Source organism: Lissotriton vulgaris, chromosome 2_1 (assembly GCF_964263255.1).
Source record: "Lissotriton vulgaris chromosome 2_1, aLisVul1.2, whole genome shotgun sequence".
In the NCBI taxonomy this organism is placed as follows: Eukaryota; Metazoa; Chordata; class Amphibia; order Caudata; family Salamandridae; genus Lissotriton; species Lissotriton vulgaris.
This window is the reverse complement of record NC_141687.1, coordinates 1977301037-1977373125: the sequence shown is the minus strand read 5'-3', so window position 1 is coordinate 1977373125 and position 72089 is coordinate 1977301037. Positions and strand designations below refer to the sequence as shown.

At 45.8% G+C, this 72089-nt stretch overlaps 1 pseudogene; it reads left to right on the top strand.

Moving 5' to 3' along the window:
- Window positions 1-40122: 40122 nt before the first annotated feature.
- LOC147733590 (uncharacterized) lies at window positions 40123-41760 on the top strand (annotated as a pseudogene).
- Window positions 41761-72089: the final 30329 nt, after the last annotated feature.

The following is a 72089-nucleotide window of genomic DNA, read 5'->3' as shown; positions in this document are numbered from 1 at the left end:
ATTGGCACACAAACACCCGTGGAGTGATGTAAATAGAGCAATGACCCAGACCTTTTTCAACCATCGGCCAGTCTCTGACTCATCGTGGTCACACCAAATGAAGTGAAATAAAATAAAACAGGAGTTTTCCTTACCCGAGTTTATAACAAATACTTTAAAACCGGCACCGTCGTGGGAACGTGATCTTAATGTCGCACTCTGTTTAATCAAAACACAAGGTTCGTAAAATGAGCCCACGTCGAGTATCTCTAGTTAACTAACAAACATAGACACCGTGGGGCAGATTTACAATAAGTGGCGCATCCCTGCATATTAGCAGGGATGCGCCACTTATTGTGCGCCACGTCTCCGCCACCATGGATGCGCCGCATTTACAATGCGGCGCACCATGGGGCAAAAGCGGCACAGATGCGTGACGCATCTGTGCCGTAAAAGTGGCGCATTGCTGGAGTTGCGTCGCAACTGACACAGCTCCAGCAATGCTCTAGGGGGGCTTAGTCTTACAATGCTGCGTCCATCCTTACGCCTACTTCAAGCAGGCGCAGGGTTTGACGCAGCATGGGCCCCAAAGTGACTGAGTGAAATCTTGTAGATTTCACTCAGCCTCTTTTAGGAGGCGTTCCAGCGCCGGAACGCCCTTGCCCCTGCGCTAGAACGCCTCCTTCTGACTCAGGGCTTTACAGCGTGACACATCTCCCAGATGCGTCACGTTGTAAATATCCTGCATCATGGTGCATCTTTTGCGCTGCCGCTGCGTCACAAAAGTGACGCAACAGCGGCATAAAAGAGGCTCAAGGGGCTTGTAAATCTGCCCCAGTATGTTTACCCAGCTTTGGCTATGTCTATGCTTCCATTCCCTACTTAAAAAAACGTTCAATCATAGAAGAATGCTTTCCTTCACCCGCTAACAAAGTGCTCCTACCGAGTCTCTCAAACCAACCCACACCCTCCTCTTGCATTCAAACTGTGTCTCCCGCTTACTACTCCAAAGACCAGCGTTCGTCCTTCCCCCCCATTCAAGTCCGCCAACGATGCCGTCTTGGTGATTCTTAAGACTGTTCTCGTAAATCATGTGTACAGTCTTGAATGCAACGGAGGGAACAGGAGTATGCCGTAACGTCAACTCCTTCACCCTGTGCGTCCTACTAAATTTGTATATACTCAGGTGTAAAACCTCACAAGAGCAACACATGCTCAAATGTAGTCAAAAGCAGGAATAGTCTATATACAAATTGCGTAAATGAATTGTACAGCACATCAATCCTGATAGGGTGCCTCTGATAAAACCATGGCAGCCATGTTGGAAATGTAATCCCAGACTTCTATCATCATTCATATCTGATGATGCAGCAGCTTAAGGAGACACGATGTGATCCGGATGTTTCCAAATGATCGTTCTCTATGCTCACTATTCTATATTTTGGGCAAACAAATGCCACAATTAATCAATATTCATTACTCTGATGCCGGGGGCTAATGTGCTAGTTCCAATCTAAAACACAAACGTTTCAAACGCCCTTCACATCATCTGTGGATGTGAGCATACAGTCCCCCTAGGTACATACGCTAATAGGGCCAGGCTTATAGTGAATCAGAAAGGGTTGTAAGGAAACGTAATGTTTATGTGCAGTTTCCTATTGCATGGTGCAATAGGAAACTGCATTATGAGAGATGAATATACTCTGTAGTTAGAACAGGGAGTAGGAACCTGAGGATTCCAGATTAGGTTCACACTTTTGTAACGACCGGATTCTCGGACCAGATAGAATCAGCTCATCAGAACACCACCAACCCAGCCGGAACGTAATCACCTCCCTCCTTAGGACCTATTTACAACAGGTATCTATGTCTCCTACCCAAGGATGGGGAATTAGTAATGTACATGCCTAAGTTTTCTACAATATCACACTCATACCAATTAGTCTCGCGGCAACTCAGGCCCAGACCATTCTACCCTGGGGCAGTCCTGATTATATACCATTACACACTGGCCACAACCAGTGCTCTCTCAAGCCACAATCCGGTGGGTATAAATACCAGTATCCTCCCTGGTACTCGCTTAACAAGCCACAATCCTGTGGGTATAAACACCAGTATCCTTCCTGATGCTCGCTAAACAAGCCACAATCCTGTGGGTATAACGCCGCATCCCAACGACGATCACTTTCCTATGAATTCCATTAGCTCTCATTAGGGAATCTCTTGCTATTTACTAAGGGTAGAATACTACAATATTATGAGTCACAACGATAACCAAATTAGATGATATGTGATTTATCCTCTACTTCAAGGGCTCCTCTCTCCCTCATTATTCGGTCACTGCTTACCTGATCGGGAGTTGCGTCCGTTCGCGTAATAGTAACTGACTAGAAGAACAGGTTACCTTTTCATATAAGAATAAGAGGCACATGCCGGTTCACTAGGAACTGGGGTCCTTTATTAACAACAACAATAATATCAATATGACGAATACTATAACATATAGCCTGCAAAGGAAAATGAAAGGTTAGAATGTGCACGTTACAAAGAAAGGGTCGACGTCACCTTAGTAATATGAAGTCTGGACTCAGCAGTCATCTGGGTTCCCTTCTCGTCTGTGTCTTGGCTCGTCTTTAGGGTCACACCTCTGCAGTCACGGATACACGTCTGCACCGCTATGCTCTGTCTCCTTCGCCTCCCTCCAAGTCACTGGAACCTTCCTCTCATCAGCTGCTTTCTCTCTGGCTGTTCTGCACTACTCCTCTCTCCTCTCAATCACGGACCATCTTCACTTCTCAACTTCAATCGTATAACTCAGTTTTAACCACTCTGGTATTCGTTCTCTTAACTAACTGCTTCACTCTGAATGCTCTGATCTTAAAGGTCAAAGCTCGCCAGCTGCTCCAGCTAAAATAACTTCAATCTTTCTAAGAGAATATCAGCTTCTCGATCTGTCTCGGACTTTAAAATGGCGACTGTCTGCCCTGAAATAATTAATGGCATTGATACTAACGGCTAGCTGCAGCCTACAGACTGACTGACTCACTGCCTCATGCTTTCACTAATATGGAAGCTTGTCCCTTCATGGAAAGTTACGGCCAGTAACCTGCCGTCCACCAAATTCTTGTACCTCCCCGTACCAAGGACACGTTCCCAGCCTGCCGGCCTGATGTTGTGTCTTCGGAATGGAGAAAAATACAGTCTTTCGATAAGGGCCAGCCTGACCCGGTTCTCTCCAGGCGAACAACACCTCATAACTAAAACATTACATTTGACCTAGAAGCGTCTCAAGCTGCCGGGGCAGAAAGAAAGATGGAGTCTCTCCCGTTCGAGGCCTACAAGGCCCGAAATAGGCATAACTCCATCGAAGGTATACTAACACGCTAACAAAAGGACGGATTATCACTAGTACTAATGAATCTATCCCCTAATATAAGTTTATAAGCCCTGATCTAAGGAAAAGGGTACAGAACTAATAGGCATGCCTTGTGAATAGGCTCTATTTACGGTTCTAATTCTTCCACTAGAATGATAGTAGACTGAAGTCACCTCCAATCACCTTCCTTCAAGGAAGGGCCGAAAAAGTCGGTCAGAACATGTCACCCTTGACTTTAGGCTAGTAATCATTCGCTAAATGGAACTAACATCTGTAGAGGAATAATAGGAAACAAAACTAACTGATCTATGTCTCGTACCAAATCGACAGTACTGGAATAAGGAAGGAATGCACTGAATAAAGCAACAATAGCTACTAAAACGCTAAAAGTAATCATAATACCCCCTAATATCTGTCGTAGAGAATGTAAGTCAGGTAACCAATTGAAGAGCCAGTCAAACCGGCCCTGGTCAATGTGTTTTCTAACCTCTTCAGTCAAGTCATGAAGTTTGTCAATATGAGCCTGAATGGATCTAGTATAGTCCGATAAATTAAAACAGCAAAGTCCCGCAAAGTCAGAACAGTCATGTCCATGTTTGAGTAAAAGATAATCAATGGCAGCCCGGTTTTGCCAAATAGCTCTGCGTTCACCCTGGGCATCTAATAACATGTCGGATAAAATTGTAGAAGTATTATTGATGGACTTGACCATCCAACAGGCCATCTTTCCGATGGACTTAGCATTGTAGACGGCCAATGATTGAAATAGCTAAACTAAGGTATTCAGATTTGGAATATAGATGGAAGGAAGAGTCACAGTCCTCATGTAACATCATAGCATCACGAACAACACGGGAATATGTATTAGGATGTGAAGAAAACATCAATAAGCTTAATCTAGTGATAGCACACGGGCCTCCGGAAATGTTTGCAGGAATGTAGGGCCAGGAGGTATTACCACAAGAGAAAAGCCATCCAGAAGGTAACAACATTGTACGATAATGGCTAGGGGCAACTACTAAACTTTTACAGGTCATATTATTTTTAACAGAAGTACATGATTTCGGAGGTCTTCGGGAGCACAAAGTTCGTTCATGAGTTGAAAAAGAAGTGGCTGCTTTGAGTTTCAAATGCAGACATTCAGTAATTGCATTAGGATCGCATGTGAGAAAGAAGCACAGGTCACCCTCAGTAATATTATAAGTGGTTATTTGGGAATGAATCGGTGGAATTGGATCTAAAAGTACAGTACATAAAGGACAATATTCATGGGTCGCAAAGTCACCAAGGATAATGTTGGGACGGGCATTTGATACATTAAAGATATGGGTTAAAGTCTCCAACGAAGCACGGACAGCAACCAAACAGGTCGCTAGAATGTCAGTCACCGAACGCATCGGTGTCAAGCAAAAATGTGGAGAATTGGTAACTCGTTTAGCTAGAGTAGTCCAAAAATTAGACGATGAATCCCACGCAGCGAAGGAACGTGGTACTCTGGTTATCGAATCAACCAAAGTCTGTGGGTTCCCTCCTTTCCCGACGTAACAGGCCAAAAGGAGTCCAGCGCCGACACATCCTGCAGCAACAGTCCAGAGAGTGATCTGAAAGAAAATCAAATACAGGCATTATTCATTCTCGTAGATAACATTTGTCAGCCGGGACAGCTTCCCAGCTATCTTTCCCTGGTCTCATTACAAGAAGTGTGTTATCATGACCGGTTGCAATAATTTCAGCTTGTTCAGGGGGATTTTTAGGCGATTGCACCCATACTCTAGCTCCCGGGTTATCCGAAGAGCCAAAACCTTTTTGTCCTCGTACAGTTAGCAATGTCGGGGCAGTGCCTTTCTGAATCTCACCACTGAAAACAGGCATGATTAGCAACTGAGCAACTCGGTCTGTTTTGTGAATCGATAAATCAACCTCACTGCTGTTCAGCAGGAGCACCTTAATCTCTCCCTGATGATCACTATCAATGACTCCTCCGAGTACTTGGATGCCTTTTAAGGCCAGGCCCGATCTAGGGGCAATCAGCCCAAAATTTCCAGTTGGTATACAGACACCAACACCAGTTTCAATAATAACTCGATCTCTGCTTTTGATGGTGGTGTCATGCATGGCATGCAGGTCCAAGTCTGCAGAACCTGGGGTTGCTCTGCATAGAGCTAGTGCTCCGGGGGAAATTTCCCAATACATTACAGTATTGCCAACGGTGTTAGGTTTCATATCAACAACGGGGGGAAATAAACGCATTAATGGAGATTCAGCATTTAAAAAGGGACGATTATTTAGAATTAATAGTGCATGAAACAAATAATCTCTCCAATTCTTATATTTATTGTCAGTTAATTTTCGTAATTGATCTTTCAGCAAACCATTCATTCTTTCAATAAGGCCTGATGCCTGTGGATAATATGGTATATGAAACACCCATTCGATGTTATTTTCCACACAAAATTCCTGCACCAATCTTCCACGAAAGTGGGATGCATTATCAGATTGAATTTGAAATGGAACACCATAATAGAGCATAATCAATTCTAATGTTTTAATGGTATTCACTTGGGTAGCTCGTTTACAGGGAAAGGCCACTAAAAGGCCACTGTATGTATCAACAATTGTACAAATGTATTGGCAGTTTTTACTCATAGGGAGTGGACCAATATAATCGATCTGCCAAATTTGAGCGGGCAATTTTCCTCGATGTAAATGACCTTTAACAATTTGAGGCACTTTCGTTGTCTGGAATGTTGACAAATAGGACAATGCAAAATGGTGTCTTTAATCAAATTTAAAGGAATATAAATTCCTCGATCGGCGGCCCACCTGCTATTAGCTTTCTCTCCAAAATGTCCTGCTTTCTGGTGGGCCCACTTCGCTAATCCCGCCAAATCAGAATCTTGCATGTCCACCACTGCCTCAGCAATTTTAGATTTCTCATCTGCAATGTTATGAAAGAATTTGTCAAGGGAGTCTATCGGGGTATGAGCATCCACATGAAAGATTGTAACAGTACTCTGTGGGAGCATTTCCCAAATTTCTTGCCATAATTCTTTTCCCCACAGTTCTTTTGAATGCAATTCCCAATTATGAGAATGCCAAGTCGGTAACCAGACCGCCAGTCCATTAGCAGTGGACCAGGAATCAGTAAAAATATGACATGTGCAGGTAACTCGTTTCAGAACTTGATAAACAGCATATAATTCAGCAAATTGACTACTCTTTCCCTCACCAGTTGTACTCAGCAATTTTTGTGTGATGGGATTATAGGACACTGCCTTCCAATGCCGTTTCTCTCCTATGTACCTCGCTGAACCATCCGTAAACCACACATGGTTTCTGTCCTCCACGGACAAGTCATCAAATGGCTTACCCCATTTAACAGGAGATTCCTGTACTACAGGTACGGAGCAATCACTCCCAGTCTCAGTCGATGGCGCCTGCGCCACTTGCTCATGTAAGGATGCTACACCTTTCGGTCCCACACGTGCCCTGTCTTGTATATACCACTTCCACTTAATCACACTCGCCTCTAGAGCAAGTCCAATTCGATGAGTTTTCGGCGAACTCAAAACCCACTGCATAATAGGAATTTCAGGTCTCAAAATCACATCATGTCCCAAAGTCAATTGCTCGGTATCCACCAGAGCCCAATAACATGCAAGCAACTGTTTCTCAAAAGGTGTATAACTCTCACCAGCATCGGGTAACTTTTTAGTCCAGATACCTAATGGTACTTTACATTTGCCCTGTTTTTGCCACAAACTCCAATTCGCATAAGGACCTTGCACGGACACATTCAAATCCACATCACCATCGCACACAGGCCATAAATCCAAAGCATATTGGATCGCTTCTTTTGCCAGATTAAACGCATCCTGTTGTGGTTTACCCCATTCAAATACATTCTTTTTACGAGTGACTCGATATAAAGGGGCCAATATCTGACTCAAATGTGGAATATGCTGACGCCAAAAGCCAAATAAGCCAATGAAGCTTTGGGCTTCTTTCCTGTTTCTTGGGACTACAAAATCAAGAATTTTCTGTTTCACTTCTGGAATCACTTCTCTGTGACCCTCATGCCAGTTAATGCCTAAAAATTTCACATTTTGAGATGGACCTTGCAATTTGCCGGGATTGATTTCCCAACCTTTTTCACGCAAACAATTAATAATTTGAGCTAACTGGGTCTGAACCTGATCTAGTGTCTCACCTTGGATTAGAATTTCATCAATATAGTGACATATCTGGATTTGTGGGTGTACAGGTACTTCAGACAAATGTTCCGCCACCAGCCGGTGACAGATCGTAGGACTGTGTACATAGCCTTGGGGAAGACTTCTAAACGTCATTTGACGTCCATTCCATGTAAAACTGAATTATTCCTGACACTCAGGGGCAATCGGAATTGAAAAGAAAGCATTGGCAATATCAATGGACGCATACCATGTACCTGAATGTTTTTGAATTCGTTCAATTAAAGTAATGATGTCTGGTACTGCAACAGTCAAAGGGGGTGTGTGTTTGTTCAATTCGCGGTAATCAACAGTCATGCGCCAAGAATTATCACTCTTGCGTACGGGCCAAACAGGATTATTCCAAGCAGAAGTGACCGGAGTTATAACTCCTGCATCCACCAAATCTTGAATTGTAGCACTAATTTCTTCATGACCACCTGGAATACGGTACTGTTTCTGAGAAACAATTGTTGTAGCCTGGGGAATTTTTATGGGGAGCATTCTTAAACGACCAACCCGTACAGGTCTGGACGATATATAATGTTTAGTTCCAAATTGATAACAGCCGTCATCTAAATGCAAAGTCATTCCTTTCAAAATGTCAATTCCAATTATGTATTCCAAAAGTGGCACAACTAATACAGAATATTCTTTTCGGGGAATTCTGCCTATTCTCATTTCAAGTGCAGTTTGCACTGCGGGGGTTTCCTTTCCACCTAAACCAGTGATTGTGAAAAATTGGCCTTTAAATTTCTTTGATTTTCCATGAATAAGAGTGGCCTCCGCTCCCGTATCTACCAATGCTCGGGCCCTTTGGATATTACGATGTTTCCAGAAAATTTCAATATCTACATAGGGTCTATTGTCTTTGTGAGCCCATCTGAGTACTGGAGCTTGACCAATTTCCTAGTCATTTTTACCGCGTTCTGTCAACCAGGACAAATCAGGATAAAGACTCTCATATTTCTTGGGTGTCAAAACATCATGTTCATATCCATCTCCATTACGAAATGGATTCTTGTCATCTGTATGATATTGTGAATTTCGATCGGAAAGTCTGTGTCGATCCTCCCTTCTTCTCAGCTCAGGGGACTGATCCTTTTCCTCTCTATATCTGCTGTTAACACGATCATCTCTCCCCCTTTCTCTTCCCCCTCTCGCCCTCTCTCTTCTTCACGGCGAGGGGACACATCACGCTCACGTCGTCGGTCACCACGACGATCAGAATCATCACGATGTCTGTCATCCCCATTGTCATCAGAATATCCACAATCACAATCATTTTTACGCACACGTCGGGCACCCTCCTTCCGATCCAAACCACGCTTGCGAAACAAGTCCCACAAGCGATTATTAGGCTCACCATCAATGTCTTCCTGTTTCACACCATCAGCCAACAGTGCAAGAAACATATCACGTCTAGAGAATTTATGCTCACCAGGAGTACCAACCTCGGGTCTGGACTGCCTCTCAGGTTTAAACCAGTCACCCAACTCACCAAGCTGACGAACAGACTCAAGCACCATAGCGTAAGCATTGCCAGTTTGATTGATCAACAAAGTCATCATAACCTGTTTATAAGCAACAGGGGAAGAACGGATGATGCGATTGCGCACAGAAGAAGTTAACAAACCATCCAACAGCCTATCAGCCGTACTCAGAAAAATCGCAGTTTTCATCACCTCCTCTTTCAGCCGCTGCGCCGCATCGCGCAAGGTGTACCACAGCTTGTCATTCACAGGCCAACGAGATTCAGTAGGGTACTTGTGATTACAGCCATCAGTCGCTAACTGGAGCAGACTAATTTGGCCACCAACATTATAATTCCGAAAATGATCTTGTACAGTAGAATCAGAACTCAAAGAGCAAAATTTCAAGGCATCTCCTGCATCTAACATGATACCCGCAGCGCCTAGCTCATAAAGGCGCACCATCCACGTAAGCAAGGCCTCACCAGGCCGCTGTCGAAATCGTTGCAAAATGTCACTTACTTCCTGTTGTGTAAAATCCTCTAAACTATCTAAAGGAATACCATTCGGATTACCAGGAGCTTGTTGTAATTTACGTCGAAAGACCGGATGTGCAGAAACCTCTGGACGAGCATCCAAAGAAGCCCGATCCATAGATTGAAAAGAAGAATCAGAATGTAAAACGTCATCAGAACGGAAAGAGCGACCACGGTCGCCGGGATCATCATGTTTATCACAAGAAGTAGATTTACAGTCACGTCCGGAGCGAGAAGACTCACGCCTGTCAGACTCCTCAGCCGAGGAGCCAGAATCATTCGAGTCCCAGATATTACCATCCCATTCATCAGGGTTCCAGTCCAGTCCGGCTTTCGCCACGACTAGACGCACCTTCCGTTTAGAAACACGACCACGACGATTCTTATATTTGTATTTTGCAATACGAACAGCAGCCCTTTCGGCTATCATTTGATAAGTTTCAAGTTTGTCGGCAAGCAATTTATTTTGACATCGCAAAAGAGTATGAGCATTCTGCACTTCAACAAACTTTTCTTCCATATCCACATATTGCTTCTGCAATTTCAAAAGCTTCTCATGTACAATCCTGTACGCAGTCAAAATAATCCAACCTCTGCGACCTAAAATAGGAAGCTCCTCACCCTTCACTACTGGCGCTTTCTGCAAGCAAGAAATCACAGTAGCTGGCTCCGCCAGCTCCAAACAAGAACTCCAATTCTCACTCAAACCAGTAGAATCGGCCCACTCACGGGCCAAAGCCTCGTAAGGCGTTGATTCCCAGCCGGGAATTTCAACAGGCAATTTGAAAGTAGATTTCGACCTCCGCGAAAACATTGTGACAAACCAAAAAGATATATACAACTATCAACAAATAATATACAAAAGAAACCACGTACGAGCCGAGCGCAAACCAACAAGACAAAAACAATACAGTGCACACAGGCTTCGTAAACAGTTTGTGAAGCCAGATGTAACAACCGGATTCTCGGACCAGATAGAATCAGCTCATCAGAACACCACCAACCCAGCCGGAACGTAATCACCTCCCTCCTTAGGACCTATTTACAACAGGTATCTATGTCTCCTACCCAAGGATGGGGAATTAGCAATGTACATGCCTAAGTTTTCTACAATATCACACTCATACCAATTAGTCTCGCGGCAACTCAGGCCCAGACCATTCTACCCTGGGGCAGTCCTGATTATATACCATTACACACTGGCCACAACCAGTGCTCTCTCAAGCCACAATCCGGTGGGTATAAATACCAGTATCCTCCCTGGTACTCGCTTAACAAGCCACAATCCTGTGGGTATAAACGCCAGTATCCTCCCTGGTGCTAGCTAAACAAGCCACAATCCTGTGGGTATAACGCCGCATCCCGACGACGATCACTTTCCTATGAATACCATTAGCTCTCATTAGGGAATCTCTTGCTATTTACTAAGGGTAGAATACTACAATATTATGAGTCACAACGATAACCAAATTAGATGATATGCGATTTATCCTCTACTTCAAGGGCTCCTCTCTCCCTCATTATTCGGTCACTGCTTACCTGATCGGGAGTTGCGTCCGTTCGCGTAATAGTAACTGACTAGAAGAACAGGTTACCTTTTCATATAAGAATAAGAGGCACATGCCGGTTCACTAGGAACTGGGGTCCTTTATTAACAACAACAATAATATCAATATGACGAATACTATAACATATAGCCTGCAAAGGAAAATGAAAGGTTAGAATGTGCACGTTACAAAGAAAGGGTCGACGTCACCTTAGTAATATGAAGTCTGGACTCAGCAGTCATCTGGGTTCCCTTCTCGTCTGTGTCTTGGCTCGTCTTTAGGGTCACACCTCCGCAGTCACAGATACACGTCTGCACCGCTATGCTCTGTCTCCTTCGCCTCCCTCCAAGTCACTGGAACCTTCCTCTCATCAGCTGCTTTCTCTTTGGCTGTTCTGCACTACTCCTCTCTCCTCTCAATCACGGACCATCTTCACTTCTCGACTTCAATCGTATAACTCAGTTTTAACCACTCTGGTATTCGTTCTCTTAACTAACTGCTTCACTCTGAATGCTCTGATCTTAAAGGTCAAAGCTCGCCAGCTGCTCCAGCTAAAATAACTTCAATCTTTCTAAGAGAATATCAGCTTCTCGATCTGTCTCGGACTTTAAAATGGCGACTGTCTGCCCTGAAATAATTAATGGCATTGATGCTAACGGCTAGCTGCCGCCTACAGACTGACTGACTCACTGCCTCATGCTTTCACTAATATGGAAGCTTGTCGCTTCATGGAAATTTACGGCCAGTAACCTGTCGCCCACCAAATTCTTGTACCTCCCCGTACCAAGGACACGTTCCCAGTCGGCCGGCCTGATGTTGTGTCTTCGGAATGGAGAAAAATACAGTCTTTCGATAAGGGCCAGCCTGAGCGGTTCTCTCCAGGCGAACAACACCTCATAACTAAAACATTACATTTGACCTAGAAGCGTCTCAAGCTGCCGGGGCAGAAAGAAAGATGGAGTCTCTCCCGTTCGAGGCCTACAAGGCCCGAAATAAGCATAACTCCATCGAAGGTATACTAACATGCTTAAAAAAGGACGGATTATCACTAGTACTAAGGAATCTATCCCCTAATATAAGTTTATAAGCCCTGATCTAAGGAAAAGGGTACGGAACTAATAGGCATGACTTGTGAATAGGCTCTATTTACGGTTCTAATCCTTCCACTAGAATGATAGCAGACTGAAGTCACCTCCAATCACCTTCCTTCAAGGAAGGGCCGAAAAAGTCGGTCAGAACAACTTTTGACCCAGATTTTTAATAGTTCTTCTAGTCCTACTCTCTCTAGTGAGTCATAAGTCTTGGAAGGGGACTCAGAGAAGGCGCGTTTCCTAGTCTCTTTTTGTGATTTGGTCACCTGCCAAACACCCAAGGCATTACACATTCAATAGAAGGTGTAGTGACATGTCCCTGTGAAAAGAGTGCTATGACCGTTACTTCCTCCTCACAGGAGGAAGACAGATGGACACTTTCTCTCACAACAGAGGAATTCCTCGCTTTAAACTATCACATTATATGGTCATGGTGCAATACACCTTGTCCTAAGAAGATCTACCCTAAATGAAATCCTAAGAGGCACTCTGCTACTGACTATTACATTGTTTTTCAACATGGATGAGAGCAGAGGTACTACTCTCGATTTCGAGGTGTGCACACTTTTCCATGGACCACAAGCGGTCCTATTCTTTAAATCATCATTATTCAGTGAAAAAATCCATGAATGCTTTTTTCTTGTACCATCTTTCTGTACAATGTTTTTAATGATAGTTTCTCATTAAACTCGTTTTTCCAAATATTAGCAAATTTCAGTTTTTAACGCATTTCACATCAACCCAATGCATTTCGGGTACAGATGGACCCTTCGTCGGGGGTCTCTATGGAAAGAACAAAAAACAATTTTGAGCCCAAAGCTATGTTCATTATTATATACAACGTATTCACTTTGAAATAAACCAGTGTCACAAGTCACATGAAACAAATGTAATTATCCATCTGAGATTCAAAGAATATAACTACCAATTTTGTGTAATATATACACACTGTATCAACGACACTCAAAGGTTACACTCTGGACTTTGCCAAAAAAAACTATGCCAACATAATCTCTTTGCAACAAGTGACGATGCATTTATACATTTCACATTAGGTTATAAATCGGAACGACCAGCGTTCCGTGTCAGTTACTCACAGAAATGCTGTCTTTCAAACCGCCTCTCTTTTCCTCCAATGACTGCCAAGTTAAGATCACGTACTACGTTCTGGTCTTATATCTATTCTTATTGGTTGGTTTCGCGGTCACATGATCGCCACAGTTTCAAAATATCGGCATTTATATATCTACAACTCAGCTGATGTAATGACTTAAAATAAATACCGTTCATAAGTTGCATGTACCTTGCTTCCAGAAATGCTCTGTTTCATATCGCTATTCAAACTACGTACATAATTCTATCATATTTTACCTGCCTCGTTGGTTGGTTTCACAGTCAATAAACGTCACAATTCGAAATAGGTAAATAAGATCTAGACATTCTATCTAAACAGCGTATCTCAGCATCTAGTGACGAACAACTTAAGTCGCAATCATAATGTGTCGGCCATATTTGAAATGAAATGTAACCACAATACTCAATGCATATTATTGTGATCACTAACTTATAAGTTGTGAGTGTCTGCCATGTTCAAATGGAATGTAACCCTGATACACAATGCATACTATTCAAAACAGTGACTAGTAAGTTATATTATGGTGTTCCGTATTGCCCCAGGTAAACATTGTTCACCGAGGTTATAACAGGGCAAATCAAATGTCTTTCTCATGAATTATAAAAAACATGCCAGTTCCAGTCTGTCATTAAGCCCATCCGGCTGAAGACTCCCCATCTTTTTTATCCAAAAATATTCTGATCTGAGTCTCATTTTGTGTGTGTCCAAGTCTGGGCGTGCTTCAACCACTTCTAGTATGGTAAAGCGTAGCTGGGAAATGTTATGTCCTGTTTCTGCCCAGTGTGCTGCCACTGTGGATTTCATATTCTTTTGCCGAATGTTACTCTTGTGTTCTGTTATTCTTATCTTGACTTTACGTTCTGTTTGCCCAACGTATAATTTCCCACAAGGGCATTTGATGCCATAAATCACTCCTTTGGTATCGCACGTGCTTGAATGTTTTAATTGAATAGTTTGTCCGGTTCTACGATGTGTGAAGGACGATCCTGTTATTACATTATTGCAGTGCGTGCAGTTTTCACATTTGCGCATTCCTTTGTACATTATCTTATTAGAATCCTTTTCTTTCCGTTTTAACAATTCTTTTAGATTCTTTGATCTGTTGTAAGCAAATGTTATCCGTACAGCAAACAAAGGTTGGAGATCAGGTTCCTGAGTTATAATGGCCCAATGTTTCCTCATAATGTTGGTAATTTGCGATGACTGCATGGAATATTTAAGAACACACACTGTGCGTTTTTGGTCAGTTTTATCTTTTTTCGTTAATAGAGACTCTCTTGTCATGGCCATGACTTTGGTTTTTGACTCTTGTAGTAGTTTGTTTGGATATCCTCTTTTTTCATAGTTTTTGATCTGTCTGTCGATAGTGTCAGAAGCATCCAAGGCATCCTATGTAATCCTTTTGTAGCGGATAAATTGAGACATTGGTAGATGTTGCTTCAAAGCTTGATGATGAAAGCTCAAGTAATGTAACCCACTGTTGCGGTCCGTTTCTTTAATATGTGCGTTTGTGCATATTTGACCATGTTTTATGGATACTTTTACATCCAAAAAAGATAATTGATGCTGATCAATCTCATGTGTAAACTTGATTCTTTCATGTACTAAGTTTAACCTCTCGATGTTTGCTTCCAATTCTTCTTTCTTGCCTCTCCACATGATGAATATGTCGTCTATAAAACGTTTATAGACCAACAGTCCTCTCTTCCAATGTGGATTGTCCAGAATATAATCATTCTCAAATTTGGACATAAAAATGTTCGCATATGACGGTGCTCCAGCAAAGCCCATGCTGGTCCCACTGCATTGCGCATAGTACTCTTTTTCCCATTCTAGGTAACTATGGAACAGCGCAAAATGTAAAATTTCCATCAGGAAAATTTTCTCAGGTCCCTCCCCTGAACTTAACCAGATTTCTTCATTTTCCGGAATTTTAACATTCCGGAAAATGAAGAAATCTGGTTAAGTTCAATTGATGTCACCGCACTATATACTTCGATCCCTCACAATGAGGGACTAGAAGCAATGGAGTGGTGCCTATTAAAGAATGAGATTGAGGGACCTGAGAACATTTTCCTGATGGAAATTTTGCATTTTGCGCTGTTCCATAGTTACCTAGAATGGGAAAAAGAGTACTATGCGCAATGCAGTGGGACCAGCATGGGCTTTGCTGGAGCACCGTCATACGCGAACATTTTTATGTCCAAATTTGAGAATGATTATATTCTGGACAATCCAGATTGGAAGAGAGGACTGTTGGTCTATAAACGTTTTATAGACGACATATTCATCATGTGGAGAGGCAAGAAAGAAGAATTGGAAGCAAACATCGAGAGGTTAAACTTGGTACATGAAAGAATCAAGTTTACATATGAGATTGATCAGCATCAATTATCTTTTTTGGATGTAAAAGTATCCATAAAACATGGTCAAATATGCACAAACGCACATATTAAAGAAACGGACCGCAACAGTGGGTTACATTACTTGAGCTTTCATCATCAAGCTTTGAAGCAACATCTACCAATGTCTCAATTTATCCGCTACAAAAGGATTACATCGGATGCCTTGGATGCTTCTGACACTATCGACAGACAGATCAAAAACTATGAAAAAAGAGGATATCCAAACAAACTACTACAAGAGTCAAAAACCAAAGTCATGGCCATGACAAGAGAGTCTCTATTAACAAAAAAAGATAAAACTGACCAAAAACGCACAGTGTGTGTTCTTAAATATTCCATGCAGTCATCGCAAATTACCAACATTATGAGGAAACATTGGGCCATTATAACTCAGGAACCTGATCTCCAACCTTTGTTTGCTGAACGGATAACATTTGCTTACAACAGATCAAAGAATCTAAAAGAATTGTTGAAACGGAAAGAAAAGGATTCTAATAAGATAATGTACAAAGGAATGCGCAAATGTGAAAACTGCACGCACTGCAATAATGTAATAACAGGATCGTCCTTCACACATCCTAGAACCGGACAAACTATTCAATTAAAACATTCAAGCACGTGCGATACCAAAGGAGTGATTTATGGCATCAAATGCCCTTGTGGGTAATTATACTTTGGGCAAACAGAACGTAAAGTCAAGATAAGAATAACAGAACACAAGAGTAACATTTGTCAAAAGAATATGAAATCCACAGTGGCAGCACACTGGGCAGAAACAGGACATAACATTTCCCAGCGACGCTTTACCATACTAGAAGTGGTTGAAGCACGCCCAGACTTGGACACACACAAAATGAGACTCAGATCAGAATATTTTGGGATAAAAAAGACGGGGAGTCTTCAGCCGAATGGGCTTAATGACAGACTGGAACTGGCATGTTTTTTATAATTCATGAGAAAGACATTTGATTTGCCCTGTTATAACCTCGGTGAACAATGTTTACCTGGGGCAATACGGAACACCATAATATAACTTACTAGTCACTGTTTTGAATAGTATGCATTGTGTATCAGGGTTACATTCCATTTGAACATGGCCGACACTCACAACTTATAAGTTAGTGATCACAATAATATGCATTGAGTATTGTGGTTACATTTCATTTCAAATATGGCCGACACATTATGATTGCGACTTAAGTTGTTTCACCACTAGATGCTGAGATACGCTGTTTAGATAGAATGTCTAGATCTTATTTACCTATTTCGAATTTTGACGTTTATTGACTGTGAAACCAACCAACGAGGCAGGTAAAATATGATAGAATTATGTACGTAGTTTGAATAGCGATATGAAACAGAGCATTTCTGGAAGCAAGGTACATGCAACTTATGAACGGTATTTATTTTAAGTCATTACATCAGCTGAGTTGTAGATATATAAATGCCGATATTTTGAAACTGTGGCGATCATGTGACCGCGAAACCAACCAATAAGAATAGATATAAGACCAGAACGGAGTACGTGATCTTAACTTGGCAGTCATTGGAGGAAAAGAGAGGCGGTTTGAAAGACAGCATTTCTGTGAGTAACTGACACGGAACGCTGGTCGTTCCGATTTATAACCTAATGTGAAATGTATAAATGCATCGTCACTTGTTGCAAAGAGATTATGTTGGCATAGTTTTTTTTGGCAAAGTCCAGAGTGTAACCTTTGAGTGTCGTTGATACAGTGTGTATATATTACACGAAATTGGTAGTTATATTCTTTGAATCTCAGATGGATAATTACATTTGTTTCATGTGACTTGTGACACTGGTTTATTTCAAAGTGAATACGTTATATATAATAATGAACATAGCTTTGGGCTCAAAATTGTTTTTTGTTCTTTACATAGAGACCCCCGACGAAGGGTCCATCTGTACCCGAAATGCATTGGGTTGATGTGAAATGCGTTAAAAACTGAAATTTGCTAATATTTGGAAAAACGAGTTTAATGAGAAACTATCATTAAAAACATTGTACAGAAAGATGGTACAAGAAAAAAGCATTCATGGATTTTTTCACTGAACAATGATGATTTAAAGAATAGGACCGCTTGTGGTCCATGGAAAAGTGTGCACACCTCGAAATCGGGAGTAGTACCTCTGCTCTCATCCATGTTGAATTATTGAATAGTGTTCCTAGACAAAACACTTAATGAGGTAGCTGCACAAAAATAAGAGAATTTGTAAGCATTGGTTATAACAAACAGAAATAGTGTGCAACTGTTGGACATTAAAAGATTTATTACATTGTTTTTGCCATACCGACCGAAGATAACTTTCCTTCTTTGAGTGTCTTGGGCAATCACGACAGCTCTCTACTAGTTACTGATTTCTTTGGGTGGGACCACCATATCATGGCTGGATCCCGTCCCCCTGTTCAACAGGATTTGATTTGAAAATCTTGTCTGCCCTAAATAGCCTACATTTGGTCGCTGATCCTGTCTGGCGAGGCCACTTTACCAACACCAGACCTTCTCTTCCTAGTTGCTCCTGCTCTATTCAGGTCCATAGAGGAGCATACTGGTCATTGGAAAGGGTCACCGATCTCAACATCTTCAAGCTCTACCTACTGTTGCTGATATATGCTCTACAGTGTACTCTTAAATGGGACACTGTGTTTGTCCTGAAGAAGTTCCCGATATGGGAATGAAACTCGTTGGCTGGATTGTCTAAAAACCCAATAATTTTATGAGAAATATTTTGTGAATAAAGAAGTTATCTTAACTGATATTGCATACTTTGCACACTGACTTGTTAATTCCTGCATACTATTTGGTTTTAAATACTGTTAAAAATACCTTTAAGCTCTTTGTTGCCTTGCATCTGTTTTGCACAGCCAGGAACGAGCAGAAGCTGGGGGACCGTGCTACTTAGAGCTGGCTGCCATCTTGGGGGTATTCCGGTCAGCGGGCTAGTTTTTTTTCCCTGACTCTATATTAAGACATGCTGACGCAAACGCGCGCAACGGGTGCCACCGCTGGCCCGCCAAAGGCTTACCAAAGGGAAGCCCATCTGCTCCTGTCCGCGTTCAGCCTGTGCTCAGCACCAGCACCCCTGCCCATTTGAAACAAGATAAGCCTACAATCTTGAAGTACTCTAGAACACAACTTCTAGGGCTGAAAATGCCTGGTAAGGCTATTGGTTGCATGCGTCTCACCTTTAACACAAGGCCTTCATCTCCTTTAGTCGTCTGCCGCAACTGCAACATTGCTTTGCCTAATCTCTTATACCAGACCATCAAGCCCATTAAAAATAAAACAACAATAACAGCCGAGCACGAAAAACCTGTGTTAAAATGCATACTGCTTAATGCCAGATACCTGGTGAAGCACAGTACCTAGTGTTTAACACTTATAGAGGGAAGGGATACAAAGCTGGCATTTGTTATAGAAGCATGGACAGATGATGCCTCAGGCCCAGATCTAGTCAAAGCCACCCCACCTGGGTTCCTATGCCACACTCTAAACAGGCCTACTAGGAAAGGGGGGGATTAGCAGTAATTTACCACAATTCAATTAAAGCGGTCTTTCACACAGTCTCGAACCCAGCCTGCGAGGCACTGTCCTTTAGCTTAACCCATCACCACACTTTTATGGACATCCTATTATATAGACCACCGGGACCTAGAAGCACCTTTACAACCTCAATTGGAAATCTGTTTGAAGAGGGGCTCTGCACCAACTCCTTTACTATGATGGGAGATTTTAACTACTATCTGGAAGCACTTACAGAACCAGATACAGTGACCCTCATAGATATGATGGGCAGTGCTGACCTTAGGCAGGACGTAACAAGCCCCACCTATGTGGCAAGGCACACTCTGGATGGTATTTTTTCCAACCACCCACATCTCATGTTCACTGGTTTGTTGCCTCTCGTCTGGACAGACCATGCAGCCGTACTATTTGAGCTGGCCCTTCCGGTGTCATCGCGCTATTGGACGGGGCCCTCGAGGAAGATGAAAATTAGAGCCTGTAACAAAATTGTGGGCACAGACTTAGAAGAAATGCTTACCACAACTGCTGGCCGAATGCCTTCAGGAGTGGAGGAGGCTACCACCCGATATACTGACTGGGTGGAGTCAGCCTGTATAAAACAAGCCCCAGTAAAAATCCTGTTTCCTAAAAGTTCACAACCCTCTGCCCCATGGTACACAGAGGAACTTAGGAACCACAAACTCATATGCAAAGTTTTGAGCGGAATTGGAGGAACGAATACAAGGAAACAGAGAAAAAGATACACAAACAGAGCCTCGCGATTTATAAACAACTCTTATTCAATGCAAAGAAATTGTTCTTTGCTAATCGAATGAACTTAGCAACAAAATCTGCTAAAGAGCTCTTCAAAACTGTATCTAGCTTGGCGTCTTTCTGCCCAGCTAAAATTCAGATGAGCCAGGAATTATGCGAGGACTTAGCCAGGTTCTTTCTGAAGAAAGTGGAGGTCATCTTCTCAGCGTTGAACTGTCAAAGGATAGCGGGGACAGTCGTCCTAACGGAGGGACACAATCCATTATCTGGCCTCCTCCCTACTTTTGACAAGTTTGCGCCATTATCTACATTTGACACTCACAGGCTCCTTCTGTCAGCAAGATCAGGCTCCCCTTACGATCCCTGTCCAGTCTCTGTGATCATACTTGCCCCAGGACCTGTTGCCCTTTCACTCACCTCCCTATTCAATGCAATGTTTGAAGCAGGGCACTTCCCCAAACTCTGGAAGGTAGCCTCGATACTGCCACTGCTAAAGAAGCCCAGTTTGGACCCCAAGGATCCTAACAAGTTTCGACCAATCTCACACTTCCAGCTCCCAGCAAAACTGGTTGAGAAAACAATGAATGTGCGACTCAGAGCCTTTCTACGTGAAACTCAAGCTCTGGACCCCACTCAATATGGTTTCAAAGAAGGACACAGTACAGAGTCCGCTCTCATAAAATTAACCAAAGAGATTAGGGAAGCTTTGGATTGGGGAGGCAAGGCCACTCTAATTATGCTGGATCTATCCGCGGCCTTTGATGCAATCCATCATGATCTGTTGATGGATCGTTTGATGGTATGCGGGGTCCAGGGTAAAGCTTGGAAGCTTCTGAAGTCCTTCCTAACTAACAGATCACAAATCAAATCATGTCATTGGGCAAATTCTACTCTAAACCTTTCTCCCTGCCTTGTGGAGTTCCGCAGGGGTCGTCTCTAGCCCCACACTTTTTAATGTGTATGTATCGTCTTTGGCCTCCCTGATCAGCTCCTTTGGCTTTTGCCTTGACTCATATGCAGATGACACACAAATTGTCATGTCTCTGCTGCCAGGACATGAAGTGCGAACAGGCAAACAGTTCCATGACTCTATGGAAGCGGTCAGGATGTGGATGTCACAAAATTGCCTGAAGCTCAATTCGGGCAAAACGGAGGTCATCCTTTTTGGAAACAATGCCAACTTCTGGACCCCAAATTGGTGGGCAGATACACTGGGCACACTTCTAACTCCTACCAGGAAAATAAAAAAGTTAGGAGTCTTAGTGGATGATAAGCTCAACTTTGGTTACCAAGTTAATTAAGTGGCATCTGCCACCTGGTACACCCTCAGAACGATCAAGAAAATATTGCCCTTTTTGCCGGCCGACAGTCAGTGGACAGTCGTTACAGCACTTATCCTGTCAAGGCTGGTCTACTGTAACAGGTGTTATTCGAATATTCCAAAACGTTTTCTGCACAAACTTCAAATGTTGCAAAACGCGGCAGCTAGACTGCTTACCGGCACTTCTAAATTAGCATCACTTTCCATGGAAATCAAAAGACTGCACTGGTTACCTGTTAGTAATCGGGTGCATTTTAAATCTCTCTGCACGGTTTACAAGGCCTTTCAAGGAACAGCACTTGCACATCTGAAGCAACAGAGCCAAATTGGTGACAGTTCCACCCACTCAAAAAGCAATGTGGGGAGGGAGAAGATTGGCTTCCTGTATTGCAAAGGCCTGGAATTACCTTCCTTTTCATCTGAGGAATGCCACCGACCTCCTGGCATTCAGGAAAGGATAAAAAACCTGGCTATTTGCAATGTAAACTTATCTACAGAGCTCACTGCTCAGAGGACAGAAGCTGGCACCTGGACACCTTTGGGTACCTGTTGAGCTTTAGAAATATCTATAACATAACATAACTGTTAGACCTGACATCATTGGCGTGAGTCTCCCTTCCATTTTGACAGATTGCCTCCTCTGTTTTGATATGTTTTTGCTGAATTCATGCTTTGGGCACTGTGCCACTGCTAATCAGTGCCACAGAGCAAGTGTTCCCCCTGTTAAATTGATATACTAATTGGATTCCATGATTGGGTTATTTGATTTATCTGTCAGCCCCTAGTACAGTGCACCATGTGTGCCCAGGGATTGTAAATCAAATGCTGCTGGTGGGCTTGCAGCACTGGTTGTGCCAATCACAGAAGCAGCTTGTAAAGTGTGTCTCAGGCCTGCCATTGCAAGGCCTATGTGCAGTCTAGCACTGCCATGTTGACTTGGCCAAGTGCACCCACTTGCCAGTCCCTAAACCTTCCCTTTGCTTCATATTAGGCACCCCTATGGTAGGCCCAAGGGCAGGGTGCATTGTAAGTATAAGGTAGGATATGCCCTGATGTGTGTAGCATGTTCTAATAGTGAATTACAGCCATTTTCGTTTTTCACTATTGAAGGCTACTTGCTCTCATAGGCCAGAATGGGTAGTAAGATTATTACATCCTTATAATCCTAACTGACTCAGGGAACATGGTAGAAATTTGAATGTAGTATGCCTGAACTCAGAATAATAAAGTACATCTTTTAGTAAAGTTTATTTTAATATTCTGTGTTTGCAAATACCACTTTTAGAAAGCAGGTATTTGCTTGCCTAACCATTTGAGCCTGCCTCTGCTGGGTTGTGTATTCATTGTGTGGGTTTGTGTGTGTCAGGCCTGGGAGATTCCAAGAGACAGGCTGGGGCAGCCCAGTGGTGAATAGAGAGATCTGCATCTAGATGGGAGAGAGGAGTTGCACCTGGGACCTCAATAGGGCTGGGCAATCCATCTATAATGCTGGCTCCACCCCCTGTGGTTTGTCTGATGTCTCTGCCCTGCACTGTGAAAGGAGAGGAGGAATCATGTCAACAGAGTGCTCCAGAGCTGTGTCTTCCCTCCCCTGTGCTGTCTCCACCTCCTGTGGGGCGGCTGATGTCTCTGCCCTGCACAGTGAAAGGAAGAAGAGAGTCATGTCAACAAAGTGCTCAGGAACTGGTTTGAAACATAAATCTGCACTGCATCTACTGAACCCTGCCGAAGTTATCTATCTATTTCCTAGTATCTTACGATATTCACAACCTTCCATCGGTCGATTGTCGGCTTAAAATCATTAGTACAACCGTGTTTCAATGATCAACATACCTGCTCACGTTTTACATTTCTATCAGCTCACGCCGCGCGCTGCGCGCTGCACATAATTAAATCTCCCGCGCTTATGCGCCGTGTTTAAACAGTTTGTGCTCCACCCCCTACCTCTCCACCTGACACATTAGTAACTGGCATGCCGAACTTCCTCCCCCATAATGCACCAAACAGTCCGCTTTTACATTGCGTACTTGTCCTAAAAACTCCTCGTACTCAAATCTAAAACGATAAATGTTCTAAATCTTTCTGTTGTTTTTAACAAAAGAGTCCATGTTTAATCCATTCTTTTTAATAAAAATCTTTACAGTCCTTCCTGATATTTGTAGGTATCAGCGTCTCCGATTGTTGCTCCGAACTCGATGTTCCTCCGTGTGTGCCATCATCAGTTCAATCATTTTGTCTCCGGATGGACACATAAAAATAGGACAAGTTACCTAAATACAGTATGGAAAACGTGTGTACTTGATGCATAAGGAAGAACAGTGACAAAAGACTTGACAAAGATTGAAGAAACTTACAGCTAAAGATTAAACGGTTTAAAATTAAGATGGATTTGAAATCCGCACAACGCTGTGCACCTTGGAGTGGAGTGTGTATCTGCGCACTCCCCACATGTTGAGGTTCAGAAAGGTGTATTGGGCTTACACAATCCGGGTAGCACGCAACAGGTTTAAATTTATGGAATAAAAAAGTAAAGGAATACAAATGGAGAATAAGGAGTGCAGACCACCTTCATTCATATCTTCTGTGACTCTGGCACGAGGTGGGACTGGGCTCTAAAAAGCTTGTGGTGCTCTTGGCTGACATCCTGGATCAGGACCTCCAGCTCCTTGTCACTGAACTTCAGTTTTCTTTTTCTGTCACCTCCCTCCTTCTCCCTTTCCTGGCTTGCCATTTCAATGCTTGTTATGTTATTTTTCTGTCTTGCTTGTGGCTGTGTGGCTGTGTTGCTGCTGGCTCCTCAGCTCTCCTGCCTGCCTGCCTCCCTCACAGTGAGCTCCTGGTCCTATGCACCTGGCTTGGTGTGGCCACTTCATGTTTGGGAGGTAATTGGGTGAATCAGGATTGGCTGATTCACCAAATTATGATTTTTTGAATTACCGATTCGGTATTTACCGATTCGGTAGTGGATTCTGTAACACCGATTCGGTATTTGGCTTTCGGTATTTCTTTTTTTTTTACCGATTCGTTCAGACTCGGTATTTAATACCGAATTTTAACGAATCGGTAAAGTTTAACGATTTTTTATCTACATCGCGTTTACCGAATTCTTAATACTGATTCGGTAAAATTCTGTATTAAGGATTCGGTATTCTCCATTTACCTACATATGACCCTTCATCATTTCATATGTCGCCAAAAAGAGACGTTTAGCTACGCAATCTATGTCCACTCTTACTTCCCGCATTAAACACTTGGAACATGTATATTATTCATCTAAATCCCAGTCTGACCGTAATAATGTTATCACTGCCAAACTTTCCTCCAATAAGATATCCACCGAATCTGCAAATTTAATTTTGCTTAAATCCAGTGCTAAATATTATTCCTCACAAAATAAAGCTGGAAATATGTTAGCGAATTATCTTAAGGTTAAAAAAGAACGTATGAAAATTGATTCGATTGTCTCCTCCTCTAATACCATCCTTCATAAGGATGAGGATATTTTGGTTGAGTTTTCTAATTATTACCAGACTCTTTATACTCCTGAATCTCCCCCTCTGTCTTCAGCCATTGATCGATATTTATCTTCCATTCCTTCTCCCTCAGTCTCTGATGTAGATTTCTCCTCCTTGGACAAGGATATTAGCTCTGCAGATATCTTAGAGGCCATTCGCGTTCTTAAAAAAGGGAAAGCTCCTGGTCCGGATGGCTTCTCCATTGAGTTTTATTCTCATTTTTCTACTTTTCTTGTCCCTAAATTACATCAACTTTTTTCTTTCTTTATATCCTCTCAAAAATCTGAAGGCTCTTTTCAGGAGGCGTTGATTTGTCTTCTCCCCAAGGATAATAAAGATCATACCTTATGTAAAAATATAGACCTATTTCTTTGATTAATCTTGATTATAACATTTTTGCAAAAATTCTAGCTTTACGTTTAGACAAGATTTTACCACAGCAGATAGGTAAAGAACAATGTGGTTTCATCAAGGCTAGTCATCTCTCAGATAATATTCGGTTACTCTTTAATGTCCTTAGTAAATCACAAACCTCGCCTCACTCCTTGGCTGCTATAGCCTTAGATGCAGAGAAGGCATTTGATAGGGTTAATTGGCCTTTTCTTTTGTCTTCACTTAAATGGTTTGGTTTTGGGTCTAAATTTTTCTCTTATGTCTCATTATTGTATTCTTTTCCTAGATCCTTTATTTTCGCTAATGGTCTTATCTCTCCTTCCTTCCCCTTGTTTCGTGGGGTTCGTCAGGGTTGTCCTCTCTCACCCCTTCTTTTTATTCTTGCTTTAGAACCATTCCTAACAAAAATGTGGCTTAATGATAATATTTCTGGGTTCTCCTATGGTGAAAAACAAGTAAAGTTATCTGCTTATGCCGAAGACATACTCCTCTTCATCTCTAATCCTCAAATCTCTGTCCCTGCTTTCCTTTCTGAGGTTTCTGATTTTGCGGCTGTGTCAGGTTATAAATTGAATGTCGATAAATGTGAAATTCTTCCCCTTAATAAATTTTGTTTTCATGCTGATTTTCTGATCTCCTCTTTTCATTGGAGCCCTTACAAAATCAAGTATTTGGGTCTCTGGTTTGCTCCTTCAATCAAAGAAACTGTCGCCCTTATTATTGAACATTTACACACCACTCTCACAGATTCCACGACAAGATGGCATCCTTTGTTTCTATCTTGGTGGGGGAGATTAGATTCAATTAAAATGATGTTAGTTCCTATTATTTTATTTTTCCTTTCTAATCTACCTATTAACATTCCAACGTCCTGTTATAAAACTATTTATTCTATTTTGTCTCATTTTTTAGGGCAAAATAAAAAAGCCAGAATGTCTTTCTCTAAGCTTAGGCGTCCCAAGCATTTGGGAGGAGTTAATTTTCCTGATTTCTCATCGTGTCATACTTCCTTTTTTCTTTCTCATTCTGTTTATTTTTTATCTGATTCACTACTCAACGCTGCCTCTTTTCCCCTGTGGGTTGTCATTGAATCCTCCTTTTTTCATCCTTTTTCTTTTAAGGAGTTTGTTTTATTACCTCGTGTTCCAAAGCAGATGTCTTTACCTATTCTTAAGAATTCTAGGAAAATTTTCCTTCCATTGTTTCTGAATGGTCTTGATGAGCGTACACAATTTTTACAGTCTCCTCTTTGGTATAATCCTCTTATTAAAGTCAATAATAGAACTATTTTCTGGAAGGCCTGGTATACTCAGGGCCTTTTTTGGGTTCATCAACTTTTTCCGCACGGTACTTGTATTCCCTTTTCTATTCTTCAAACTCGTTTTTCTCTTCCTTTGTCCTTTCTTCCCAAATACAACTTATTAATTGCTGCTGTTCAGACAAGTTATGATTCTCTTGCCTCCTCCGTCTCTTGTACTTCTTCCTCTTCTCCTCTTACCTTACCCTTTTTGTTATCCTCCTCTTCTGCCTCACAGATTTTTAAAAAAATTACATGAATCTTCTGCTGACAGAGATAAGTCGAAAGTGGAACAGGCGTGGGAACTGGATTTGGAGGAATCTTTTTCTATCTCTTTGTGGCATGATATATGGAATAAGATACAGAAGTCTTCTAGAGCAGCCAATACTACCCAAACGTTATTTTTTATTTATAATCGCCTTATGCTCACTCCTGCCAGGTTGAATACAATAAATCCCTCTCTTCCCTCCAAATGTTGGTCTTGCTCGGAATTACAGGCAGATCTCAAACACATGCTCTTCTTATGTCCACTGGTTCGTGTTTTTTGGTCTAAAGTTTGGCAACAACTTAATACAATTTTTTCTACTGATGTCCCCTTTTCTTTTACACATATTTTCCTGGGCAGCCTTTCAGATATATGGTCCTCCTCTGAATTTAAAAATTCTATTGTTGACCTTCCCCTAGCAGTAGCGTTTCAACAAATTACCAAAGCATGGAAAAATACGTTGTCCATCTCATTTCAGGCTTGGTGGTGTGGTGTTTGTTTTAATCATAGATTAGATAGAGCATATGTTTATCCTGTTACGATTGCTATCAAACGTGATTTATTGTGGTTACCCATTACTACCTTCTTAGATTCCTCAGACAAATCCTTCATGCTCCACTTCCCTCGTACTGAAGAAGTACCCACACCCCCATGATTTGTTCTTGTTTATTTCTTTGCTTCTTTTTCTGTGTATGCATTTTTTCCCTATATTTATACAACTTTTTTCTGGAATATTGCAAGTTTTATTTCAACATGTTGCATTTTAGATATTGATATTGTACTTTCTTTGCTGAGTCCCCTTTCTTCTCTCTTCCCCACTTTTCCCTTCTTTTCTTTCTCTCTCTCTTTTTCGTTTTCCCTTTTCTTATTCATATAGTTTTTACTTGCATTGTTTTTGATATCAATATTGTACCTTTTTTCCTCAGTGCATTCTTATATCCAATAAAGATTTTCTTAAACTTAAAACAGTTACTGTTATGATGTCAAAGCCCACACTACCGCAGTATGAAAAGCAAACTTTGCTATGGCAGTTTCTACTTTCTCTATTTGTGTAAAACAACATTGATATGCTACCAATCATGTATGCAGGTAAGGGAAACAACACTGCCATGCCCAAATCCTATTTGTTCTGTAGGTAATGTGCCACAATCATGGTAGAATCTACATACAACCAGTATGTAAAGCACCACTGCAATGTTACAATGCTCATTGACCTCATTTGAATATCACCATTATCATGCCGGTATTTACAATACCCAGGTATATACAACACTGCTTTCAAACTAGAAACTAAATTGCCATAATAAATATGTAAGCCACATTTCAATGCAAGAACCATTTCAAGCACACTACCAAACTCAACTTCCACCCCTCTCCTGATATTACTACTCACAGGAGCTTGGCCTCCAATGGGTATCATGGCAGTGGGTATATAAATCGTAAATTTAATCATACATTCTTATATAGCGCCTTTCACCGTAAGGTCTCAAGGCGCTTGCTTTGGGAACCCGTCCTGGCTTTACCCTGCGAGATAACCTCTACTGGGCATCTCCAAGGTGAAAGCCAGGCATCCCATCGCGGTGGGGCCGTAGTGGAGATTAAGCAAGCTATTGCCCAGAGTTGCAGAGTGTGAACCCATGATTCGAGTAGCGCAGCATGTAGTCAGTTCAGCACTCTGCCACTGCTGTCCTGACTAGACCATGGCCGCATGGTTACTGGAATACTTTCCGTGAAATTCACTTTCTACTTGCGGCGAGGCTTGGAGCTGTACACACTGCTTTATATACCGCCGAACAGCGATAAGTCACCTTGAACTAATTATTTGCCACGCTGCAATTTACCTCCATTATTTTTATTAGATTATCGCCGTATGGTTGATTGCACAACTGTCCCTGAATCCTCCACGTGTGGCAAAACTTCTCTATGTACCGGTATTAGTTTTTGTTCACCGCGTCTAAGCTACAACTTCATTCAACATACCGCTTATCAACAGGTGTGGCCAGAAACCTCCCTCCTTTTAAATAAAAACCAGCATCAATACAGCGAAGCCCACAAACTTGTTTTCAAAGTCAAGAAGTCAACTAACATACCAAATAGAGTCGGTTCCACCTTGAAAATAGACCGTGGCAGCCCTCAAGCAATCATAGTCGGGCAGCGTTAGGAAGTCAGATTGCAATTTTCTCTATACAGACCCCAATTGACTTCAGTCCTGAAGATGGTTTCCGCAATTAATTCATAGGAAACCGAAACGTCGACATTTCATCTTATCCCTGTCTTGTTTTATTCAGTGTGATTTGGGATAGGTGTTTTTAGGTTCTGTTGAGTCACGTATTAATTTACTTATGTGTGTACCCACAGTCCTAATTTTCTGTTTGTTCACTTATCTGTATATGAAGTGATTTCTTTAAAAAAACTTTTGGATAAAATTATATTTTTCTAATACACCTTGTGTTGTTTTTTGTATGTTGTGTCTTGTTGAAACAAATTGTTTAAACTGAATTGAAACTCCACAGTGTTTGATTGATTCTTAATAAGGATCACTAATCGATCCTTCCTAAAATTAGTCTAAATAATTAAGTACGCACAAAATAAATTCCCTTGAAGGCATCTTCACCCATCCATTTTCATTACCCAAGCCCTCAAGGGTATTCTTGGGTTGCTCAATTTTTGTAAATCATGCCACACTGTGTGGCACTGACTTCATGGGGCGGAGATGTGGATGGAGTGGTAGCAGCAGCATACATCCGCGCCAGGCCTTGTGGCAGCAATGCCATGAGGAGGGCCTGCAGGGCATGGAAGAACCCAGGTACCTCTTGCTGGTGTGCAGTTGTGGCAGCCGCTCTTTCCGCCTGTGTCCGCTCCATGCTCTCCATGATCCTCCGCATGTGTCCCAACTCCTGGGTCACATCGCTGGAGACACTCTGACTAGACAGTTGTTGTTGTCTCCAAGGCAGGACTCCAGCGATGTCATCCATGGATCGTTGGAGAGCATGGAGTGGTCTGTGGGTGTCCGTTAGGGACTGTGAGTGGTCCCTGATGGAGCTTAGACACCTACGTAGGGCATCTAGTTTGGATGCTATGCGGTCGAACCCCACCCGCAGTTGTTCACCCATCTTCTCCTGGCACCCCAACACACGGCGTTGGAAGGCCATGTGTTGTTCGTGGGAGTCGTTGGAGGCAGCCGTGGTGGTGGGTGCTTCGTGCTGTGTGGTCTGTGCAGGGGGTGGGGTCTCCTCAATGCGGCTGGGCTGTCCTGCTCCTGTAGCTGTCAATTTACTCTTGGAGGGCGTCGAAGGTGTGGAGGTTCTTTTCGTCATCAGTGAAGAGAAGTTCGGTCTGCTCTGCAGGAGGTGTTGGTTTTCCCTCTGCACTGTAAAGGGGAAATGCAGTTTAACATTGTGTTCACATGTATGTTGACGCATTGTACATGTTTACCTACAGACTGCATGACATGGTACATTGTGACTGTTTGGGAGGAGCTGCCTATTTGATGTGGGACAGTGGACATTTCGACAACATCACAGATGTATGTTTGTACTTGTACATTATCAACTCACATTTCCCTGCTATGCCAAATGTGATTGGCCAGTTTCTACACTCAAACGGCACCAGTTGTGTCCTCTGGTCTGTTGTGAACGTGTTGCTGTTTGTAATACATTGTTGTCAATGTTGATGTGCTCTGCATGTTATGTATGTGTGCTGCATTTTGGGAGAGTTTCCCCTGCAGCTCTGATTTTGATGCCCCTTATCCCTTTCATGCGGTGTGCCTTTGACTTCTGTGATTATACAGTGCTGAGATGTTACAGACTTGGGTACATTTGGTGAGAATCGGGAGTCTGGGGCATGGTTTGTCCGCAGATGTGTTGTTGACGTCAGAGGTTTTGTGGACGTGGATGTGTCAGAGTGTGACCTGCTCCTTTACGAATTTGGTCTACACTCAGCCACCTCAGTGTTGTGGCATGTAACATTTCATGATATATTTACTGCAGCAATGCTATTCGTCATGCGCTGTCACTTACATTGTCAGTGTTGCTCACAGACACGCCACTTTGCTAGGTTTAAACCATCTGCATGGGTTGGTTGTGAGATTGGTGGTGTGTGGGAAGGGTCCCTAGTCGACGGGGGCCTACTTGCTGTTTCTATGTGTGTTGCAGTGTGCCATGGGGGTCAGAGACATGCTCCAGAGTCATTGCGGGTGTGCACTGTGCTATACTTAATTGTGTATGTGTGCCATTGTACCCATCTCCCCCGTCCCCCCAGTCCCTGGACGTTACTCACGCTGTCTCTGTTTTGTCAGGTCATGTTGACCAGTGTCCGGTCCCCCAACTCCTGCCACCGTCTCCACACTGATGACTGTGGACACCATTTCCTCCATCTCATCCAGCTCCTCCTGAGGCGCTGGACTCCCACCTCCAGTCTGCATTGCTGCCTTCTGGTTGTTGGCGAGTTTCTGCTTGGTTTTGCGCTTCACATAATTACAGCGCCTCTTCACCTCTTCCATTGTCCTCCTCAGCACTCCGACTGCATTCACCTTGTCCACGATGGACTGCCATATTCCATTTTTTGTTGCCAATGACACAGTGAAGGTGACGATTAGGAACCAGAATTCGATTTAGGCCTAGTAAAACATGTAGTCGCTTTTAGCAATTAGCGTGATGTACCTATTAGGCTAATGTAGGGATTCAAACACTAATACGCACACAATATGTAATAACTTACGGATTAGTATACGCCATATTACACGTTTTTGCATCTAATCATAGGCAATACAGCTTGACTCGACAGGCGCCATTTTGTGGCCTAGTCTACTTACTGCATTAGTAAAAACCTATAATTACATTTAGCTCAAGCCGTTCTTCTGAGAAATAGTACAAGTGTAGCAAACTGCTGCTTCTGCACGTTAGGCCTGTCAAGATTGCAGGTGGGGGTAGGCTTGGTAAGCACATTCCAGGAGGCGCTGTACGGACTCTCTCGGAGCTAGCAGAAGGAAGTCACCCTCTCGACCTTGCTATAACGAGCTGGGCTAAACTAAGGAGGCTTTGTCTCCCATATATGGTCTTTCCCCTGCACCAACCTGTACCAACTTGTATTTTTCCTTCTTAGGTAACGGTTTCCAAATGTAACAGTATATATGTGATCTGTTGATATTGTGCCAGCAGTCTTCTTGGCGGACCTCGTGGGGTTAGGTCGCAAGAAGCTCCTCTGGCAGAGTTTGTTTGTCATAATAAACGATTGGGCCTTCTACACTGCCAACTGACTGATTATTGGTAATTGGTATCAGGGCTATTTGTAAGTACAGCTCTATTGGGTTGTAATTTATTTTTCGGTACTTCAGTTGGTGACTCCGCCGGGACTCCGCATTGGGGTCGTCCCTCTGTAATCAGAAAGGAACGGGACATTGGAAAGGGTGATCTTGATCAGGGGGGAGATCGACCGAAGAGTTTGGGGTCTGCTCCGCTCTCCCGATCGAGAGAGCCCCGGCTGCTAGTGGCCCCACGCCGGCGTCCCTCGGGTGTAACCCGAGAACGGACCACATTGGTCTACAGGAATTGGCAGTGAAGAACGCACAATCGGACCTGAGTGCACCAGGTGAGTGATTTGTCGTGTTTTGTGTTTGATATCCTTCAGATTTGAATTTGGAACTTGGAATTTGGTGACTTCTGGTCACGGAGAACTCGAAAAGGGGGTCTGACGGGGCAGTATTGAGACTGCACGGGCGGACGTCCCTGTTTTGGATTTTGGAGATAACTAGAGATTAAGACCAGACGCCTTGGTGTAACTTGTGGAAGAAGTTTACACCCGGCCGGACTGCTCTCGGAAACGCCGGTGGCTGAGATTGGGTAGCACTCGGACAAATCTGGAGCGGCGCTTGAAAAAGCGGGCTTAGCCAGAATAGTTCGGGAGGTGAACCATGAATGTTGCTGGATGGTCCGTAGGTCGGTCTGTGGTTTAGAGAAACCTGTGTGGCTATCTCTAGGCAGTCTAAGGACAAGACTGTTTGACTTTGCTTTTGAGTCTTTTGGGGTTTGGAAAGAGTTCTCCATAGGTGGGAGTCGACGGGCTCCACCTCTTGTTTGAAATAAGTTTGTTTTGTTTTTCTATGTTGATGTAAAACTGTAGCCACTTTATTTGTGCAAGATTGAATTTGAGTGCAAACATGGCCATGTGTATGAGAGTGTTGTAAATATTTTTTTTCCTTTTCAGCTATAAGTAGTTCAATTCTGGAAAGCGGGCAATGCCGTGCTTCAGTAAGTTATGTTTTGGCTGTATTGACCAAGGAGGTACAAGACTGGTTGAAAGCCAACTAGCCCCTCCAGAGGGAACCCGCAACCATGATATGTATTGTAAGCATGGTATTGGACCCTCCTATTTAATACATTATGGAATATGTACACTAAAGATAATGTAGAACTACAGTGGCCAAAGACGGGATCTTTTCACGAGAAAAAGATACAGTATCTGCAAGATCGTCTGTTCGCTAAACGCAGCAGACAATCTATGTTCGATACTCTTAATAAGTGGCAGGAAGAGGCAAATCGGAGACGCATACGGTCAGAGAAATGAATGAAGGTACAGCAAGGACAGACAGTAACCCAGAAAGCAATTGCTCATGATAAAAATCAGACTGAGCAAAACATTGAGTATGCAGATAGGCAGTTTAGGATGCGAGTAGATAAAAGTTATGTGACTCGAAATTAGGGGTGGGCGGCCAGCTACGCTCCGTGCACGGAGTGTGCGTAGTGCCGCCTACTCCGCATTTTGCGAGCGGGCGTAGCCAGGCGGCACTACGCACGCTCCGCAGACGGAGCGCAGCTGGCCGCCACCCGCCTCCCTCCCGCCCTCCCTAAATACTTTCAATTAAAGGAATCAAATAATTTAAAACGCACTTACCTTGCCCGCCGCTGCCCGCCGCGTCCCCGGGGCTCGCTATCTTCCGTCTTCCGTCTTCTTTACTAATGCGCATGAGCGGGCGGCCGCGCATGCGCATTTTCTCATGAGAAATGCGCATGCGCGTCCGCCCGCGCATGCGCATTAGTAAAGAAGACGGAAGACGGAAGATAGCGAGCCCTGGGGACGCAGCGGGCAGCGGCGGGCAAGGTAAGTGCGTTTTAAATTATTTGACTCCTTTAATTTAAAGTATTTAGGGAGGGCGGGAGGGAGGCGGGTGGCGGGGCTGGCGGCCAGTGGTGTTTGCGTAGTGGGGCTACGCGGAGTGCGGAGGTGGGCGTAGTTTCTCGCCCACTTCGCGTAGCTCCGCGAAGCCCCACTCCGCCAACTCCGCCCAGGGTTACTCGAAATGAAGCAGAAGATGAGATAGAAGATTTATTGAATGTGCGGCCTCCCCTATCGTATGCGCCTCAACGCATATATCCCGCTGTGCCTCTTCAGTCAGCTACCGATTCCCTAGCTTCCGCCCCGGAGGCAGACGTGTGTCTCATTTCTCTAGGTACTACTCGTGCCACTCCTACCTCATCGAGAGACACGGCTACCCTTATCCCTGACACACGGCAACCCCCGGGAACTTCCCATATGGTTTTGGCAGCCCTGAGTCTCATATGGACCTCTCAATCAGCTAGTACGATCCCCGGAGATAGGGAGCGCACACCATTGGGGGAACCCGGTGGTATGAATGCGAGACGATTGTTTACGAGAGCCTCTTTGGACTATAGTGAGAAAGAGGCTATAACAGATCAGGCAGTTAAATGGATGCGGAAAGATGTATATAAAGTAGCTGACTTTTGGAGTACCATAAAAGATCTCAAACCGGTTATGCAGCAACATGTTTTGCATCAAATGTCCCGCTATCTTATCGATGCCTGGGAACAATGCTTTCAGGACGGATTAGCACCCCAAATACTGTATGACATCCAAGACCGAGCTCATAAGTTCGACATGAGTCCGGTGGAGGTGTACAAAAATGTAGAAACCCTAGTAAAATATCGAGGCAGATGTTTGTAAAAAAACCAATTGGGATTCTCAACATCCCATGAGGGAAGTGCACCCTATTTTTCATCCCGAAGTTCCTGAAACACGTGATGGTGCTAACCAGGTTACGAGAGCTCGAGTAGAGGCCCGGTTTCAGGAACAATGGGTGTATACTCCGTGGAAACGAAGTGAGGTTCTTGCTTTAAAATCACAATTGCCTGACCCCCGCAAGAACCCCACCGCTTACTACAAAGAACTAACTGAAGCTGCAGCCTCGGCTATAATGACGTTAGCAGATGTTGAACTGTTTTTCGGGTTATTGGTCCCGGTCGACATATGGCGACAGGTTCATGACACTGATCACGCAGCAGAACTAGGGGGAACCTGGAACGAGCTGAAAGACAGGGACCGAGATCGCAAACCCAGAGATAAGCCTAGAAATTAAATCACTACTTTGCCAGCAAAGATAATAGCTTACATGCACAGACTGATTTCCCCCGTAAAGTTGACTGGGATAAATTGACAGCTTGTAGACAGAAGAAAGACGAGAGTGTTTCCGACTTCTTCACTCGGTTCGAAGGAGTTTTAATCAATTTTAGCGGACAGGACTTAGCCACAGAAGGCGGGGTACGGTTGTTCGTAAATCGATTTGTAACCAACTTGATGCCCGAAATTTCTGCGCGGTTACAGGCTACCGAGAGTACCTGGACTACCTCTACTCCCTCTGTGATATTAAGCATGGCCCAATATTATGAGCATAGGGAAAATGAGAGCAAGGATAAAGTGGAGAAAAAGGCCAAGGATCTTAAGACCCGAGTGTTGTTACAGCAAGTCGTTCGAGGACAAGGAGGAGGGAGAGGAGTCCGAGGGTCCGTATCTCGAGGGGTGGGAACAGGCAGAGGCGCAGGCGCGGTCCAGTCGTTAGGGTTAAATCAGTGTGATTATAGTAAACAGGAGGGACATTGGAAAGCTCAGTGTCCGTTACTGCTTGCCTAGAACGGAGCAGTTCGAGGACGAGGACGGAGGCGAGGTGGCCCAGACCGGAGTGATATGCATAGAGAAGAGGCAGCTCAAGGCAAGTCTGAACGGAACCATTTTGATAACCCTAAGGTAGACAATATTATAATGAGGATTACGCATTCGAAGATCAGAATGGGTATGTCCACCCATAGGACAGCCAGGGACAGAGTAGGGGCCAAGTGTCGATCCCAGTCAATCAACAAGGACCTTATGTGAGAGGGGAATTGATGGGGACTTCTGAGAATTTTCTGATTGACACAGGAGCAATGAATAGTCAGTTGCTCGATCATTGGTTCCAGGGATGGCTCTGTCTGGGCAAAATAATGTATCTGTGGGATTTTCAGGAGTTCCGGTGGTAAGCCCCATCTCTAAACCCCTCCCCTTCATGATCGGTCCTGCTACTATTGAATCACCTTTTCTGTTGACTTCGCATTGTGGTGAGAATTTATTGGGTTTGGATATGTTGAAAAGTTTGAATGCTAAAATATATTGCTCCCCAGACAGGGTTTATTTAACAATACAACCCCACACCGACAAGATGAAACAATGTTTTGCTAAAAATTAGCCTCTTCCCCCCGAGTTTGATAGTATCCCTACTGCGCTATGGGCAACAGGGGTTGCGGATGTTGGTAAATTAGACATCCCACCCTTCCATATCACATTGAAACCCGGTGCAAAATTACCACGCATACCACAATACAAATTTCGCCGGCTGGCGAACGAGCCTTGCTCTCGATCATTCAGGACTTAATTGATAACGGGGTGGTTGAGGAGACAACTGCCAATATTTGTAATAGTCCAATTCTCCTGATTTTGAAGAAATCCCCTGATTCTGGATCACAGGGGAATATTGATGCACATCGTTTTGTGATAGACCTGCGGGAGGTTAATAAGATTGTAGTACCACAGTACCCGGTAGTGACTGACATCACCACTATACTTACAATGATCCCACCAACTGCCCAATATTTTTCGGTCATCGATCTGAAGAATGCCTTCTTCTGTATCCCTATCCATCCTGATAGCAGGCAGATCTTCGGCTTCTCGTTATCTGGCCGAAGCTTCAGATTCTGTCGTGCACCTCAAGGCTATACTGAGAGTCCGAGCATCTATAGTCAGGCCCTTAAGGCTCTGTTGGATGATATAGTCTTGCCTGAAGGCAACGTGCTCTTGCAGTACATCGACGACTTGTTGATAGCATCCGACACTGAGGAAGGCTGTAAGGATGCCACTGTTAAATTACTGCACCATCTGGCGGCGAAAGGTAATAAGGTGTCCCTGTCTAAGTTTCAATACTGTCGAGAGGAGGTGACCTACTTAGGTCATCTGCTGTCGAAGGAGGGTAGGTGTTTGACTCCTGAGCGTATTACTACCATCTCTAACATGTCTGTCCCTTGCACCCAACGTGAAGTCCGTGCTTTTCTTGGCATCACCTCTTACTGTCGCCAATGGATACCTATTTTTTCTCTTCTTGCTAAACCCTTGTTGCATTTAACCACTAAAGATGTGCATGAACCCCTCCCTTGGACGGATGAATGTCAGCATTCTTTTGACTCTTTAAAATCTGCCCTTTGTTCTGCACCCGTCTTGGGTACTCCTGAATACTGTAAACCCTTTGTACTATACGTGCACGAGGTCGATGGTTGCTCGCTTTCAATGTTAACGCAAGGGTTTGGTGGTAAGCAAAGACCTTGCGCTTATTTGTCGGCCACATTGGATAATGTTGCCAGAGCACTTCCTAGCTGTCTGAGGCCACAGCAGCTGTCGAGGTGGCCATCCGGCAGTCGGAAGGACTCGTTCTAAATTCCAGCCTAACAGTGATTGTGCCACATGCTGTGGATGCATTGCTAAATAAAATTAAGACACAGCATCTTACGAGTGCACGCCTCACTGGTTATGAATTGACACTATTTTCTCCACATATTACGATTACGCGATGTGCCACGTTAAACCCTGCCACATTGCTACCACTCCCTTCGAGCGAAATTGCAAATGATGTACACAATTGCATATTCCGAACTGAAGAAGAAACGAAGGGTAGGATTGACCTCACAGACATTCCTCTATCTGACCCTCAGGGGGAGTTATATGTGGATGGGTCTTGCTTCAAGTTAGCAGATGGAACAACAACAGCTGCATATGCAATCACCACCTTGAAAACGGTAGTTGAAACATCTCGAGTTTCCCATCGATCAGCCCAGGCTGCTGAACTGGTGGCATTATTACGAGCCTGTGAATTAAGTGAGGGACTCGAGGTTAACATCTACACAGACAGCCAATACGCCTTCGGCGTAGCCCATAGCTTTGGGTGGCTGTGGAGGGAGCGGGGTTTCCTCACCTCTCATGGTCAGAGAATACAGAACGGTCCCCTGGTGTTACGATTGCTGGATGCCCTAACCTTGCCCAAAAAGCTAGCCATAATAAAATGTAGTGCCCATAAGGCAGTGGTGGAAGAAGTGGGCGAAGGGGAATGCTTTTGCGGATCAGGTTGCTAAGCAAACGGCTCAGTCTACAATATCGACTATGTTTGTAACGTCTTCTGCAAGATGGGTGGAGGAATCTGACTTGTTTGATAATATCATAGAAAGCGGGAAGAACTACAGAAGGAAGCCACTCCAGCTGAACTAGAGCGGTGGGAGAAGGAAGTGGGTAGATTAGATGAGAATAACTGTTGGGTTGATTTGACGGAAAAGCAAAGATGGCTGTTACCCAATGCGTTGGTGCAAGCCGTTGCAACTATGGCCCACAGTCCAGCCCATGTTGGAGCTAACTGAATTTGTGCTTTGTTAGACCCAGTATGGAATAACTCTAACATACAAAGGACGGCTGTCCGTTTGGTCCAATACTGTATGGTCTGTTTGCAACACAATCCGGGGAAGGCAGAAAGTGTTTTGAGTGGAAGTTTTGCACCCCCGACTTTACCGTTTGAAGTACTCCAGATGGATTATATCCACATGGAGCGCGTCAACAACCTAAAATACGTTTTAGTAGTGGTTTGTGCCTTTAGTAAATGGGTTGAGGCCTACCCAACTAAAGAGAACACTGCTTTGGCTACAGCAAAAGCTCTTATCAAGGAATTTATACCGAGATATGGTTTGCCCCGTTTGATTTGGTCGGACAACGGGGGACACTTTCATGGGGCCCTTGTTAGACACATCTGTGATGGATTGCAAATACGGCAGAAATTCCATGCAGCCCGACACCCCCAGTCAGCAGGGCTAGTGGAGAAATACAATGGGATCTTGAAGCTTAAAATGGCTAAAATTCAAGAGAGTACTGGTTTAAAGTGGCCTGACACCCTACCCTTGGCCCTCATGTCATTAAGAGTCAGCCCTCAATCACGTTCTGGCCTCTCTCCCTATGAGGTCATCTTTGAGCGACCAGCTAACATATGGGGGGTACCTAGGCCACGGTCTTTTACTGATGTTGAATATCCTATGTTGATCGATTACCTGTATACTTTGACTAAAGACATCCGTTCTATTCATCAGCAGGTAGCATCTGTACTGCAGCCTCCGCCAGAGGGCCCCGGACATCGATTGGAACCTGGCCAGTGGGTACTGGTCAAGAAGTACGAGTGGGACACCAGCTTGGCCCCGAGGTGGTCTGAACCTCACCAAGTCCTGCTTGCAACGCGGACGGCTGTAAAGGTGGATGGGAGGAAGCATTGGATTCATGCCTCCCATCTCAAACGACTGCCACTCCCGCTTCCTTATGATCAGCAGCACTCTGGTGGAATTTTGACCCAGGAAACTGAGAGAGCCCCTGCATTTGTTCTTTTTTCCGACGCCTGCGAAACAAAGAAAAGGCAAGAAGAAGGAGTGACGGGATCGGGTGAGCTGGTCTCAGCTGAATCCGCAATTGCCCTTAATCCTGTCATTGATATCCCAGCGAGCAGAGGCTCCGATGAAGGAAAAGTACCTTTTTTGCTATTTTCTGATCAGGAAGTTCCGAGTCATGTGCGATACGACCTACGGCCAACAAAACATCACGGTGCCTCAGACACCACTGTCAGGAGATAAGGAAAGACTTGAATAGAAAGGGTTTGCTAGATTTCGAGTCTGAGGTACTGAGCGGGACACTGGACTGAACCCGTTGAGAGGTGGAACTCTGTTGTTGTGCTCTGTTCAGAAAGAAAAACTGACATATGTAAACGGCCAGGTTGTGCATTGGATTCCTTTGACAACGACGTTTTGTTTTCTTAAGATAAGCGATAGGAGTCTGCCTGTGAGACTCTGACGGAGACAGGGAGAAGAACCCTCTGGCAGGACGGACTGCTGTGTCCGAGTTTAATTTTGAACTTTTAGTTAGGAATGTACCCTTTTGGTCGTATTATACCTGAAGAAGAGCGTCCCATTGCACCACGATATTTGCCATTTTATGAGCCAATGTTTTCTGCTTGGACCATGCGTGTAAAAGTAGCCTTTTTGTTAGTAATAGCAGTTATATTCGCTGTTTTTATGAGTATATTCATATATTTAGAGTATAAGTATCCTATGCAAGCTATGATGCCCTCTACCATTGCCCCGCCTGAGCACTTAATGTTCACCTTAGCACCACATAAAGGAAGACAACGCCAGACTTATGCAAAGAACGTATTTGTGGAAATGCTCCGCCAAACCCATAATACTACTAATATGACTGATTGTTGGGTTTGTGGGCTCTTGCCATCAGTCATGCACAAACACGACTTATTTCTTTCTCTGCCCTTATCCTACTTAGGTAGCTGTGAATCATGGTTTCAAATGTTCTCTGCTATGTATAACCATTATGTGGAAAACCTCAAACAGTATTCAGAAAAAGATTATAGCATGATTCTCGCTTACATTGAGACACACCAGGGATTCGATCCAGCAGGAAATGGAGGGGAAGGGTCATTGGACCCAGATGCTTGTATGAATTTGTATACTGTTAATGAAAATAGTACTTGGTTGAAAGATGAACTTTATGATTTTGCTAATTTTAACCATTCTCAGTGTTTTCAGCATTTTGTCGCTAGGAATGTCACTAGTGAGTGCATTATGCCCGTCCCCATTTTGAATACCTCCTCCGATTTCTGCGTGCAGGGAATGGGACATGTTCAAGTTGGAAATAGTATCTGCAATTATACTTATAGAATGAAAATATTTAGTAGCCCTCCGCTGTTGACACCACCAAATGTATACTTTGTTTGTGGGGAAAATGCTTACACTTGGTTGCCGCGGGGATGGGCGGGGCAGTGCTATCTGTCCTTCTTGTACCCCCCTGTATACATAGCACCATCAGACTATCATAGAACACACCAACTTCATCGCACAAAAGTAGTTTCCAATAGACAGCGAAGACAGCTCGAAATGACGGAGGTTGACCAGACTGACATGTCCTTGCAACAATTTACAGACTTTAGTAAAGGATTGGTCCCTTTCTGGGGGCCAATATTCAATAGTAGGTAAATAAGACGATTGTCAAGAATAGTAGAGAACGTCATCAATATCACCACCGATATTATGACCAATATCACTGTAGAGCTTCAGGCCACGAGACTCGTTTCGCTCCAGAACCGGATGGTTCTTGACGTAATCTTGGCTGATCGAGGAGGAGCATGTCGAGTAATCGGCAGCTCCTGCTGTGTGTATATTCCAGACTCCGCCCCCACGGTTCATTTAGCTATTCAAAAATTGCATCGCATCACGGCTGAAATGCACACTGAGAATGGGTCCTGGTCCCTCTCTAGCTGGTTCTGGGGGCTTCTGTCGACTTGGGGTTGGAAGCTTTTGATGATAATAGCTGGAGCAGCTGGTATCATCTTTACTTGCTGCCTTTGTATGCAATGTGGTCCGGCTTGTTGCTCCTATTGTGCTACCAAAGTGACAGCCATGTTTGTCCCTTCTCCTGTTCGTTCTAAAACTCAGATGCTCCAACAGGAGATTCGTGAGTTAATGGCCATTGATGAGGAAGTTTTCCAGGATTAGTACTTCCTTTAGTTAGCTACATCACGCTAAAAGGAGGGTTTGAGGAACCAGAATTCGATTTAGGCCAAGTAAAACATGTAGTCGCTTTTAGTAATTAGCGTGATGTACCTATTAGGCTAATGTAGGGATTCAAACACTAATACGCACACAATATGTAATAACTTAGGGATTAGTATATGCCATATTACACGTTTTTGCATCTAATCATAGGCATTACAGCTTGACTCGACCGGCGCCATTTTGTGGCCTAGTCTACTTACTGCATTAATGAAAACCTATCATTACATTTAGCTCAAGCCGTTCTCCTGAGAAATAGTACAACTGTAGCAAACTGCTGCTTCTGCACGTTAGGCCTGTCAAGGTTGTAGGTGGGGGTAGGCTGGATAAGCACATTCCAGGAGGCGCTGTACGGACTCTCTCGGAGCTAGCAGAAGGGAGTCACCCTCTCGACCTTGCTATAACGAGCTGGGCTAAACTAAGGAGGCTTTGTCTCCCATATATGGTCTTTCCCCGGCACCAACTTGTACCAACTTGTATTTTTCCTTCTTAGGTAACGGTTTCGAAATGTAACAGTATATATGTGATCTGTTGATAATGTGCCAGCAGCCTTCTTGGCGGACCTCGTGGGGTTAGGTCGCAAGAAGCTCCTCTGGCAGAGTTTGTTTGTCATAATAAACGATTGGGCCTTCTACACTGCCAACTGACTGATTATTGGTAATTGGTATCGGGGCTATTTGTAAGTATAGCTCTATTGGGTTGTAATTTATTTTTCGGTACTTCAACGAACAGTGGTTGATTACCTCCGTTATCAGGATCCTGTTTTCCTGCGGACTGAACCTTGTCTTTCCTCTGGACTGAACTCTGCAACTCCCTCGCCACGTTCTTCCATCAAAAGATCGCAGATATACACGACAGCTTTGGACCCCAGACCCCTCCTCCAGTCACCGAACCAGCGACCCCCACCACCACCCTCAGCACCTGGACCCCCATCAGCTCTGAAGACATCACCAACATCATGAACTCCATCCTCTCCGGCTCCCCCTAGGACCCTTGCCCCCATCACATCTTCAACAAAGCCGACACCTTCATCGCACCCCATCTCTGGAACATCATAAACAGCTCGTTCACATCAGCCACCTTCCCCGAGAGCTAGAAGCACGCAGAAATCAACGCTCTGCTGAAGAAACCCACAGCGGACCCCAATGACCTGAAGAACTTCCGCCCCATCTACTTCTTCTCTTCCCGGCCAAAGTCATCGAGAAAACCGTCAATAAACAGCTGACTGCTTTCCTCGAGGCAAACAACTCGCTTGACCCATCCCAGTCCAGATTCCGAGCTAATCACAGCACCGAAACCGCCCTCATCGCAGTCACCGACGACATCAGGACCCTGATGGACAACGGAGAAACAACCACCCTCATCCTCCTGGACCTCTCGGCAACTTTTGATACCATATGCCATCGCACCCTAATAACCCACCTCTTCACCACTGGGATCCAAGGAAAAGCCCTGGACTGGATCACCTTGTTCCTCTCCGACAGAACCCAGAGAGTCCGCCTCCCTCCCTTCTGCTCAGAAGCCACCAAGATCATCTGCGGCATGCCCCAAGGATCTTCGCTCAGCCCAACCCTCTTCAATATCTACATGAGCCCCCTCGCCGCCATCGCACGCAAACACAACATCAACATCATCTCCTACGCCGACGACACCCAGCTGATACTCTCCCTCACCAAAGACCCAACCACCGCCAAAACCAACCTACAGGAAGGAATGAAAGACGTCGCAGAATGGAGGAAGCACAACTGCCTGAAGCTGAACTCAGACAAGATGGAGGTCCTTATCCTTGGACAATCCCCTTCCGCCTGGGACGACTCCTGGTGGCCCAAGGCGCTGGGCTCCGCACCGACACCCTCAAATCACGCACGCAACCTGGGATTCATCCTGGACCCCTTCCTCACGATGACCAAGCAAGTAAACGCCGTCTCGTCATCATGCTTCAACACCCTACGCATGCTCCGTAAGATCTTCCGGTGGATCCCCACCGAAACCAGTAAGACGATCACCCAGGCCCTCGTCACAAGCAGACTGGACTACGGAAACACCCTTATACGCAGGAACCACCGCCAAACTCCAGAAACGACTACAACGCATACAGAACGCTTCCGCACGACTCATCCTCGACATCCCTCACCACAGCCACATATCTGCCCACCTGAGAAACCTGCACTGGCTCCACGTCAACAAGAGGATCACATTCAGGCTCCTCACCCACGCGCACAAAGCACCCCACGACACGGGCCCCGAATACCTCAACAGCTGCCTCACGTTCTACATGCCCACCCTCCAGCTCCGCTCGGCCAGCCTCGCCCTCGCCACCGTCCCATGGATTCGCAGAACCACCACCGGAGGAAGATCTTTCTCCTACCTGGCGGCCAAATCATGGAACTCCCTCCTCGCACACCTACGAACTACCCAGGACCATCTCTCCTTCAGGAAACACCTCAAGACCTGGCTCTTCGAGCAGTAGCAGCACCCCCCTACCTCTTCAGAGCCTTGAGACCCTCACGGGTGAGTAGCGCGCTCTATAAATGGGTTGATTGATTGATTGATTGATTGATTGGTCTTCCTCTTCTTCTTGTCCTTGCTCTTCCCTGACCCTGAGGTCCTCCTTGGGGCTTGTGGAGTTCTGGTTGTCCTCTATACTTGCTCTGGAAACCTCCATTGTGCTTTGCAGTTGCTTTGCTTTTGTTTGTATTTTTTTTCTACTTTTATAGTGATTTTTCCTGTCTGACTTGTGTGAATTGCAGGCCTGGGGAAGATTATCGTAGATTTTTGTATCGTCATTGGGCCCATCGCAACATTTTTCACGTTGGGGTTTAAATTTCTATCGCCGTCCCGGAGACTATATCACGGACATTTGATGCATTATCGGGAAAATATCACATGTTACCACTGTGTTGTGAATAGGACTTTAACACAGAGTTATTTCCCCGCGATAGACGGCGATATGAAACATTGTATTAACTGATTTTGGCAATGATTATCGCACGTTCTTGAGAATATCCCCCATAATCTTTAATAGTAGACACTGGGGTATTTAAAAACAAAATGCATTCAGATTGCATGGTAAAAAGACACTTCGAAAAGAATCTTTCAAATGATCTTTTAGACCCTCTGACTAAAGTACATGCCTTTTATGCATCCCATTAAGGGAATCAGTAATGCGGAGAGTGCAAGTTAATGGGTTTTATTTATTTTATTTTCCTTATATTGTCGTCTGTCGAATTCCCCCCACAGCCTCACCACCTCACTGCTCTTACCTGCACCGGCCGCTCCAAAATTCGACATCAATAGCCAGCATACAAACATTGAACTACTTATTGCCGCTTGTGCGACTGGCCACAAAGAAAAATCACAAATCCATATATTGTGCATTTGTCCGACCCTTTTATCAGAGAGGTGAACATGTCTCAGGCCTTCGTTAATTCAACCCCCTCCCAAGTGAAAGCGGCTTTGAGATTTGCCATGAATGGTGTAAGTGCTCAAATGACATCAAATGTATTTAAATGTATTAATGTGTCAACTGAATAGATTGAAAGATGCGCTTTTTTAATATGATCCCTCAAAAGGCGACTAAGATCAGGTCTGTGTTCACGTGCACACACTCTCCACCTAATGTACAACATACCAAGTGCGGTGCTCTTTATCTGTTATCATGTATGTGTGCAGGGTACCATTTATGCCAGGGCTATCAGCAATGCAATAGTTCCATCTTAGCTACTTCTCTCCGTGCTGCATCAGACAAGGTATCAGTTCTTGGCCTTATTTGGCATCATTTACATCCGCTGGTTTATCCTCATCTCGCTCTTTCTCATGACACACTTTTAAGACTCAATAACTTCCCTGCCTGGCTTAGGAAAGGATGTGGTGAGTTGGGTGAACATCGCAGCAAAGCCATCGTGCCATTTCCGATCATTTGCAACACATCTGAACAAATATGATTAACCACATTATATTAAAATGCCATTTTAGAGATTTAATGTTAGGATTTAGGGTTCATCCAAACAAGCACTAAATGCAGATGGTCCTAATTAATTCATGATTATCCATGTAATGCTGTAAGTCAGTACATTCTGCAAATCTATTTGATTAATTTTTTTTTTTTATTTCAAATAATTTTTATTGAGGTAAGAAAACAAAAGCAAAAGACATTACATTAAATCTTCCAGCAAAAAGTGAGTTGTTACAGATGTTGTCAGACCAATACAGAAACTACAAATGATAAAAATAAAGAGAAGAATCACTCTTGCTTGTCACAAGGTTATTGATTATGGTGTTAACACTTGACATGTGGATGCAACGGGAATAGTTCTAATATACAGACTAGGATCACACCCATATATCTAAGGTATTATTACAAGGGCGTCTTGCTTCAAGGCGGGTCAAAATGGAGGGATGATTTATCAAGTGATTTCCACAATTTCTTATTGGATGGACACCACGTAGAGGACTGTAATGCTTGGTTCGTGGCACCTCTTAGGAAAGACAGCCATTCCTGCCAAATCTTGACATTTACTTCCTTAGCACATTTCCACTTGCATAAAACAACCTTACATGCCAATGTCAACATTAAGTCCAAAAGTTGGCGATCGTGCTCATCTGCTAATCGCGGTTCCAGCCCCCCTAGAATGACATATACAAATTCCTTCTTTGGCATTATCTTAAATACATGATGGATGCATACAAATATTTTCTCCCAATATTCTTCCAGTAGGGGACAGTTGAATAGCATGTGAGGGAGATCCCCAGTCCCTGATTGGCAATTGCAGCACTCCGGAGAGTCACGCAAATTACATTTAAACAGCCTTTCCGGGGTCCAGAACGACCTATTTATGAGCATATACTTTGTCTGGAATAGGATGGGTGATACTTTGTGGGTCAATGCTGACTTATGAATCAATTCCCAATCGAACTCTATACCTGTGGAGTTTGATTCCGCTTCCCATTTCGCTTCAACAGTCCTGTGAGATTTATTGGGCAGCGGTAGTAACAGTTTATACACCTTGGAAACGAAGTGACCTGTATGCATAATACGTGGGAGATGTGTTATCAGCCATGGAGTGTAGGGTGAGAAGTTACGGCTAGTTAGCGTCGCCTTAACTTTTAAGAAATTATAGAAGTCTATCGGTGATAGGTCAAACTTTGCCTGCAAGTTTGAGAACGGGATTGGTTTGTTATTGTCATACAAATCTCCTGCCAGATTAATACCTTGACTCCCAGAAGAGTTCCACACCTACGTGTTTAAGGTAGGGGTTTCTCCATAGAGACATACATGATGATTTAGAAAATGTCAATTTGGTTTTGTGTGTTTGATCGAGTCTAAGGAGGGCCCTTCTGGTATTTAACAATATATATCTTGAGTGGGGTAAGTGTGACAGGTCCATGGTGATTAAAGACTCAAGAGGAGCATTGCCCACTATTGATCTCTCAATGTCAATCCACACCGGGGTGTAAGTTGATGTTTTTATAAACCATTGAGCACCTTGCTTACAAAGAAAGGCTGTCTGGTAGTTCCTGAACGATGGCAGACCCAGGCCGCCTTTATCTTTCGCCAGTTGTAGCTTCTTCAGGGATATCCTGGCCTTCTTGCCCCGCCACAGGAAGTTACCAAACAGCTGGTCTATTTTCGAGACAAAAGTATTAGAGAACGTCATAGGGAGCATACTGGCCAGGTAGTTAACTAAGGGGGTCGACATCATTTTGAGTGTTTCAGCCCTGCCCCACCAAGAAAGGAATTTAGGGGACCAACTTTCTAGAAGGGTAGATATTTTTTTCAACGTCGATTCCTCATTTATTTTTAGGGTGGAAATTAAATCCTTATCGAAGTCCAACCCTAGGTACTTAAAGCATTTGGGCTGCCATGTAAGACCAGAGTCCCCCAAGATCCCCTTGTCACCTTTATTGTTTAGCAGTTTGACCTCTGTTTTGTCTTTATTGAGCTTGTAGCCCGATACCTTCGAAAATTTTTCAATGTCCGTCATAAGTGCAGATACTGCTTCATCCGCCTTTTCAGATAGGATAAGTACATCATCCGCATACGCTGTCAGTTTGACCGTGCAGTCCCCAAACGGTATACCTGCAATTTTAGGGTCTTTCCTTATATGATGTAAGAACGGTTCGATTGCCAATAAAAATAAAGAGGGTGATAGAGGGCACCCTTGCCTCGTACCTTGTTTTAAGCAAAAGGAGGACGAAAATGCTCCACCCGCCCTGACTCGTGCCGAGGGGCAGCAATAAAGTGACATAACTAGCCGTGTAAATGTTTCCCCCAGGCTAAATTTATTGAGGACTGCTTCCAGAAAGGCCCAGGCAACCTTATCGAAGGCTTTTTCTGCATCTAACGTTATTGCCACTGTAGGGGTTTCTAGAAGTTTAGCTTTTTCCAACACATGGGCCAAAATCCGTGTGTTATCACTGGACAACGTATGCTTTAGAAAGCCCGCTTGAGATGGATGAACTAGTTGTGGGAGCACCTTTTGAAGACGTGCTGAAAGTATCATAGCTAGAATCTTACAGTCAATGTTAATTAGCGAAATCGGCCTGTAGTTTTTTGGGAGCGAAGGGTCTTTACCTTCCTTAGGGAGTACTGCAATTGTTGCCTCCGCCAGAGTGCCCTTTACTTCCCCAGAACTATTTATTTCATGGAACAGGTTAAGCAAGGGCCCAGATAATATCGTGGGGAATGTTTTATAGAATCTTGCTGTAAAGCCATCCGGGCCTGGTGCCTTCCCTGTTTTTAATTTTTTAATCGCACCTTCCACTTCCTCAGCACTTATCGGGCCATTTAGACCAATCTGATCCTCAGCAGACAATCTTGGAAGATCACACTCATCCAAATAACTCTTAATTTTATCTTCCTCCACCTTCGTATTTTTTGCATAGAGATCCTCATAGAATACCCTAAATACCTCAGCTATCTTGTCTGGCTCAGAATGTGAGTTCCCTGAGGCGTCCTTAAGGATGTTAATACAGTTCTTTTGTACTTTGAATTTCAAATATGAAGCGAGACTCTTTCCCGCTTTATTGGATTCACAAATCTTAAATCTCCTACCTTTGTCTAGCCAAACTCCGGCCCTTTCACTTATTATTTTATTGAGTTCATATTTTTTATTTGCCAGGGCATAGAGGGTCATATCGTCTCTTAACCTCAGATGCTTACTTTCAAGAACTCCAATTTCACTTTCAAGGGATTCTAATTTCGCGTTATAATTTTTATTCATGGCAGCCCTAATCTTGATACAAACTCCCCGTATTGTACTTTTCATGGCATCCCATCTAATAAGATCAGATGTGTCCCCTTCTCTATTAATTTGCAGGTAAGATACAATGGCAGCTTGTATTGTGGATCTGTGTTGAGCATCGCTTAAAATCTCGTCATTCAGGCGCCAAGACGTCTGACGAGGGGATGATTTGGCATTTGCAATGGACAGGGATATACAAGAATGATCCAACATCACACGAGGTTCTATGGTGGTAGATTCTATTCTGGGTACCCCGTTCTGTGTTATAAGGATGTAGTCAATCCTGGAGTATGAGTCGTGTGGTGTAGAATAAAAAGTATAATCCCTCCCTGTAGGGTTCTGGAGTCTCCAAGCATCCACTAAATGAAAGCGTTCACACAGATTATTGAAGGCTCTATGAGATTTGTTTGGTTTGAAAGGGCAGTGGGAGTCCCTATCTAGCGTTGCGTCCTTTGGAAGATTAAAGTCACCACCTACTATGTGAACAGCACTATCTGGGATATTTTCCATATGTTTATTTAACTCCTCCCAAAACTTGAGGTCACTGATGTTAGGAGCATATATGTTCGTAACATAAAACTCCGTATTATCCTTACTTAGTTTGGCCGTAACCCACCTCCCATCTAAACTAGCCCCAGAAGATAAAACCTCCACCTTTGATTTCATCGCGACAAGAATCAACACCCCATTCTTCTTGTGTACAGATTCTGCACCCACAACCTCACTGTAAAACTTATTCCGTATGTGAAAAAACAGCTTAGCTTCCAGCTTTGTCTCTTGTAGCAATACAATATCACCTTTTAACCTACGCACATAGTCTAAATTTTGTTGTCTTTTGATAGGTTGGTTCAAACCTTTAACATTGAGTGACAATATCTTCATTTTGTCCATATTACATACTCCCATCGGAGTATTTACAGTATTATTTGTGAACAGGTAAACAGTGTTTCATCCAGAGAAGGACAGTCACCTCACTTGACCAACTACAAAATGTTAATCTTTCACCTCTCCGAGACTTCGAAAGGACATATGAGTGAACATAGAGTCTATAACCCACACCACCATCAAGTGCCATCGCAATAGTGAAAATGCAAGCAAGAAGAAGAATCAAACATAAAAGACATGTAACACATACCCAAACCCCCAATCCCCTCAACCCTCCACCCTCCCCACCCCACCTGTATTCAGTAGGCATGGCGATTGGAGAGAGAGTACGGTGCAGCCTCCCCGTGCCAAAACATATCCATATTAATTTTAATTTTAATCTGGAGCATACAAGACTATTAACATTTACTGCAAACTCGTGAGTCGTTGTTAACTGTCACAGCTATAATAAGCCATGTATCTAGTAACCTTGCGTGTATTAAAGAATTCAAAAACTGCAATTTAAAAGACAAGCAAAACAAGGTATTACCTTCGTCGAATGAGTAACAGAACCCCCAACATTACCAGCTGATAAAAGGTATAAAGTCAAGTATTGAGGCATGCGAAAAACGCATTAAACGTATTAAGGCATGCGAAAAACGCATTAAACGTATTAAACAGCTCAAGGTAGAAGAATGTCAATGTGCAGACATGAATACCATAGTTAAAGCTTTAAACCTGGGCCTTAACCTGGGCCCTCAAAGTATACTGAGAAATGTGAACTATATGGAGACATATATGGAAACATGAACTCTGAATCAGAGGCCTTAATCCGGACTATCAAAAGTACCATATTCTTGTGACATAACAGACCGAACAAAGTCGCTGTTTCGTTTAATAACCAGGAATAGAAAACCATTGGAAAATGCGTTTAGCACGGTGCCCTTCATTTATAGCCTGAAGCCTAAGCCTGATCAGCAGAGCTTTCAGGATTGTTCGTCTCCATGTCCAAGTCATCTGGGCCATCCAACATACGTTTCAATTTCAATGGATCTGAAAAAATGTGTGGAGAGCCTTGAATAATCACTCGATACCTTGCCGGACCAACGAATCCATATTGGAAACCCCTTTTCTTCAGCTGTGGTCTAAGCGCCAAGAATGCCTTCCTGACGTCCACCGTCTCCTTACTATAGTCTTGAGATATATAGACCTTAGCAGATTTCCACAGGATGTGATTGTTTTTCCGCATGAAGGCAAGAATCTGTTCTACATGCTGGTACTGGAGCGGTTTACAAACAATAGCTCTGGGACCCTTTTGATCCTTGGAGATCCTGGCCGGGACTCTATGGGCTCTGTCAAATTCTAGTGGGTGTAGAAACGTCATGTTTGTAGCTTGGGTAAACCAGGATTCAAGAAAAGCTACGCAGTTCCCTAGTTGATCCTCTGAACCTTCCGGAATGGCAAAAATGCGTAGATTCCCCCTTCGATTCCGGTCCTCCAATTCAGCGAGTTTCCGTGTTGTTTGATCTGCTGCTATGCACAAGCGTTTAACTGCGTTGCAGGTCTTAACTTCCATATCCTCAAGTTTGCTAATCCTCGTTTCCGCCTCCAAAAGTTTTGCATTGGTGTCGCGGTTATCTTGTCTGATTGCTGCCACCTCTTCCTTTGTCGCTTTCGCCAGATCTCTGACTTCATCAAGTCTGCTAAGTATTAAATCTATTGGATCCGGGTTATCCTTCTTCCCCTTGCCAGGTGACGCCAGATCAGACTTAAGCCTCTTCAGGCCTTTTGCAAGCTCTTTGTCAGACATGTTCATTCGTGGTATAGACTGACTGATCGTGAACAGTGGACAGTGATTCCCCTGATTCGTGCCTGATCGCTGTGGCGCACTTCCTTTTCCAATCTCCGGTAATTGTCCCTATTTATTCCTATTTATCCTAACTGATCGATTATATGATTAGCTCAGTCGTTGTGCTGAAGGCGCAATTCTTCATCTCAGGGTGGAAGCTTGCGTCACCATTTCGGGATTAACCACACACGTCGCCATTTTGGGATCAATCAATCAATCAGTGACATTTATAGAGCGCGCTACATACCCATAGGGTCTCAAGGCGCTGGGGGGGGGGGGGGGGTGCCGCTACTGCTCGAACAGCCAGGTCTTCAGCACACACGTTAAATAGGTAATATGCGATGAGTGGGACTCACACTTATTCGCATTGCAGTGGGCGCAATCCCAAGCATATATTCAGACACTACCTTTTTTACAGACTTTGCCAGTTTTTACCACTCCGTGGTAGCTCCTAACTTTTGCCCATTGCAAGACATCAGTTAATCACTTCTTCACGTTGAGCCAGCACTCAGCCACTACAGCACTACAGCCACTACAGCCACTACAGCATATGAAAATGTGGCAGCCCAGATGTCTTAGCAGTATCAAAGGCAGTTCAAGGCAGTATCAAAAGTAATTAGGATGATTTGGGATCATGGTCATGGGATCATGGTCAATCATTACACACAGGATCACATACTATAGATCCTCAGGGGTCAAAATCATCACCAAAGGTACCTTTCCGCTTATTACTGAATTACTGGTTTAAATGCTCAGTTGTTTTTAATCTCATTCATTTTTGCTCGTTTATCCCATCAGAAACGTTGCAGGCAAATGGGCAGAATCTGATTGTGGACCTGCAGTTCCTTAAAAATGCGTTATGCCGCCATTTTGTGAGGGTGTGAGCGGTGGCTGTGCTCGAGCTGTTTGCTGTTTACTGTGCCCCAAGCGTTCAATTTACTCACGGTTCTCCTTCTCCGGTTATTCTTTTGCACATTTCACAGTCCGGTGTGCCGCCGGAATTTTTAATAGTCTGCTCCCATATCGAGCAGGAGCCTCGATTCCCGTCTGCCGGCGTCCTCGGCGGGCTGCTGGGCTGATCGCGTAGCCTTCCTCCCGCCTTCCTGCACTAGAGCCCGGCAGCACCCGGAGCGGAGCTTCGAGTCCGACAAAATCGGACTTCTCCTTCACGCAGCTCGTCAGCTGAGCGCTCTATGTGCTCCGCTTACATTCCGCTGCCCGATTCTTCTGTGGTTGTCGGCGCTGGAGTGGATTTGCGCTCCAGATCTAGTCAAGTCCTTCGGCACGGGCGGAGAGACTTAGAGAGCCGCCATCTCCCTCGGCGTCCAAACCACGCCCCCCTATTTGATTAATTTATAAAGGAATAATACAAATACTTTCCTTATATTATGTTTACTCACCTATCTCCATTAACAAGACGTCTGAGATAACAACATCCAGACAGATGGACCTCTCCTCAGTGCAACAATATGATTTTGAATAGTAAAATTGCTCAGGGAATTGCGGTGCTCTCGGTAGGAATCTTTATGTAACTATAAGGTCACAGGGTTGTGGTGAGGCTGGGACCGGCCGACATTCCATAATCCAATGTCACCATAATAAATGCCTCTGTGTTGAATGATCTTGCTTCCTGATGCGAGAAGGAAACGTTAGGGTTGTCTGTATTTTTAATTATGTGTGGGCAGCTAGGTGGAATCGGAAATGCCCTGTCAAAAGGGTAGTAGATGGTGTTTTAAGTTTTGCTTCAGCTACACAGTTCTGAGGTAGAAAAGGGATCCTGACCCCAACAAGATATTCTGGATCAGGAGATAGCAGATGAGCAGGTTCCACGCTCCCAGGAAGGTGAGTGGGAAATCAACCCATGCCAGCCTGGAATCAATCTTTGTGGGGGAAGCTCGGAGCATGGGGTTGTGGTGTGGAGTGGTGCCAGTCCGTCCACCACATTCCTCCCCACCCCCTTCTCCCATCACTCCCTCACCCCCTTCCTATAAGCATCTCATTGCAGAAGCAGGACCAGTTTCCTACTGCCTCAAAGAGCCGCAGATGTTGCCAGGTATTACTACCATCAGTGGCGGCTCCTACGCTAAGGCAGATGATCGTGGCCCCACTCCTATTTCAGCAGTGCAAAAAAAGATAAAGAAGATGATAATAACAGGACGTTATTATAATTAAATTTTTCTATGTGGGGCTCGGAGCCAGGTTGGGGTGGGGCATGGCTCTGTGATGCCAGAGCAGAGTGAGGAGTGGTTTGCACTCCTCTAAGTGTGCATGACGTTTTGTCCGTCCTGGCCAAACCGTCATGCGCACTTACAATGTTCTCCGTTGGGCTGTGTTGCACACCCCCATGGAGAACATGCCCGGGCTCCCCGGCACAGCATGAGCAGTCAAACAGGCCGCTTAGACCCACCACAACACAGGAGCCTGGATTTTTCCAGTGCTTTCCAGTCCAGCTTATGAAGAGGGCGGAAGAGAGACTTGTGGCGGCGCAGCAAAGGTAAGTTTATTGTTTTTATCCTCTTTCCCCCATCTCACCACCCTCGTTCTGAAGCAGCCACCACTGCTCTCATTTCTGAACTCTCACACTTCTCACACCACAAAACTCCTAGTAAAGCTTAACACTGGGTGGTACTGCCACAGCAGAGAGAACATAGAGCAAAGAAATTCCTCTGAGGATAGAAAGGTGAGAGAGAGTGCTGAGGGGGTCTATTTTTCCATTCAGCAGTCCATGGCACCAATAGGAGCAAATATGTCCTAGAGAGGGAGGGGGCCCAGCAGGGCCAACTTTTTATCTGCACACTGCTGGTCTGCATGTGGATGGTTCTCTTAAATTGCCTCTCATCTCTGGTTATGGGGAAATGTTTCTGCCCAGCTCTAAGGGTTCTTGTGGTTTATACATTTCTCTATTCTTCAGTTCTTGATATTCAGCTTCAATGATTTATCTTAATCAACATAATCAGAGCCATTCGTCTTCAGCGCATAAGCTCCCAAATCATAATCGTAGCTGAAGTGTTTTTCACAAAGTACCAATTTATCAAGGCTCCCTGTTTTGGTCTGTAAATGTATTAAGGCTGAGCTACACAATGAATGAATAATAACACAATATGTATTAGTAAAGCACACGTCCACCCAGAAGGGTATCTTGGTGCTGCATAACAGGGGGCAGATTTACAAGTAACTGACGCATCTATAAAGATGCGTCAGTTTCCCTGTGCCTGCGTGAAAAACCCTTGCTCCACCATAGATGCGCCGTATTTACAATACGGCGCACTATGGCGCAAGGATTGACAGATGCGTCAGAAATTCTGACGCATCTTTTTCTTACACATCTGTTGGTGGAAAAGTCATGCATTGCTGGAGTCATGTCGCAAGCATGACGCAACTCTAGCAGTGTGTGTTGCGGCCTATTCACAATACACTGCGTCACACACTATGCCTGCTTCAAGCAGGCATAAGGTTTTGGCGCAGTGGCACCCTAAAAGTCATGCAGTGAAATCTTGTAAATCTTACTGCGTCACTTCTTTAAGGCTTTCCTTCGTGGGATTGCCTACCCTGAATACATTATACATGATGCAGGTATAATGTCACACAGGGCTTTACAAGATGATGCATCTCCCTAGATGCGTCACGTTGTAAATGTGCTGCATTTTTTATGTCGCCGTTGCATCACAAGTGATGCAACGGCAGCGCAAAAGTGGCACAAGGGGCTTGTAAATTTGCCCCCAGATGTTTATTGTGACCCAACTCAATGGTACTCATTGTATCAGCCTCAGAAGGATAAAAGGTTGAGTGGAGCTGCCAGAACTTGGTCCTGTGACTGCGAACGAACACCGGACTGCAACAGAGCCCACAAGAACGCCACCGGCAGACACCACCATCTCATCAGATCTGCCAACATGGCCTCATTCAAAGACCGCCTAGACAACAACCCACACAACAGAAATGCGCTCTTTAACATTGTGAAGGAACTCTCCAACACCAACTCCACCACCAATGACATCCCACCCTCGCAAGACCTGTGTGACTCGCTGGCCACCTTCTTCCACCGCAAGATTGCTTACATCCACAACTGCTTCAACATCACGACCCCCCTGACAACCACCAGATCCTTGGCCCCCTCGACCACCACCCACACCAATCACCTGCTCTCCTGGACCAACATCAGCAACGAAGACACCAGCAAGATCATGAACACCATCCACTCCGGATCACCTTCGGACCGATGCCCACACCACATCTTCAACAAAGAGGGGTGGGGTCGCACACTACTCACACACCGGCGGAAGTTGCCCCTGAGGACTCTGGTTATTGTAGTAGAGTGTTCGCGATGCATCATCTTTCGATCTTGCTATCTTCGCTGTCTTCGCCATCCTTGGACACGTGTTTCAGGTTATCAACCCTCGTCAGCAGGGATAGGCAGTGTTCTGGGGTTGCCGATGGCAGCCAATATCTGCCAGGTATAGTACCACTCCGGCGTGTAGGTGCGGGATCCCAGGCTCGTCAGCCCGCTGCTCAAGGGAGCTTTAAGTTACAAAGAGGGGTGGGGTCGCACACTACTCACACACCGGCGGAAGTTGCCCCTGAGGACTCTGGTCATTGTAGTAGAGTGTTCGCGATGCATCATCTTTCGATCTTGCTATCTTCGCTGTCTTCGCCATCCCTGGACACGTGTTTCGGGTTATCAACCCTCATCAGCAGGGATAGGCAGTGTTCTGGGGTTGCCGATGGCTGCCAATATCTGCCAGGTATAGTACCACTCCGGTGCGTAGGTGCGGGATCCCAGGCTCGTCAGCCCGCTGCTCAAGGGAGCTTTAAGTTACAAAGAGGGGTGGGGTCGCACACTACTCACACACCGGCGGAAGTTGCCCCTGAGGACTCTGGTCATTGTAGTAGAGTGTTCGCGATGCATCATCTTTCGATCTTGCTATCTTCGCTGTCTTCGCCATCCTTGGACACGTGTTTCGGGTTATCAACCCTCGTCAGCAGGGATAGGCAGTGTTCTGGGGTTGCCGATGGCTGCCAATATCTGCCTGGTATAGTACCACTCCGGCGCGTAGGTGCGGGATCCCAGGCTCGTCAGCCCGCTGCTCAAGGGAGCTTTAAGTTACAAAGAGGGGTGGGGTCGCACACTACTCACACACCGGCGGAAGTTGCCCCTGAGGACTCTGGTCATTGTAGTAGAGTGTTCGCGATGCATCATCTTTCGATCTTGCTATCTTCGCTGTCTTCGCCATCCCTGGACACGTGTTTCGGGTTATCAACCCTCGTCAGCAGGGATAGGCAGTGTTCTGGGGTTGCCGATGGCTGCCAATATCTGCCAGGTATAGTACCACTCCGGCGCGTAGGTGCGGGATCCCAGGCTCGTCAGCCCGCTGCTCAAGGGAGCTTTAAGTTACAAAGAGGGGTGGGGTCGCACACTACTCACACACCGGCGGAAGTTGCCCCTGAGGACTCTGGTCATTGTAGTAGAGTGTTCGCGATGCATCATCTTTCGATCTTGCTATCTTCGCTGTCTTCGCCATCCCTGGACACGTGTTTCGGGTTATCAACCCTCGTCAGCAGGGATAGGCAGTGTTCTGGGGTTGCCGATGGCTGCCAATATCTGCCAGGTATAGTACCACTCCGGCGCGTAGGTGCGGGATCCCAGGCTCGTCAGCCCGCTGCTCAAGGGAGCTTTAAGTTACAAAGAGGGGTGGGGTCGCACACTACTCACACACCGGCGGAAGTTGCCCCTGAGGACTCTGGTCATTTTAGTAGAGTGTTCGCGATGCATCATCTTTCGATCTTGCTATCTTCGCTGTCTTCGCCATCCCTGGACACGTGTTTCGGGTTATCAACCCTCGTCAGCAGGGATAGGCAGTGTTCTGGGGTTGCCGATGGCTGCCAATATCTGCAAGGTATAGTACCACTCCGGTGCGTAGGTGCGGGATCCCAGGCTCGTCAGCCCGCTGCTCAAGGGAGCTTTAAGTTACAAAGAGGGGTGGGGTCGCACACTACTCACACACCAGCGGAAGTTGCCCCTGAGGACTCTGGTCATTGTAGTAGAGTGTTCGCGATGCATCATCTTTCGATCTTGCTATCTTCGCTGTCTTCGCCATCCCTGGACACGTGTTTCGGGTTATCAACCCTCGTCAGCAGGGATAGGCAGTGTTCTGGGGTTGCTGATGGCTGCCAATATCTGCCAGGTATAGTACCACTCCGGCGCATAGGTGCGGGATCCCAGGCTCGTCAGCCCGCTGCTCAAGGGAGCTTCAAGTTACAAAGAGGGGTGGGGTCGCACACTACTCACACACCGGCGGAAGTTGCCCCTGAGGACTCTGGTCATTGTAGTAGAGTGTTCGCGATGCATCATCTTTCGATCTTGCTATCTTCGCTGTCTTCGCCATCCCTGGACACGTGTTTCGGGTTATCAACCCTCGTCAGCAGGGATAGGCAGTGTTCTCGGGTTGCTGATGGCTGCCAATATCTGCCAGGTATAGTACCACTGCGGCGCGTAGGTGCGGGATCCCAGGCTCGTCAGCCCGCTGCTCAAGGGAGCTTTAAGTTACAAAGAGGGGTGGGGTCGCACACTACTCACACACCGGCGGAAGTTGCCCCTGAGGACTATGGTCATTGTAGTAGAGTGTTCGCGATGCATCATCTTTCGATCTTGCTATCTTCGCTGTCTTCGCCATCCCTGGACACGTATTTCAGGTTATCAACCCTCGTCAGCAGGGAAAGGCAGTGTTCTGGGGTTGCCGATGGCTGCCAATATCTGCCAGGTATAGTACCACTCCGGCGCGTAGGTGCGGGATCCCAGGCTCGTCAGCCCGCTGCTCAAGGGAGCTTTAAGTTACAAAGAGGGGTGGGGTCGCACACTACTCACACACCGGCGGAAGTTGCCCCTGAGGACTCTGGTCATTGTAGTAGAGTGTTCGCGATGCATCATCTTTCGATCTTGCTATCTTCGCTGTCTTCGCCATCCCTGGACACGTGTTTCGGGTTATCAACCCTCGTCAGCAGGGATAGGCAGTGTTCTGGGGTTGCCGATGGCTGCCAATATCTGCCAGGTATAGTACCACTCCGGCGCGTAGGTGCGGGATCCCAAGCTCATCAGCCCGCTGCTCAAGGGAGCTTTAAGTTTTCACATCTTCAACAAAGCCTGCATAGCAATCGCACCCCACGTCTGGAAAGTGATCAACATCTCCTTTGAGACAGCAACCTTTCTGGAAAACTGGAAACAAGCCAAGATCAACACCTTTCTCAAGAACCCCAAGGCGGACCCCGAGGACCTCAAGAACTTCCGGCCCATCTCCCTGCTCCTGTTCCTGGCGAAGGTAATCGAGAAAGTCATCAACAAGCAACTGACCCACTACCTTGAGGAGAACAGCATCCTGGACCCGTCCCAGTTCGGATTCCGCAGCAACCACAGCACCGAAACCGCCCTCATCGCTGCCACCGATGACATCAGGACCCTGCTAGACAACGGAGAAATAGCAGACCTCATCCTCCTGGACCTGTCAGCCGCCTTCGACACAGTCTGCCACCGCACACTACGAAAACGCCTCCACAATGTCGGGATCCGGGAGAAGGCACTGGACTGGAACACATCTATCCTCACCGTACTCCATGGCTTATCCCTCAGCCCTACGCTGTTCAACATCTACATGGCACCTCTTGCCCACGTCGCCTGACAGCACAACCTCAACATCATCTCCAACGCCGGTGACACCCAACTGATCCTTTCCCTCACCAAAGACCCCACACCGCCAAAGCCAACCTCCACAAAGGGATGAAGGCCCTCGCCGAATGGATGAGAAACAGCCGACTGAAGCTGAACTCGGACAAGACGGAGATCCTCATCCTGGGATCCACCCCTTCGGCCTGGGACGACTCCTGGTGGCCAACAGCACTGGGACCAGCACCAACACCCACTGACCACGCTCGCAATCTGGGGGTCATCCTCGACTCCACACTCTCCATGATGAAGCAGGTCAACGCATTCTCCACCTCCTCCTGCTTCAATACCCTCCGCATGCTCCATTGCATCTACAAGTGGATCCCCACCGAAACGAGAAGAACGGTCACCCAGGCCCTCGTCAGCAGCAGGCTGGACTACTGAAACGCACTATACTCAGGAACCTTGGCCAAACAACTGAGACGCCTGCAACGCATACAGAACGCCTCTGCACGTCTGATCCTCAACATTCCCCGCCGCAGCCACATCACACCCCACCTAAGAGACCCGCACTGGCTCCCCGTCAGCAAAAGGATAACCTTTGAGCTCCTCACCCACGCACATAAAGCACTCCACAACACCGGACCAGCGTACCTCAACAGACGACTCAGCTTCTACACCCCCACCAGCCAGTTCCGCTCCACCAGCCTCACCCTCGCTAAAGTCCCCCGCATCCACAGAGTGACCTTCGATGGCAGATCCTTCTCCCACCTCACCGTCAAGACTTGGAATACCGGGGGAGGAGCTTCGCGGGCAACCAAGATGGCCGCGTGAGCTCGGAGCTCCGAAGACCTCCCGATCCTCCGCAAATATCCTGCCACCCATCCTGTCCCACGGTAGTGGGTAACTATTGCTGAGCCGGGGCTGATGCGGCGCCCGCTTTCAGAATGAAAATCCGACATTCCTGGACTTAGTTAGCTCGTCCATACTTTGGTGGCCCCGCCTGCGTCACTGGCGGACGTCGAGGGGTACGAGTGGCGACCCTCCACGGAACGTCTTGCCTCAGCTTCCTTGACCCGGCTGGTGCGACTGGATTCTACGCTCTAAGCGGTGTACCTCCTTTGGTGGCCTTCGAGAACTTTTCGTGCCGATTGCGGGCGCGCCTCACATCTTCTTCACCCCTCTGGACTACTTTGCCCTGGTGAGCCAACATGGCGGGCAAAGGGGACTCGGACAAAGGCAAGCCTCCGAGAGTTAGTAGGAAGCCGAACCAGTCCCAATCCACCATTCCGGAACGATTCTCCCACTCTAAGGGATCACCGGGACTGGCGGGCCGACCTAAGGACCCGGTAAGGGACGAGTCCCCCGATGACTCTGAATTCACGCTTCGGGACGTGATGGGGGCGATTGCTGGGGTGAAGACGGAGATGCACACTCTTCACAAAGCACTGTCCGGCAAGGTGGACACCCTGAAGATTGAGCTGAATCTTATCAGGACTGATCTTGGAAAGACTAACGACCGGGTGAAATCGCTAGACCTCAAAACATCGAGCCTAGTAAATGATATGTCGGACGTGCAGACCGAGGTCCGCGATTTGAAGATGGCTAACGGACTGCTGGCACGACGGCTGGATGAGTTTGAGGGCCGTGCGCGACGCCAGAACGTTCGCATCACTGGAGTGCCCGAGAAAGCCGAGGAGGACTCAGCTGAACTCTTTGTTGAGGAACTTGTGGTCAAGAATCTAGCGCCGGGGGGTCTGAGCAAGTTTTTCTCGGTGGAGAGGGCCCACAGAATACCGGGCGGTCCACCGAAGTTGGGTGCTTCCCCTCGCCCCATCATTGCGAGACTGTTTAACTATAGGGACGGGGACGCCATTCTACAGGCATCGAGGACCGCTGGCCCGCTGCGCTTCCAGAACTCGGATGTAAACTTCTTCCCCGACTTTACCCAGGCAGTACAGAAACGTCGCCAGAGCTTTGCTGGGGTAAAGAGGAGGCTTAGAGAGTTGGGGTTGCGCTATTCTATGCTCTATCCTGCCAAGCTTCGCATTGAACACGGTCATCGAACTTTGTTTTTCGACTTCCCGGATGCAGCAGGGGACTGGCTTGATACCCTATCCCAACCACGGACCGACCCTGCGGACCAGACGGAGGAGGCTACCGGAGGAGCAGGTTCCCAGGAATGAACGAATAGACTTCTGACTTTTCGGGGGGGGGGGGCGGCTGCGAGTGGCACCGACTGTAGACACTGTTGCTTTGTTTCGGATATCTCTGTTAGTTATATGGAGAGTGACGGGAGGGGATAGGATGCCTCCTTTCTCCTCTGAGGGTCTTCTTGTAGATTAGTTAAGGGGCGACAGGCACACTGCTAGTTGGGGTGGCTATTAGTCTAATGCAGGGGTGCAGGGTGGGGGGTAGTTGGGGTGTGCTTTTTCTATTCTCTTTCTTGGTTCTTCCCTTGTTTTGGCTGAGGTCTCATTGGACTGCTGTATTTGCTCTGCGGGCACCATTGCGGGTGGGGCTGATGGGGTGGAGCGTCCTAGACGATGGAGGGTAAATCTCTGAACTTGCTGAGTTGGAACGTGAACGGGTTGGGGGATCGAATAAAGCGGGGTGTTGTACTGCAACTGCTTAAACGTTGTTCGCCAGATGTTGTTCTCCTGCAGGAAACCCATCTTGTGGGAAATACGTGTAAGGCACTGAACAGGAGAGGGTTCAAGATGGTGGCCCATTCGGGGTTCTCTACGGGCTCCAGGGGTGTGGGTATCATAGTGCGCATGTCTCTTCCACTGGAGATGGAGTCTACCCTTGTTGACGAGAGGGGCCGATATGTGGCGGTGGTGGGTAAATGGGAGGGGCGCACCCTAGTTTTGGTTTCGGTCTATGTCCCCCCGGGGCTTCAGGCGACTACTTTTCAAGACCTGGGTAGCGCCATTTTGAATCTCCCTGATGGCTTGTTGATCCTGGGGGGGGACTTTAATTCAGTGGTATCGGGGGACTTAGATCGCTTCCCATCCAGAGACCTACGCTCTTCACAGTCCTGGCTCTCGGACTTTCTTGGCTCCATGGGGCTGATTACTGCTGGCGCCTACTGCACCCCACCATGCGACAGTATACTTTCCATTCGGGTGCCCATGACAGCCTTTCTCGTATTGATTACGTCCTGACCCCCGCGGCCCAGGCACAGTCGGTTTCTACCGCCCGTCTGATGGCCAGGGGCATTTCGGATCACTCCCCGGTTTGGGTGTCCTTTGATTTTCAAGTCAGCACGACATCGAGGGTGGCCCCCATAAATCCCTGGTATTTTCGTAATCCAAAGACCCGTGACCTCCTGGCTAAATCTATAGAGAGGTACTTCACCGAAAACTCCGGGTCGGTTGATTCGGCTGTTTCCCTCTGGGAGGCCTTTAAAACCGTGCTTCGCGGCGAGGCCTTCTCTTTGATTGCGGATGCGCGTAGGCGGCGAGATGAGGACATGGTACGGTTGGAGTCTGAAATCTTGGAATTGAATTCCCAGCTGGCCCTGGGGCCGACTCCTGCCCTGCTTCATGCCCTCTTCCTGAAACAAACGGAACTTAGGACTACTGCCACCGACGCGGCGAAGGCGATGAGCAGGGAGCAGCAAGGCAGGATCTATGATTCTGGGGACAAGGCCGGCAAACTTCTGGCGTGGCTGGATAAGAGAGAACTTGCGTCCTGTGTAGTCTCGGAGCTGGTGGGCGAGGATGGCCTGGTCGTGACGGACCCGGCCGCCATTGTTGGGTCGTTTGCGGAATACTTCGAGGCGGTTTATAAGTCTGTGTCCTCCCTACCGCAGTCTGCTTTGACCTCCTTTTTGGAGGATATCGAGCTTCCCTGTCTATCGGATGTCGAGCGGGAGGACATGGACCGAGACTTAGCGGTCGACGAGGTGGCGCTGGCGATCCGGTCGTTGTGCTCCGGCAAAGCGCCGGGGCCCAACGGCATTCCTGTGGAATTGTACAAGCTTAAGGCCGATACAGTGGCCGCGCCCTTACTAGATATGTTCCTTGAAGCCCGTGAGACTGGTGAGCTCCCGCTAGACCAAAGACTTGCCACCATAGTGGTCATACACAAGGAGGGGAAGCCACGTGACCTGTGCCGCTCTTATAGGCCCATCTCCCTGTTGAACGCCGAGCCCAAAATTCTGGCTAAGTTGCTAGCTAACCGTTTGGTGGGGGTAATTTCAGACCTGGTTCATCCGGACCAGTCTGGATTTATACCGCACCGTAACACGGCCCTCAATCTTCGCAGGCTCCACGCGGTCATGGCGTGGGCGCACCTGCTTACTGAACCTGCGGTACTTGCTTCGCTTGACGCCACCATGGCTTTCGACTCGCTGGAATGGAATTACCTGTGGGCCGTGCTGGCCAAGCTTGGGCTTGGACCCGCCTACATCGGCTGGGTCCAGCTCCTCTACTCTGCCCCGTTAGCTAATGTGACCGTGAACGGCCGTGTGTCTGCCTCTTTCGCGTTACGCAGAGGCACCAGACAGGGATGCCCGCTATCACCTCTCCTATTTGCACTGGCGCTTGAACCACTGGCGGCGTGGATCCGGGTTCATCCCGATGTCGCAGGAATAAAGTGGTCTCCGGGATTTGAGGACCGGGTATCGCTATACGCTGACGATATCCTCTTGTACCTCACCTCCCCTTGCCGCTCCCTTATAGTAGTGTTTGACCTGCTGGGCACCTTTGGTGGCTACTCGGGCCTGGTTATTAACTGGTCCAAGTCCTCTCTCTACACGTTGTGTGGCGACACTCCGCGCCTTCCCCGCGGCTGTGCAATACAGGTTGCCCAACAGGGCTTTAAATATCTGGGTATCTACATATCAAAGGATCCCCGGGCACGGTACACACACAACTTGCTTCCTCCCTTGGTGAGGCTGCGTCGGGATGTGGAGGGTTGGAAGAAGTTACCGATTTCCTTACTGGGCAGGGCGGCATTGTTTAAAATGATGTCTTTGCCACGGTTCCTCTACGCGTTGCAGAATACTCAGGATCCGGTGCCCGCCAAATATTTTGGGGAGATTGAGAACTTGCAGCGCGCTTTATTGTGGGACGGTAGGCCACGGATATCCCTGACGAAACTGACCATACCGTGTTACGACGGTGGCATTGCCTTACCAGATATGCGTCGCTACTACTGGGCGTCCCAGCTGGCAGCAGTCAATCACGGCCTCTACGGCCCAGCAGTCAGCCCTGGCTATGCCATGGACCGATGGCTTATGAATGACGGGAACTATTATAGAGCGTTGTATTCAAGGTCTCTGGATCGAAAGTTGACGGGTCCCACCAAGACGGCGGTACGTTTGTGGAGGGCGGTTACCAAAACTCTGGGCTGGCAGGGCAGGCTTTCCATGGCCACTCCACTATATGACTCCGACCTGCTAGGGAAACTGTGGCATACTAAAGGGTTTGATCGATGGGATGTCATTGGGGTATCGAAGGTGGGTGATGTAATGGCCGGTGGGGTGGTCAAATCTTTTGAGGCATTACAGGCTGAGTTTCAATTGGGTGCGACGGAGTATTTCCGATATGCACAGCTCCGCCACGCTCTCTCGTCCTGTATAACGGTGGGAGTGGTAGTGCCTGAATCGTCTCCACTGGAGGATAGAGTGTTGGACGGACACATGCCTGACAGTGCCATCTCCCTGACCTATAAAAAGCTTATCAACGTGAGGACTGATTTGTTGGTGAAATTGAGAGAGCTTTGGGTGAACGATGGGATTGAGGTGGATGACGAGGAGTGGCAGTCAGCGGTCTCCTCCCCTAGGGAGGTGGCCATCTCGGCGAGGCTTCGACTCGTTCAACTGAAGATTCTGCACAGGGTCTATGTCACGGGCTCTAGGCTTATACACATGGGGCTCTCGCAGGATGGTATGTGCCGGAGAGGATGTGGAATGCTTGCGACTTTCATGCACATCATTTGGGAATGTCCTGGGGTGGTTCGGTTCTGGAACCGGGTGCATGAGGTGATGAGAGATGTGACTGGCGTGACCTTACCTGCGGAGGCCCGGCGCTGCCTTCTCAACATTTGGGGCCCGAATGACTACAATGTTGCCCAGACCCGTTGGGTCACTCTGGGCAACATGATAGCTAAGAGAGACATTGCGCAGAGATGGGGTGCGCCTGCTCCCCCCACGATTGGCCTGTGGGAAACCAACATGGACTGGTGCATGCTTCGCGAGAAAACTGTGTATGTGGCCAGAGGCAAACCTAGAATGTGGAGGTCTGTGTGGGGAGCGTGGAATTCGTATCGAGGTGACATCTGTGTACCCCCCGAGGATGTGGCGCCTGAAGCCCGTCTGTCCCCATAGTGCCCCCTTCCCGTGGTTCCATGCTTATTATCCTGCTCTATTACTCCCCATCTGTACTGCTGTCACTCATTGAACGGTTTGTAAAATAGGGTGTGCGACCCCCGATCTCTCCCCGTGATGCAAGCCCATGACACGTTACCTGTCCTCAGCCTAGGTTATTTCCCTTTTCTCTTGATTTCTCTCTTTCTCTCTTCTTCCCCTTTTCTTCCTTTTTGATATTTGGTTTATTTATTGTTTTCAGCTATTTTATCTGAAAATTAAACCTGAGGGTTCCTGTGTAAGGTTTTGTGCACGATTTTGAGAATCGCCACGATGCTGCCTGGCCTCCGGGATGTACGGCTGAATAGCGGTGTACTTTTTCTACAAATAAAGGTTTTCCAAAAAAAAAAAAAAAAAGACTTGGAATACCCTCCCCACCCACCTTCGGCAGACCTAAGACTTGTTGGCCTTCAGGAGACTTCTCAAGACCTGGCTCTTCTAGCAGTAGCAGCACCCTCTGTCCCCCAGCGCCGTGAGACCCTCACGGGTAAGTAGCGCGCTTTACAAATGATAATGATTGATTGATTGATTGATTGATTGATTGATTGATTGATTGAGGCAGAGCACAGGCCCCTACAGTAGATGTATTGATCCATTAAGCCACCAGACCCACTGAGTACGTGGATAAGTCTTTTAAAAGAAACAGTGGTAACCTGATTGTGCAATCTTTGAAAATGTTGATGCATCTTGGTAACTACTCCAAATAGCAGATAAGTGCAAGGTTTCGATCAACAGAATAGCAGTATCTACATAAAAGCTACATTTACTACATAATATTTACTGGCAACAGAATCATGACCCCTACTTAAAATTATCAATGCAGAAAGAAAAACGTAGCTGAATTCTGACAATCAGGCCCTGAGTACGAGCTCAAGGATACATTCTGATCCCCGTGAAAGCAGGAGCTTGAACGAGGATTTAAATTACAAGTTGTCACAAAAATGTTCCCATTTTTGACATGTATGTAAAAATAATCATGTCTCACTAGCAGGGGTTCTATCCAAGGACTTTTGCAGTGTAATTCAGTGCACCCATCAGAGGATTGATTAGTGGCACCACAGTTCCCATAATGCATCTGCGCGCAACATATTTAAATTTGAACTGTGGGAGGTCACGCAAAACACTTCCTCCCGTCATTGCCTCTGAGGAAGAAGACTATGAGGAAGAAGACTACGGACTTCGAAACGCGTCAGGCTATAACTTTGACGAGAGACTGCCTATGTTACTGCTGGTGTGACAACGATCTATACCCAATAAATGAGGTTGTTCTACCGGCTGCTGCTTGAGTGCCGCTTGTCTTTGGGCAAACTTGGAGCGGAAAAAAAAAATCATATATATACATATTTTGATGGCCAGTCAAATCTTTACCGATTTGGGCTAGGTATTTTAAAGAATGCATGGTCAACGACCTAAAGTATTCTGAATTGTAAATGAACTGTACCTAAATGGGCATATGTCCTGGTCCATGGTACGAAGTATTTGTTTTATTTTTTTACTTGTTATGTTTTTACAATTTATAAACAACATTAATTACTAGCTGTACATGGAACGCCTTTATAGAAAATAAGATTGATGTAGAAGTAATACAAGAATTCTATCCTACTAAGGTGTAGAAGAAGTCAAATTATATAAAGATACAACAAACATCCTGTATCCTATTGCAATCAACCATAGAATTTCAAAAAGGCATGAAAAGAGGTCCTCCTGTTTCTGTAGAATATGTAGCTCGTTTCAGGGTTGCCAATTGTGCTAACTCTGATGTCCATTCGTCTATACTGGATGCGCCCACGTGCTGCTTTCAAAAAACGATTTTGGCACCCCTGGCTTTGATAGCCATGCACTCATGGCTTTAAATACATGTTAATACTAGGCATGTCAGTCAGATCATTAAAAAATATTTTTTATTTTAACTGTTCCTGCATTCAAGCTATTTTTTTTGTTACCACCGTCTGACATTCCACCAGCATATGCATGTGTACTCTGTCTTCCCTATTATACCCTTCCAGCAATTACTCAAGTATATTGGTTTTAGTTTCTGTATTTTCATAGATACCCCTTGTGGACTGTAACATAATGTATGTTTCCTTACCTCATCAACATATCTTTTAAGCCTTTATTGTTGTGAAAAGAGCATTTTCTGATTCCTCCTTAATAATTTCCACTCCCAGCTCATTAGTCCAGTCTACATTTCAAGAACAGTTCCAAGTTGGGTAGTCCTATTTTTTCCATAAAAATAAGGAAACGAAAATAGGCATGCTTGGGCATATTCTCAAGGACTTATCACTGAGTTAGCTGCACTTTATCGCAGCCAAAGTGGCGATAAATATATCGCCCTATTCACAAGCTGGTGCTAACAGCCGAAGTCTCCAGTTTTACTGCGATAGCAGCTGCAAAAAACATTGCCACAGATGACCCCGGCAACTAACGCTTATGAGATGCAGAGTAGGCGTTCCAATGCATAATGCCGCAAAAACACCACTTCGCAAAATTCTCAACGACGAGCCAGATCGGTGATAAGATCACAAGACATGTGATAAGGCACGTTAGCAGCAGGGATTTAACACCTGCTCTTACCTGGTGTAAATTCGGACGATAACCTGCACCAAAAAAGGGAGCCCAGCCCAGAGCCACGCCTGAAGAACAACAGATCCCATGGAGCTACTGATCATGCATCTCGAACACCCAAGAGGGCCACAACACCCACCGCCACCACCCATAAGCCTGCCACCCCCCACTCCCGCCCCCTGGGCACCCACCTCCCTGGACAAAGATATGTTACATCAAATTTACGAAATCATGAACACAACAATTCGCCTGATGTCTCACAATTACAACACTTGTGTTGGCAGAAAAAGGTGAATCATTCATTCATCTATGAATTTCCAAACAAATCATTTTATTCAAATCAAACTCAAAACAACTATTTGGAAGAGTCATGGTGTGTCTTCTCAGGACAAACTGTAAGTCACAGCCTGCAAGACAAAATTCAAGATAAGAAGGTGTGTGATGCACACGTCAAAGGACAGAGAGAGAGAGAAAGAGAGGGAGAGAGAGAGACAGTGAAAGGAAGAGAGGGATAGAGAGAGAAAGAGGGAGAGAAAGAGAAAGAGTGAGAAAGAGAGAGAAAGAGAACGAGAGGAGAGAGAGAGAGACAGTGAAAGGAAGAGAGGGAGAGAGAGAGAGAAAGAGAGAGAAAGAGAAAGAGAGGGAGCGAGAGTGCCGACAGTGCTAACCCAGGCCTCACTGTTCACCTGCTGCCACCGGTGTGGCTCCAACGCCATGCGGGTATACACTGCAGTCCACCAGGTCCCTTATCTGAAACAGAGTCCAGATTCATGAATGGCAGAGTCCATACAATTGCACATGCCATCATCGCTTGCCCGCCCCTGCGCACACAGGCTGCTGCACCCTAGGCCCTCCCGCTGCCCAGCGGTGATTGCCCGCCCCAGCGCACCCAGGCCTCACTGCTCACCTTCCGCCACCGGCGTGTCTCCAAGAGGGGCCTCCACGTGCCGGTGCAAGCACCAAGCCTGGGGCACGCAACCTTGGCAGCCTCCACATCGTGCACCCCGCACCACGGGCCACCAGGTCACACACTTGATTCTGGGTATTGATTTCGCAATGGCAGAGATCATATCAATGCACACTGCATCATCGCAGGCTGCACACCCCCTCAGCTCTTTAGGTGCCACTAATTCTGTGAACCGGCCTACACTGTGGCCCAGTAGGGCTCACACAAATCCTTACCAGTCCGGACCGCCAGGACGGGGCATCATAGCAGGCTGCACAATCGCTCAGCACTTATGATGTCCCTACCTCAGTGCACCGAAAGTCACCGTCCCGTGGCAGTAGGCCCATGCCGGCCGCAGTTGATCCAGTGCCTCCAAGTCTGTGCAACGCAAGTCATGGACCCTTTATGAAGGAGTCTCGTGGTGCGGACACCATCATGGCACCTCCAGCAGCTGGGAATATGATGTGGTAGGGCCCTAGGCCCTCATGCATAAATAATACCCACACAGATACACCCAGATGGACAGTGGAAATGGCGTCCAGCACGTGCGTCCGGCCCTTTTTATCGGCAGGGTCACATGTCCTGTGACGCGTGTGCTGGATGGGTGTGGTGTGGGTCTAAACCAGCCGTGAGGGAGTGGCTGTGGCATGCTGACAACTAGACCTATGATCAGCAAATCACTACAGGGGAGACCTGGGACATGTAGTGTTGTATCCCCCCCATGTGCGTATGGTACATAAAGAGAGTGGTCCGAGTACGTAGTGTCTAGTTAAAACAGAGCTTAGCAATAAATATAGAAATCATTGCACATATATATCAAGTGTAACACACTGTTATTTAATCCCAATGTGCCTAAGGATGCATACATTACATTTTGATAATAATAGTACATTAGTGCCCCAGGGATAGGAGGGGTGGGATGAGGTGTTGAGTGAGGCAGCTGGTACGGGGTTGTGTCTGTCGACCCAGCTACCTCATGCTGGTGTGCAGCCATGGCAGCCGCTCTTTCCGCCTCCATCCGCTCCATGTTCTCCATGATCCTCCGCATGTGTTCCAACTCCCGGGTTACATCACTGGTCCCACTCTGACAAGACAGTTGTCCTTGTCTCAGAGTCAGGACTCCAGCGATGTCAGCCATGGATCATTGAAGAGCATGTAGCGGACTGTGGGTGTCCATTAGGGACTGTGAGTGGTCCCTGATGGGTCTTACAGGTGCATACATCAATGTAGGATTTTGCGATTCCTTAATTGCGATTATTAAGGAATCGCAATTAAGGAATAGCAAAAGCCTATGCATTGTTGGAATTGCTATAAAATTAGCGATTCCCAAACATTCCTTAATTGTGACTCGCAAATTACGAGTCGCAATTAAGGAATGCCTTCCCATTCCTATGGGCCTTTAATGAATGGGAGATTGCATGCGCAATTTGCGAGTACCAATAGCTACTCGCAAATTGCGAATGCAATTTCAAGGGTGCAACAGGGTGTCCTTTTGAAATTGCTCTGTGCACAAGGGCATATGTGTGTGTTACCTACAACTTTGAAAAATGCACTTTAGTGCATTTTTTAAACTTTTTGCAAATTACCATCAAGTTCAAATTGATGGTAATTTGCGCCCCCTGGTAGCGACATTGTTATACCTAAGTGGTTCTTGCATTGCATTTAAGGAATCACAAATTGCGATTCCTTAAATGCAATCGCAATTTGAGAAATCATAATTAATTGCGAATTCTCAAATTGCGAGGGCCTTGAACCTTGATGCATCGCAGGCGCAAATGGCTGATTTTTGTAAATCACACCGTTTGCACTCGCAAATATGGTTGATGCATGTGCTTGTTAGACACCCAAGTATGGCATCTAGTTTGGCTGCCATGCAGTCGAACACCACCCGCACCTGCTCAGCCATCTGCTCCTGCCACCCTAGAACACAGAGTTGGAAGGCCATGTGTTGTTCGTGGGGGTCCTAGGACGCAGCTGTGGTGGTGGGTGCTACCTGCTGTGTGGTCTGTGCAGGGGGCGGGGTCTCATCAATGCGGCTTGGCTGTCCTGCTCCTGGAGGTAGGTTGACATAGCTGTCAATGAACTCCTGGAGGGCGTCATGTCAAAGGTGTGGTGGTCCTCTTCGTCATCAGAGAAGAGAGGTTTGGTATTCTCTGCAGGAGGTGTTGGTTTTCCCTCTGCAATGTGAAGGGGATATGTAGTTTAACATTGTGTCCACATGTACGTTGACGCATTGTACATGCTTCCATACAGACTGCATGAAATGGTGCATTGTGACTGTTTGGGAGGAGCTGCCTATCTGATGCAGGACAGTGGACATTTCGACAACGTCATGGATGTGTGTTTGTACTTGTACATTGTCAACTCACATTTCACTGCTATGCCAAATGTGATTGGCTAGTGTCTAAACACAAGGGGCACCAGTTGTGTCCTCTGTTCTGTTGTGGACATGTTGCGGTTTGTACCACACTGTTGTTAAATGTTGATGTGCTCTGCATGTTCTGTGTGTGTTCTGCATTTTGGGAGAGTCGCCCCTGCAGCTTTGATTTTTCTGCTCCTTATCCCTTTCATTCGGTAAGCCTTTGACTTTTGTGCTCATACAGTGCTGAGATGTTGCAGACTTGGATACATTGTGCTCTTGGTGGGAGTTAGGAGTCTGGGGCATGGTTTATCCGCAGATATGTTGTTGACGTCAGGGGTTGTTTGTGCACGAGGATGTGTCAGAGTGTGACCTGCTCCTTTAAGGATGTGGTCCACACTCAGACACCTCAGTG